The 65,920-nt window shown below is 46.6% G+C and overlaps 1 protein-coding gene across 1 annotated transcript; it reads right to left on the bottom strand.

Annotated features, from left to right (window-relative positions):
* Positions 1–13,904: 13,904 nt before the first annotated feature.
* On the bottom strand, positions 13,905–49,235 carry ETV5 (ETS variant transcription factor 5). Its single transcript, XM_044676488.1, has 6 exons — positions 49,164–49,235; positions 36,392–36,636; positions 25,768–25,836; positions 25,496–25,665; positions 17,883–17,984; positions 13,905–14,838 (listed from the first exon to the last, which is right to left on the bottom strand). Exons 1-6 carry the CDS (start codon positions 49,211–49,213, stop codon positions 14,617–14,619), a joined length of 858 nt encoding a protein of 285 aa, XP_044532423.1. The 5' UTR covers positions 49,214–49,235; the 3' UTR covers positions 13,905–14,616.
* Between the last annotated feature and the right edge of the window lie 16,685 nt (positions 49,236–65,920).

The following is a 65,920-nucleotide window of genomic DNA, read 5'->3' as shown; positions in this document are numbered from 1 at the left end:
ATATCATATATACTATATGATTATATTACTATATCATATATTATGTATACTATATAATTATAATATATTCCTATATCATATATTATGTATACTATGTAATTATAATATATTGCTATATTATTTGTTATGTTCCTATATTATATATTATTCCTGTATTTTTAAGCATAATGGACTGCTTTCATCAAAAGCCTCTTCTGAATGTATTGATACAATAATGATTCTTATGAAGATGATTTTTTATATTGATTACTTTGCTAACATTAAACTAAATCACCCTTGCCTTCCTCATGTAAATCTGAATTCATCATCAGGGATTTGGGGGCTCTATTGGAATTCCATTTGACAATATTTTAATCACTTTTTTGCTATCAATTAATTACTCAAGTAATTAAGGATTTTGACCTTTACTTACTTATTTTTTTCTGTTTTCATTCTTAGGCTTGGCAACCAGAAACATATTTACCTCACAGAAAGGATTAGGTAACCTTCTGCCTTTCACTATTGTTGAAAACAATTATTGTAATAGATTACTTGTGCCTTGAATGTTTGATAGAATTTATTTGTGAATCCATCTGGTTCTGGTTTCTTTTTGCATGTCAGTTCATTATTGGTAAATTTCTTCTTTTGAAACTCTCTTAGGTTACTTAGTTCTTGTTTTGCCAGTAAGGGTATTGTATGTACTTATAAATATTTACCCATTCTTTAAAATGATCCATTTTATTGGCAGAAGGGAGTTTCTGAAGGTTTAAAATTTTTCTTTTGCATTTATAGTGATTTCTCTTTTTCTCATTTCTGATGGTAACAATTTGATTTTCCTTGTTCCTTTTTCTTTAAACTTTTACCTTCTGCTTTAATATCAATTTTTTAAAAAGAAAAACTCCCTTACCTTCTGTCCTAGAATCAATACTAAGTATCATTCTAGGACAGAAGAGTGGTAAGGATTAGGCAATTGGGGGTTAAATGAATTGCCTAGTCACACAACTAGAAAATGTCTGAGACCAGATTTGAAACCAGGACCTCCTGTCTCCGGCCTGGGTTCTTAATCCACTGAACCACGCAGCTGCCCCCTCTCTCGTTGTCAATTCTAAGGGAAAAGTGGGAAGGGCTAGTCATAGGCAGTTAGGGTTAAGTGACTTGCCCCAGGTCACACAGCTAGGACGTTTCTGAGGCCACATTTGAACATAGGTCCTTCCAACTCCTGTCCTGGTGCTCTGTTCATTGTACTACCTAGTGGCCTCTCTTGTCTTCTTAAAAATAAATTTACTAATATCTACTGATTTTATTGGCCTATTCAAAGAAAAAAAAATCCCTCATGGAAAGGACAAACACAAGAGTCGACCAGAATAGGCAGGAATATATATACATTGCTAAGATCAGAAATCCATGGGAATATTTTAAAAGCTACCTCTTGGTTTTATCAATTCATTTAGAAAATTCTCTTATTTCTCAATATCTTGTCAAATTCCTCTTTTGTATGATTGCTTTTGGCATATCGAATTATACATTTTCTAATTTCTTTGAAAATATAAATCATTATTTCCCCTTTTCTCTCATTAATATTTTCAGAGACACATTTGCTTCTTAGTACTGCTTTAGCTTCATCCCATAAAGTTTGATATATTTTATGTATGTTACTCTCTTTGAGATAATCCTCTTTTATTTCCATAATTTTTCTTAAAAAGTGGCATTTAATAATTTCTATCCATAACCACTTTGAATGATCAGGACATTTTGATTATTTCTCATTTTATTGCACTATAACTCACAAATGTAATGCTGAATATTTCGGCCTTTTAGAATATATGTTTTTTGATGGCCTAGCATTGTATTGTTTTTTTGGGAATATTCCATGCTAATTTAAAAAACTACAAACCAAATTCTACATTTTTTCCAAATTCCAATTTTTTTTCACTTACTTTTTCCATGTCTGTTAAGTTCATTTTCTTCAGCACTGGATTCAAGTCATGTTTCCTGCTTACTTTTCTGTTAGACTTGCATTCTGTGAATGGGTGTTGAAATTGCAGAAAATCTTCCAATAATGATTTTTCTATCAAATTCTTGCAAATCAGCTAACTTTTCTTTTATTAATTTCAATATTATGTTATCTATTTTGTATGTCCATATTAAATATTAATGTGCTATCATTCTTAATAGTACCTTTATATATCACATGACTTCCTTGCTGAACAAGGCAACATGGTGGGGTAGCCAGAGAGCTGGAATCAGACTCTGGAAGATCTAGGTTCAAATTCTCACTTGGTGATTCTATATGTTACTTAACCTCTCAATTCTTTCAGGCAGTTCTCTAAACCTAAAGAGTTGCTGACTTCTGTGGTGGGTGTTTCTTCAATAGCCATATCCTTCATGAATGAAATCATAGTTTTCTCTTGCCCAAAATCTCTCTCAGTCCTTCTTGTTTGAAATCACCATTTTTAGATACCACTACAACTCCAGATTTTCTTGAGCATATAATGCAGAGTGATAAATTTTACCTACTTTATATTAATGCTAAGCCTACGTATGCCCTCTGACATTAGATATATATTTCTATTGGCAACATACTTATTATAATCCACTTTGTTCTTTTTCTTTTTTATATAAAATTTAATCCATTTACATTCAAATGTATAATTACTTAAATTGACATCCTCAAATATTATTAGTTTACTTTGACCAAAATGAGTAAAGCCTTCCTTGTTACAATAATTGTAAACCATCATCAAATTTAACAAAAACACTAAACAAAATTCTTATATTTTATTCTATTAACTCCAAACTTTACTCAAAACCCAGCCTCTTTGGTTAAAATTAGGAGTTTCACTATAGATTTTTCCTTCCCTTTTTCTTCCTGCCTTAAAAATGAATGTCTTTTAATTATTCCTTTTAATTATTTTTAATTTTATATTCATCTTTTTTTATGCCCAAATTTGAAACTATACCCAAAAGGATATATAAAACTGTGCATACCCTTTGATCCAAGAATGCCACTCCTAGGTCTGAATCCCAAAGAGATAATAAAATGAAATAATAAAAAAGGGTAAAGGACCCACTTGTACAAAAATATTTATTGCTGCTCTTTTTGTGGTGGTGAAGAATTAGAAATTGAGGGGATGTCCATCAATTGGGGAATGACTGAACAAATTATGGTATATGATGGTTATGGAATACTATTGTGCTATAAGGAATGATGAACAAAATAATTTCAGGAAGAGCTGGAAAGATCTGTGGGAACCAATGCAGAGCAAAATAATCAGGACTGTAATAACGTTGTACACAATAACGGTAATATTGAATGACGATAATCTGTGAAAACTTGGCTACTCTTAGGAACACAATGATCTGGGACAATCCTGAAAAACTTATGCTGGGGAATGCTATCCACCTCTGGAGAGAAAAATGTAGGAGCCGTCTTTCCCATCACTGTATCTTTGGTTTTATATTGGGGTTTTGGTAATGTATGACTTTGCTCTTACAACAATGACCATTATGGAAGTGATAATAAAAAGGGGGGGAAAGGAAAAAATAAAACAAAACAAAACAAAAACAAGCCCAACAGTTTCATTTATTTGTTAACCTAAACAACACCACTATTCCTTTTTCTTTCCGTAAGACTCTGCTGAGAAAGCATCTAGTTAATCATAATTATTAAATAGCCAATGTTCAAAGTACTTAGCTCAGGGTGTGTCTCAGGTCTTTTCCAAGAATTCTTCTATTTGTTCTCCTAAACTTATAAACTATTCAAATATTTATTTTTTACTTCTGTCGTTTCTCTAAGTCATAAAAATTATTCTGAGGCTGGGCTTTTTCTTTCAGGATTTGCTCAAAGTCATCTCAGTTTTAAAATATTCATTAAAAAAAAACAAACCAAGCCATGCTTAACTTTGCTCAAAAACCAAGTCTGAGATTCAGTCCTAAACCTTGTGCTCTACATCAGATTTTAGTTTCTTCTGTTATTTCTCACTCTTAAAGAAAAATTGAAGCCACCTTTCTTCATATCTTCCCTGTTCCTCTACCAGGTGTCACCATTCTTTAACTTGATCAGGTCCGTGACCCTATAATTATCCTTGACTCTTCATTCTATTCTCCTTTACCTTTGGTATTGAGCTGTGAATTTTTGTGAATTTTTCCACTGTAACATTCCTCAACTCTTTCTCCTATTCTTTATTTATATAGTAATCAGCCTAGTTCAGCCCTTCATCTCCTGGACTATTTATTAGGAGAGCCTTCTATTGAGTACTTCCTAGGATGGAAGCTCCTTAAGGACAGGGACTATTCTTATTTTTACCTTTATATCCCCAGAGCTGAAACACATTAATGACTCTTGGAAATGAATTGAATCTGTTCCTGAAACATATTAATGACTCTTGGAAGTGAATTGAATCTGTGTAGTAAGTTACAGTCTTCTCCTAGGGGCTTGCAGGATTTTTTCTTTTTGATCATTTTGAAGTGCTGGACCTGGAGTCAGGAAGACCTAAGTTCAAATCCAACCTTAGACATTTATTATATGTGTGATCTTGAAAAACTCACTAAGCCTGCCTGCCTTAATTTTCTCAACTGTAAAATGGAAATCATCATAATCATCTTTCTCTCAGGGTTGCTGAGAGGATTGACTGAGGTGTTTGTAAAGCACTTAGCATGGTACCTGGCACATAGTCGGTGCTTAATAAATGTTTGCTCCTTTCTCTGTAAATTTTGACCTTTTAACTAACTAAATAAATGCTTATTCTCTTCACCCTAAATTTTGACCTTTTCTGTGTTCAAGGCCTGTGAGTTTTTTCCTTTTGTCATCTTGCTCTCTTTTTAAATTTTCTTGGAAATTTTCTTTTAGTGGTGGGCAGATTTATTATTCCTCCTTTACTTTTCAGGCAACTAGATAATTCTCAGGCTTCCCTTTTTTGATCTTTTCTTCAGATAAAGCTCTGGACCTTTCATCTTGGGGTTCAGTTGTCCAGATTTTACAGTTTGTCAAGATTGGACCTTATGTGGCCACTTTATCTAGGCAGGCTCCATTTATACTTCAGTTTACCTCTTTGCTATCTTCTTGATTTGGAGTAATGCATGTATCTTTTCTTCTTCAAAATTCTAGGACTATAATCAAATGGCCTGCCATTGCTACTAGAAATGGTTTGTTAATCTATTCCTCTCACCATCCCTGTCTACCACTCCCCTGTATATATTATCTCCTCCAAAGAGAATGTAAGAGTAAAAGTCTCAGGCAGTTAGAAAGTTGACCTTGAAAACAGCAAGACCTGGGTTCAAATCTTGCATCTGAAACACCCGAGGTGAGTGGATCCCTGGCACTCACCACTTAACCTCTTAGTGTTCTAGTCAATTCTCTAAAAGTACAAGAAAGCAAGAAGTTGCCCACTAGCAATGTTAAAGGGATTAAGCAGAATGACATATGATTGTGTGATGTATTTACCACTGTTATGAAGGACTCCTACCCAGAGCCTAAATGGAGGATGAACTCCCCATAGCTGACGAGTGATGAAGGGCTCTGGGTGCTCCTTCATTTGGGAGATGGTATCAGTGGCAGCTGGATTGTACAGTGGAGAGTGCGGTCAGTGAAAGATGAAATGACTGAGGAAACAAAGGTTTGAGCATATTGTTTTATTAAGCAATGCATGCCAATTGCTTAACAAATCGGGACCAGACCTCCTCAGTTTGGCAATGGATCCCAAATACAAAGGGAAGACAGATCTTTATGCCATAAAAACAATTGATCAAATAAGACTAATTAATTTTAAGAAACAGGATACAAAATTAGATAATCTGATTCCTAATTGGAGGAAAGATTAGAGACTTTCTACGTTGGGAGGAGGAGAGCGAATAGGTGTCATTCCCTGACATCAGAATAAGAACCATCCCATTTCCCCAAGTGTCTATGAATAATCAAAGGAAACAATAACTTATTGACCAGTATAGGGACACTTTTTAGGTAAGACATATATGTTGTTTGAGATGTGTAACTGTGAGAAAATGCATCTGTCTTTGGATCTGCCTGGGTTTCTGGTCAGCATGACCCACGTCCTCAGTTAAGAATCTCTAAGCAGCAGGTAGAAGTGGTCTGGCTTCCCAGCCATGCAGGGCGTGGCTCAAAAAATTTGTTTCTCACAAGATAGATATTGGACCAGGCCCATAATAGAATAGAAAGGGAACTGAACTCGTTCCAGAACTGAGTCACAACATGGAGCCAGTGAGGTTCAATTCCCATAATTCCTCCTTTTGATTCATGAGGGACAGGCCAGCTCACTTCCCTGAGGATCATTTATCTATAAGCCAAATCATAAGGTTTTTTTCTTATATTCTTAATCAGAATTATTTAAGTCAAGCTACAGATCAAACTACTTAGAGGGCTTGCAGTGGGCTCCATTTGAGAGGGGAGGTTTACATGTCACCAAGAAAACCCAGCAAACATAGAAACAAAAGGCCAAAGTAATACAGTGATGATCATCAATATTAAATAACATCAAGTCTCTTTGTATCCTAGTAACCCACTCCCAATTAACATTTAATCATCATTTTGTCTGGAGTCCCAGATGGCCCATGTAGTCGTCTGATCCCTTGGAGATACCTTCTCTTAGACGTTGTGGAATAGGCTTCCTTTTCAGAGCAGTTCTGAAGGGAGGGGGCTTCTCTGGTTTCAAATCACTTGTAGAGATTCCTGGATCATTCTGCTAAAATCTATCAGTAACAAAACTTAATGCGATTTAGTATAATCTCAGTAAAACGTCTCACCCACCACAGCAGAATGCCAAGCTGAGTTTCAAGACCAGACTTCAAATCTAGCTTCAGGCCCTTATTATGGGAAGCTGGGAAGCTGGGCAGGCCACTTAAGCTCTTTCTGTTCCAATTTCCTTATCTAGAAAATGGACAGGCTGCCTTCTCAATATTTCTTCATTGGGTATTTCTTTCCTTTCTTCCTTCCCAAGGTTACCTTGTTTTAAGGATCAGATGAAATAGCATTCGTCAAGAACCTTGCAAAACTGTTACGGAAATACTAACAATTATTACTATTATTAGTAAGCCCAAGAAAGCTACGGGGCCTTCTCAAGGAGAGCCATTCAAAAGAAAATGATTCAATATTCCACGTAGGAAAAAACAAGCATACAAGAATGCCCACTATCCAGATTATGACATGCCTTTTAATGAAAGAAGCATTTCTTTATTAAGTGCCTATTCTGTTCTAGGCACTGTCCTCACAACAACCCTCTGGCACAATTATTACTTTCATTTTACAATTAGGGAAAGTGAGGCACATAAAGGTTAATCGATTTGCCCACTTTCGGATAGTGTCTAAGGCCAGAATTGAAGTCAAATCTTTCTGCCCCTGTACCCACTGTACTATCTCCTTTCCTCCAAGGTGGGGAAGTTCATCTACATGGCACTGCAAAACCCCCCTGTCACTTGGGGGAAGATATACCTGAGAAAGTGGAAGGTTTACCCATTCTAAGCAGAAAGAGGATATTTGATGGAGTTGAATGATAACAGAGTCCAAGAGAGTATTGTCGCCTGGTTTGTAATTAGGTGATTCCTCTTCTGATTTCTTTATTTCATACCCCAGTCCAGTGTAGAAAAACAAGATTACAAGACTGGGAGATCAAGAGAATGCTATATAGATACTGCATGCGGATTTTGGCAAAGCAATTGACTGACTTTCTCAAGGAGATCTCTGTGGGATCAAGATGGAGACATGAGGGAGATGAGAGTACTGTTAGGCGGATTCCCAACTGTTTTATTACTAGACTTGAGCTGAGAGTGGTGATGGACTGGAGGGAGTTCTCAGGACGAGAGTCAGAGGACTCTCCTTGGTCCCATATCGTTCAACGATTTTATCCATGGGCAGGATGAAGGTGAAGATAACATGCTTTATCAAGTTGAAAGGAAGCTAGGAAAGGAAAAAAAATATGGCTCTTATGGCAGAATTGAGATGCAAAAAGACTCCAGGAGGTCTGAGCCATGGGACAATGCAACATTTCATAGGGAAGAAATGCAAAAATTCTATGTATAGATGAAAAAACAATTGTATTTGTACAGGCAAAAGAGATTGAGCTCATGTGGAAAAGACTAGCATATGTCAGTGGCATGTTAATTCCACATAAATCAATGGCGTGACTTGGAAGTCAAAAATGTTCTCATGATTTAGGGAAATCACGTAAGCAAAAAGTAAGGTGGTTTTTGTTTTTCAGCATCGGGCAGTCCTATGAGAAAGGCATTATATACCCAGGTGAAAGTAGGAATATCTCCAGAAGACTCGACTGTGGAAGGACATGTAGAAAGAAAAACAGCTGAGAAATTTCATCAGAGCGATTAGAGGCAATTCCCAAAGAGAAATTAGGTTTTATTCCATGCCAAGCACAGATTATTCTCAACGGTAACAGTGTATTTTCCAGGGCTCTTTTTTTTTCCAGTTCTGTTCTAAATGATTCACCATTTCCCTTGAAAGGTTTCGGTCGACAGTTTTCACTTACTGCAGTTGATCAAAGTAAACTGTACGTCTACCCCCTCTATCTTCATTGCTGCCCAGGATCCTAGACCTCCGCCCTTTAGTTTGTGCACATTTTTCAAGGAGATGGTCTGGGGTTCTCTGAACCTTGATGTGATAGTTGGGAAGCATCCGGTTCCCCTCCTTCCCCCACCTCCAGCTAGTCTTTCCATTGACAAGAAGAGTGATTTGAATTAAGCACAGGCCTCTAGCCAGCAAAGACCTCCCCTCCGCCCTCGTTGGATATAAGCTTTGAGGGCAGAGACTATTAGTGTTGATCCTGATTTCTTCAGCACTTAGCCCAGTGACTTGCAGAGGGTAGGTGTGTAATGTTTACTGAATTAATTGAACAGCTGTTAGAACTCAGCCATATAAGCAGAGGACTTGATTTTCCCTTATTCTCTAGCTACAGTAATAAGGCTTTCCTTCTGGCAGTTCATCTTGGGAGCTTAATTCCAAATGTTTGTGCATGCCAGCAATACACTAGACAATCCAATCAAACAAGCATTTATTATGTGCAAAGTACTGTGCATACAAAGACAAAACAACAACAAAAATGTTCCTATCCTGTGCTTGCAGTCTCCTGGTAGGAGAAGATACTACACAGAGAAATATGATCACTTAGGGAGGGGATAAGCTTTTTTTTTTTTTTTAAACCCTTGTACTTCGGTGTATTGTCTCATAGGTGGAAGAGTGGTAAGGGTGGGCAATGGGGGTCAAGTGACTTGCCCAGGGTCACACAGCTAGGAAGTGGCTGAGGCTGGGTATGAACCTAGGACTTTCTGTCTCTAGGCCTGACTCTCACTCCACTGAGCTACCCAGCTGCCCCCGGATAAGCTTTTTTTAAAAATTAATTTAAAGGGGCAGCTGGGTAGCTCAGTGGATTGAGAGCCAGGCCTAGAGACAGGAGGTCCTAGGTTCAAACCCAGCCTCAGCCACTTCCCAGCTGTGTGACCCTGGGCAAGTCACTTGACCCCCATTGCCCACCCTTACCACTCTTCCACCTATGAGACAATACACCGAAGTTAAGGGTCTTAAAAAAAAAAAAGATATTAAAAATTAATTTAAAAAAATGCAAACCCTCACCTTCCGTCTTAGAATCAATACTGTGTATTGGTCCTAAGACAGAAGAGTGGTGGCACCTGGATTGAGCCTCAAAGGAAAGAGAGGGATGGAGGACAAAGGAGACAAACTGTGAAAAACAGAGGCAAGAGGTTGAGTGTCAGGTTTGGGGAAACACAAGGAAGCTGGTTTGATTAGTACACAGAGTGCCTGAAGGGGAGAGGGGTGCAATAAGTCTGCAAAGATAGGCTGGAGCCTGATAATGAAGCGCTTTAGACAATGCACCGAGAATTAAGTTTACCCTTTTTAGTGCCTGCTGGCTCTGCTAAGCTCCTTCATTGTGACTAACCTAAGGAAAGGTCAAAATTCAGTGGCGTTTACAAAGGATACATTATATTGTCCTCTCCCAGATCTTAAAGATCTAATTTCTCTGGGCCAAAAGAACAAATATTGATCCGATCCATCCTGGATTTGCTGGATTTGGAGGCGATTCTTTTTCTTCACTTTTGCTTTAAGAGTTACATGCAAAGTTCTAAAAAGGCCTAATGTAGCCTGAGAGCCTTTTGCTGGCCACTGCCTGTGATTAGTTAGAACCATCTTGATTTTCATGCTGTGGCTAGTCTTAAATCTGACAATTAAGAAGGCACAGCCTTTGATCTATACTACTTCCTGATTTAGATATCAAAAACCTGAACATTGTTTTACCTCATTTGGCTCATGAAGAGGCAACCAGGTGTAGTCCTGGGGTCTACAAGGTTGGGGCTCTACCTGGGGCAAGACTCCAAATGAAGAACAGGAAGATGGGTTGCATACCACCCTCCCCCTTAATTGCTTTACTGTCCCCAGTTCCTCCCCTTCTGCCTAACCCCCTCTCTTATGAGTCAGGTGTTTGCCTCTCAGGTCCATTAGAGCCTAACCCTAACCCAGACACTCACAGTAGCAATGGTGCTGGCACCACTGGGAAAATCAACTTCACTCCCTGCCCCCCAAACACACTACCAGGAAAAAAAAATAGTTTTATACAGATAAGGCTACCTGGTCAAAAAAAGTCTGGAGATGAATGGTGTAGTGGATAGAACTAGCTGTCAAGTTTCTAAGAGTAGAGTTTGAGTTTCATTTCTGACACACTGGCTTGGCTAGGTGACCCTAGACAAGTCATTCAACCTATAGTGCTGTAAGCAATTCTCTAAGACTAAATTATAAAAAAAAAAAAAAATGGTGACCTGCACGGGTGGGAGTTTCCTTAACCAGAAATTTCCCATGTCAATGAAAATCACAGGGCGGCCCATGCCATATCCCTAGGCTTGTGAAAGGAGAAACTAATTATGATTAAACCACATGTTTTCTGTGTCCTTGTCCTAGTTCAAAACACTCCAAGGCAGGCAGTATATCTGGGGCCATCATTAGATTAAACCTTGATATAGGACATGAGCTCAATAATCAGCCCTTGAATAATGAAAGGAGTTGGCTAATCCTTATTATGGCCCAAGCCAAGAAAGCCAAGGGCTGGCATCGTCCTTGGTCTCCCCAGCTCCCTCTCCCCTTCCTTTCAATGCACCTTTTCTTCATCAAATGAAGCCATTAGATTTATCTGACAGGAACACCCATTCATTCTTTGGGAGCCTTTATTCTAGTGGCCGATCAGCCATCTACAGGTTCATGTGGTCACACACTTGCTTTCACTGCTTTTATGAGCCGTTAAGATAGCTGGAGGTTCGCGAAAGCCTCTCTTCTGTCCTGAAGGGGAGGTCCTTGGTTTTGTTTCCATTGCATGGTAACAGGAGCTCTGAAAGCCAGAATTCATTTATACCCAGAAGGCCAAGGGGAAGGAGGAGGCACTAAAATGCAAAACATCCCAGGCAGGTCTCCCAGTCTTCTTCATTTCCTTCAATGGTGGCAGCCTTTTGGAATAAGTGGAAAAGGATCAGACAGTGACTGGGCAAAGGATTGCGTGTGTGTGTGTGTGTGTGTGTGTGTGTGTGTGTGTGTGTGTAGACATTTCTTAAACTCTTTTAGGACACATTTTAAGGAACCAATTGCTAAGGGAAAAAAAGCTTAGAGACTTTTAAAAGGACAATTCATAAATTCCAGCCTTGGTTCCTCCTGTTGGACCTCAGGTAGGTCTTTTGCTGACTAATTTGTGTTGTATTAGATCCCCTTATCAGCCTCAGAGTTACCAAACCAGGCTTCAGGTTTTGCCATTTGGGTTACTACAAGCAAGCCACAAGACGTTTCCAAGCCTTGGTTTCCCCTTCTATCAAATAAATGCTATCATGCTTAAAGAACACAGTGAGTTGTCCCCCATTTTGCAGGTCCTCAGCCCCTACTGCTAGAACATGAAGAGTCCACCCTGAGCCTCAAGAGAGGGTGAGGGATTCAGATTCTCATTCTAGAGCTAGAAGGACCCTGAGGTCATCCAGTCCAGTTTCCCACTTGATAGATGAGCAAACAGGCCAAGAAGAGTCTAAATGACTTGCTCAGGGTCCCAGAGGCCATAAGGAGCAGTGGTGGGATTCAAACCCAGGTCCTCTGGTTCTAAGAACACCGTCATGCTGCTTCCCCGGGTGAGGACCCTCTAGTGAGTCTGGGCTTGGGTTCTGCCTGCAGAACCAATGAACGGCGATACCACATGGCTGCCCTGAGTGTTCTTGAAATGAATCACTCGGCTGTAGGGTCGTTTCTCTGGCTGGTGGGAGGGGGTGGGGGAAGTCTTGGCCAGACCCAGGGCTTTTCTCCAGGACTTCAGAGACAAGGAGTCAGAGATCAAGTCTCTGCGTCGTCCTCCTGGCCCCACCAAGAACCGACCCTGCTCCTAAGGCAGCCGTGAAGGGGAAGGGGCTCACCAGCGTCTGGTGGTCAAGGGGCCCTTGGACTCCTCCCAAGATGCACCCCCACCCCGCCATTCCAGGCCCCCAGGGCACAACCCTGACTAGGTCTAAGGGTCCCAGGTGGGAAAAGTGGCTGATGCTGGGGAAAGAAAGAGGCAGCGCGAGCGAGGGGGAACTGAAAGCAAACGTCTTTATTGTACACAGTACAGAATGTAATGCAGCTTGGCAGGATGCGAAGAGCCCTGCTCAGGGGAAAGGCTTCAAACAGCTCCCAGATTCAACCCTTTCTGCCCAGGAGACTTTCTACACACTGGCAAAGGAATAAAGCCATCCGGGAGGGCCACGAGGCCGGCGGCAACGCCACACCGAGGCCACCATCCAGGCCTCGTGGCGGGCCGGCGGAGGGGAGCTCGGGCTACAGAGAATTCTCGCCACCTCGACTAAAACAGAATCAATCCGTCCAAAGAAATCCCAAACCAGTAAAAGTAAAAAGAAAGAAGGAAAAATCCTATACAGCATTTACAAGAAATAAAGTTTTTAGCCAGCTTTTTTTTTTGTGAGGGGGAATAAAATATGCGTATATGTATAGAATATGTGAAGGTTAGAGAGCTATAATTACACTGTCTGAACAGTTATCTTGATTACAGTATGGCGCTAATTAGGCCAAGGTCACAGGTTCAATTTATAGGGGCTAATTAGCTTTACACAGAGAGGACGCCGTTCCGCAGCCGCAGCCCACGACGCTCGGCCCAGCGGGGTGCTCCGGGGGACGCGGGACCGTCTGGCTGGGGGTGGCGGATCGGCGGCGTCATCTTGGCCGAGCCCAGTCCGGTCCCTCTCCTGATCCGGCCGCCCGGGGAGCACCGTCGGCCCAGGCCCTGCCCCTCGCAGCCCCGACCGGCCCATGACACGATGACAAAGAAAAGAAAACGAAGAGAGCAGAACCAGCCGAGCAGCCGACGATGCCATCGTCCCCGCGGGCATCCCGCGCGTCTCGGACCCGTGAGCCGTCTCTGCAGGGTGGACAGGCCGGGCGAAGGAGAAAGGAGGCGCGGCAGTCCTCGAGGGCTCCCCCGGGTGACCAGCTCCCGAATGGACGTGACGCGGGTTATGTACAAAGACTTCGCCGAGTGTCCGTGAATGCGGGCAACCACGCCCGAGAGCATCCGTGCCGGCCCGCAAGCTTCCGGGAGCGACAACCCGGGGTGAGTGTCCATCGGTCATCGGGGGCAGAAAGCAGAAAGCAGACGGCCGGCGGGCTTCGGGCCTGGCTCCGGGGAAGGCCTGAGCAAAGCCCCTCTCAAGCTGCAGCATCTCGGGGAGGTCAGCACGGCCCGGCGGAGGAGGGCAGCGCCGAGCTTCCAGACGCGGGATTTTTGCTTTAGATACCAAAACTACAAAAACCAGTTTTTAGAAACTGCTTTGCCAAAACAACCCCCCACCCCACCCCACGCCCCCATTTCAAATCAAAAGCCAAACCAAATACTGTCAAGAGTGTTCATCACCCTTCTAAAAGAAAAGCCATCCAAGCAGAGCCTGGGGACGGGAGGAGGACCAGAGGCGGCGGAGCCGAAAGGCAGGAGCTCCGGGGGAAGAGTCGAGGGCCGGAGTGGAGAAGCGGCCGATGTTGCCCCGATCGTGGCTCCTTTTTCTCAACCAAGAGAAATTGGGGAGTCTTCGTGGTGGGGGGAGTCTTGCGTCTCAGGCCTCCGGGGCTGTGGGGTTCCGCTTCTCTGACTCCGAACTCCTCGGGGGAGCCCGGATGGTTTTCGGTCAGTAGAATTTCTTTTCAATTCACTATTTGTGCAAATTAGAGCGATCTGAATGGAACATGAAGATGACGAAGAGTCTCTACGGAGGCAAAGCGATTGTCTCGGCGGCGTTCTCCGACCCAGGCTCTCCCCGAGGTCCTGCTGGGTGCACACCCGCCCGGAGGTGCCCGGCAGGAGCGGGAACTCCCCCGGCGTCCTCTTCCCCGGCCTCTCTAGGGGGGCGGCGGAGGTTCCGGCCGCCCTGGGAGTCCTCCTCCTGCTTCCATTTCCCTGGCCAGGATCCTTCGAGAGGGCCCATCCAGGCCAAGGCCCCCAGAACACTCGGGGGCAAGCTTTGGGAATGGCGAAAAACAAAAAACAACCCCCCCACCCCAACAACCAATAACAATAATCATCAAAGAAAATCACTGCCTTCATTTGCCTGAATGGGAACCGCTAAAGCTAGCACGAGAGCGGCCGACTGGGCCCCTCAGTAAGCGAAGCCTTCGGCGTAGGGGAGGCCGGTGCAGCGATCCATGTCGAGGAGGTAGGCGGGGTTGTCCTCGAAGTGGCTCAGGGGTAAAGTCTCCTCCTCGTTCAGGGGGCAGTCGGACTCGGCCTTCAAGAAGGGGCGCTGATTGTCTGGAAAGGCCATGGAGAAGAGAGCGTCCGGATCGCAGACGAATTTGTAGACGTACCGCTCCCCGGCCACCTGAGGGAAGAAACACACGGTCTGTGCAGGAAGGGGAGCTGGCCAGGGGCCGGGCCGGGGGGCATCTCTCTGGGGGCCACCAGGGAGAGGGCGGCAACCCCACTACTGTGGCAAGCCAAGTCTGAGAATACTTTTCTCAGGAGCAAATGCCCCCCTCCCCAACTAAGGTGTCGGCCTTGGCTGCACTTCGGACCAAAGGGGAAGAATGTGAACCTCTTAACTGCTGGTCTGCTTTTCAATAAGGCTGCAATACTTTTCAACAAGAAATCACAAGGATCACAAAAGGGGTCAAAAGAGGAGTCTCGGATTTTTATCTATTCTCTTATTGGCTTCCCACCTATTTCCCCCTTTTCTTTAAATTAAAATGATTTATTACATAGGAAAACTTTTAATAATGAAAGGAGTCACCAATTAGTCATAATCATCAGCGATAGCTAGATCTGATAGGATTTACAGATCAAACTTTATTTATGGCTCTCTACATACTACTTCTCGCTTTCCGCTCCTTTCTGCACCTCTTTTTCCTTCCATTGTCTGCCCTTTGAGGACTGGTTCACCCATACCTGCTGGCAGGGGCTGTGAAACTTATTTTGTTCTACCGGCCACCGAAGAACGTGCCAGCGTCCAACCTTACAGAGTCCAACTGATGCCGTCCCCCTTTCCAGAAGGGAGGGGACCCGGGCTTCAGAGTATGGATTTAAGATTCTGAAATGCTATGAATCTCCACATCAGAATATCTACGCTCAGTATCAATAGAGGCATCTTCCAAGGCAAGAGAGAAATGAGGGCATGATCCCGGTTTGTGGTTTACCATGCCATAACTTCCCTACACTCACGTTAGACAATGGAGACATGACCATAAAGACTTCTAAAGGGGGCAGCTGGGTAGCTCAGAGGGTTGAGAGTCAGGCCTAGAGATGGGAGGTCCTGGGTTCAAACCTGCCCTCGGACACTTCCCAGCTGTGTGACCCTGGGCAAGTCACTTGACCCTGACCACTCTTCTGCCTTGGAGCCAATATACAGTATTGACTCCAAGATGGAAAGTGAGGGTTTAAAAAAAAAAAAAAGACTTCTGAGTAGGAGGTAAGAGGAGCAGCACCCCAAACTGCTTGTTATTCTGGATCAAGTCCTTGGGTTCTCTCCCCTCCACTCTCTTCTGCTCCCTACTGCTCAGCATTTCCAGGAGGTACGGATTGATTTCTGACTTGGTGGGAAGCTCAGACAAGACTCGGTATGACGAGGGAGGCTAAAACCACAAAAGGAGCATTTTCTGTCATCTACTCTTACGGCATGCATCCTGGAGGAAGGACGCTGGCTGGACGTTGCGACTCCCCATCGAGCGGAGTCCCAGCCAAAGCTGCTCGCCTCGCTGGCTCTAAGGAAGTCTACGACTGGGGAAACAGCTTTGCGGCACGACCCTCGGCCCAGGAGGTCTGCTTGTTACGGTCACTGGCCCGAAGCGAAGCTCCGATCTCACTCGGATCCCTTCAGTGGCTCCTAATGCTCACAGTAAAGCGCCACGACCCCGCTCTAAAAGATGGCGGCTCCCATCTGTGGCGTGGCCAGCTTGCCCAGGGCTCTGGGGCATGAGCCGGGCCACAGAACTGCAGCGTAGGGGCACGGCATCTGTGATGGGTTCTCTCTCTCCTAAGATCTTTATCAACTCTTTTAGCTAAGAAAATCTTAAGGAAGGAGAGCCACGTACTAATGTGCTTTGATTAGTACTCATCGTCCTGTTCTGACGCAGACCCTCTGGATAAAAAGGCTCGCATTGGGGGGTACGCCGACTTTTAGGGTTTATCTTCCCTTGGGGAGTTCCTATTTACTCTGGGCCACATGACACAGGGCATCCACTCATCACAAATTGATTTCATTAACAGAGATGGAGAGTTTTCTTAGACAAGGCAGGGATCTATACACGGGCACGGCTCCTCTCTCTTTACCCCACCTGTCTCCTGATGGCCAGGGCTTGGCTGCTCCTCCATCATTACTGCAGGGGAGGCAGAAGGGCAATGAGTGGCCTCTGTGAGTGTCTCAACCATCAGACCTGATGGGAGGACTAACGAGTTTGGGCAGAGAAGCAGAGACCCCCGAGAAGGGATCGTTCTTCTTCCTACAGGCTCCATGACTTGTTCTCAAGACGAAATCTCTACGGGGGTAGGAATTGGACCTGTGATTCCACACTGGTCTGGCAAACTTCCTGCTGAGGAGGCTCCTCTTACCAGTGCAGGTTGGCACCTTTGTTACACAACTTATAGGGCCCTCACCATACATGTGAAAGGTGGCAGTGGGGTAGAGGAGGAAGAACCAGGGACCTGCCTTCAAATGCCGTCCATGGCATGATGCTCAGACTGGGGCACTCGGGGCACGTCAGCTAAGCTCTCAGCAGCATGGTGTGGATACTAAGCTATCCATCCACCTTCTCTGCCTGAAGAGTAACACTGAACATCAGGATTTTGGAATTGCCTGGCCTCAAGGAGCAACCCGATAATAGAACAGCTGCTCACTTCTTGTCACTCTCTTCTGCTTCTGACCTGATTTGGGGTTTTTAAATAAATAAATTCTCACTCGTTGTCAGACCATTCAGGGAATCTCGCTGGTTCCTTCAACACTTGTTCCATGCTAAGTTAGCTTTAAATAGCCTTTCGGTTGCTGTGTATTTTCCTTTAAGAAATCTGGCCACAGCCAAGGGAACTATGGCCAAGCAGGTATTGCCACATCACAGAAATCATCTCAATTCTAATCTCTAACATGTCAGGAAGGTATTGGATTTCCCAGTTTATCTGAGTCTTCCTGGTTCATTCCTGCCTGGCCCTTGGTTTACCAATGGCTATTTTCTCACAGATTTGAGTACAAAATCTTCCTAAACTCTTCTGTGTGATTTCTTCCTTCTTTTCTGAATCACTGAGGCAATGCTCCCTCTCTCGTGAGCTCTCGTTCTGGCTGTTCCAAGCAGCCCATCTTGGAGGTCAGTTTTCACTGAGCCCCTTCTTCCCCCCATAAGCCTCTGGACTTTCACAGTCCGAGCACCAGCAGGTCCCTACCTTCTGCATGATGCCCTTTTCATAGTAATAGCGCAGAGAGCGGCTAAGCTTGTCATAGTTCATGGCTGGTCGGTTCTTTTGGATGCCCCATCGTCGAGCAACCTGAAAAGAGAAGAAAGCAGAGTGTGATGGATGCCGAACCATCCACTGCAGAGCTGGCCCTGGGCATTTGGTGCTTGCTCGGTGACACGCTTCCCTGACGAGGAAACCAAAGGGCTGAGTGTGCAATCCACAGGTTGAGCACGAGGAAAAATGGGTCCAGGCCCTTTAAGACTGCAGCGGGCTCAGCTGACATCTCAGCGGAAGCCGACACACTCCTGTTCTTCCATGTATGAATTATTGACCAATGCCCAGAGCCCATTAGCATGTTGCTGTTAAGTGCTGTGGTTTCTGTAGCAGTCAATAAGGAATAATTAGAATGGTCATCCCTGAAACATTAGAAACACACTAGTGAGTTGCTAATGGGCTAAGAGAACAAAAGTTCAATTCTAATAAGATTGGAGAGGGGTTGGAAGACATTTACTTATTGCAGCTCCCACAGAGAAGAGGAATCAGATGGTTTGAGCCTGCTGCCGTCCAATCCCACGCTCCCAGGGGACTTTCAGAATGGCCCCGAAAGCTTGGAGCACCATTATCCAGCTAATGAAAAATTAACAGGGCTTCCCAAACAGTGCTGAAGTGCATTAAATCCCACCCAGTCCACCTGAGGCACAATGATGGAAAGAGGCCTGAGCATGCCAACTGAATCAAACGGCCAGGAAGTATGTTCAACAGCCTTGATGCATTAGCAGGCCGAGCCATTTCTTATCTCCGGCATCCTGGGACACACGGATAGGCACTGAAACCCCCTCGCCATTCAGCATTCTGGCTTTTTCTTAAAAGGATCCCCCCTTAGAGTTCTGGAGAATAAACCAGACCCCAAACATCCCTGGGCAGAGCTCTTCAAGTTAGTCCAGGCAGGAGTTATCACTTTCTTCGGTACATTTTGGAAACATTTTCCACACAAAGTAATTGTGGACTGACGGGTGGAAACCTTTGTTGCTTTTGAAAACTCCGTGTTTGATAAGCAGTAGCAGCCAGGAAGATCACCAGACGCAATCAAGCCCTTATGCTCTATTCTGAGCCTTTAAATTCTCAGGGAAAGAAGCTTGCTGACTGGATTGAGAATGACCTGTTTGCAGAAAGATGCCTGAAGAATCTACACTGCATCAAGAGATCCAGAATGAACTTTGGGGTACACTTGATTGAACTGATGGGGTTTGAACAGTTACTCTGAATGGGCCTGCCCCCAACTGGTTTTTGTCAATGTACCTAGCAAAACATTGGTTTTGTGTTCTCTCTCTTCCATTCCCCTCTTATCTCTATTAGTTAGAAGACCTTTGTGGGTACAAGAGGATTATGTTAAGTGATCACTTGGGGTGACTAGGCACCCAAGAATCATCAGGGGGGATTGTGTAAATGGAATCAGCTCCCCCTCATTCATCGTTTAGACTCTAGCCATCAGAAACAATGTCACCCCACCCAACTTAGAATTAAGTGGGGAGGGGGAGGTCGGTTACCCACACGTGACAATAAGTAACAAATCAAAAACAAGGGACGGCCCTTTGGGCCGTCCAAAACAGTTTTGAGGCTGCCATTTGTCCACGTGAAATTGGAGGTGGATGCAGGAAGTGACGAAAGATGCTACCTTTTAAAGATGAAGGTAACTTCCTGTAGAGGCAGTGGGCGCTTTGAGGTTGGTGTAGAAGGATCTCTGGTGAGACCTCAGACAGCTTCTCTCTGAATTGTCCTGTGGGTAAGTCAGGCTGACTCTCTCTCTCCTCCCTTGGCGTTTCTGGAGGCTCTAGCCTCAGGGAGGCCTCTCTTGCCTCTAATTGTAAAAGGCCTTGTGGCTAGAAGCCTTGTTTAATTCACCTCTGTGCCCCTCTGCTGGGCCTCTAAATTCTTACCTGGTCTGGACCTCTGGTCCGGGCCAGAGTTTCTCTCTCTCAATTTCCCTACCTTCAACCTTCCTAATTGTAAATAAACTTCCATAAAAGTCATCATGACTTGGGTCTATTTTTCATTTGAAATCATGTAAATCCGATTTCTGGCGACCACACCTTCAATATCTATTTTCCCCTCTTACAGCTGTGAATAGCTCTAAGGCTCAGTGCTGGGGGGGGGGGGGAGGGGTTTCGGGTGGGACAAAGACAAAACCAAAACAATCCTTGGCCTCCAGACACCTGCATTCTCCTGGGGAGGAGAGAAGAAATCAGGTTTGTTAGCGGCAATTTCTCCATTTCTCGTCAGAAATGAAAACGAACTGTTAATAGCTCATTGGAAATAACTCAATGGCTAAGAAAAATGTCCATCAAGACACTCATTTGGTGCCCACATCTCCATCATGTTGGGATCAAAGTTCAAATGGAACATGTCTTCCATCTTGAATTTGCATTGTGATTAATTTATTTTTCAGATATGGAAGAGGGGAGGGCACCAAACAGATACGGCCATGAAGGCCCTGTCCAAGGTGCTGGGGCCAGAGATTCGCCCCCCCACACACACCTTCCACCTTAGAATCAATATTAAGTATCACTTCAAAGACAGAAGAGCGGGAAGGGCTAAGCAATGGGGATTCATGGGGACTTGTCCAGGGTCACACAGCTAGGAAGTCTAAAGCCAGATTTGAATCCAGGATCTTCCGCGCCCTGACCTGGCTCTCTATCCACTAAGCCACCTATAGCGTCTCTCACAGAGATCTGAATGACATTTTCAGAGTTCACAGAAGCAATTTAATTTTTACTGAAGAAAAAGCCCCCCCTCTAATTTTGGCTCTAATCACCCACCACGCCCTGTGTTGTCCATCTCTGGTATGAATTTAGCACAAAGGTCAAATGGTCAAATGGTTTTAAAAAATAGAAAAAACTCAAATACTCTAGAAAAAGTACCTTCCTTTCATGAATGGCTCCACAAGCCAATTAGCATGGGGCCTGCACCAGTGTTGCACTATCCTCCTTCCCGCCATCTCACCCAGGGGATCCTGCTCACTCTCCATCAGACTTCTGTGAGGCCTCATCCCTCACCAGCTTGTTGACCATCGGATCTGCTCTCTACAAGCCTCGTCACACATCCTTCAGATGATCATGCCTACACAAGCGTCTTATGCTCGTCTGCTTGTGCCCACCACGTGTCTCCGCCCAGGCCACACCAGCGTCCTTGGGGGGCTGGCCACTAGGAGATGGCTTCTTTGGTCAAGGCAACCCAGGGAGAAGAGAAGATACAAATAAAAAAATCCCAAACCACAGGGCAGAGGAACAGTAAGTCCGGCAGGCAGCTCTCCCTTTCCCCTCCTGCTGTACGTTTTGGTGGACGCGCCGGACCACACTGGAGGGTGATAGCCAGGCCCGGCTCCAGCCCCCAGGATGCTGGGAAGGGGAAAGGCAATCCCAGGCTCTCAGCACAACCTGCAGCCCAGGCCGAGCTCTCCCTGGCACTCCTCACGTGTGGATGCCCTCATCTCCGGCAGCCAGTCACTACAGTGACGAGTCCTTGCTCGGCACCCACTCCAGAGCTCCTTGTTCCTCGGTGCTGCCTGGCATCACAGCACATCAGACACAACAAGCAGGCAGCAATGCCGGGGGAGCCGGTGCCTGTGACCAGCCCCCTGGCAGAAGCTAGAGGCCTGGACTTGGGTCTCGGCAGACTCTGGGCCTCGAGACCCTCCTCTGTCAAACAAAAGCTCAGCCTCTCCAGGTCGCCCATGGGTCTGTCCTCTTTAAGAAGATGGCAGTGGGAGGAAGACCGCTTTTAAACATCCCGGTGGCGCCCAGCCCAGGGGAGCGGGAAGGCCACGAGCAGACAGGGCAGCACCACTGGGTGACCTTGGCCAAGTCACTGAACCTGGGTTTCCTCCCCTTGAAAATGGGGGGTTGGATGAGGGGGTCTCTGAGGTCCTTCCGGCTCTGCGAATGGCGCCAGAGATCTGCCTCGTGTCCACCCCCACACCCCGAGGCATTATGCAGACTCACAGCTAGAATGGCTCCAGATTAAGGCAGAGTCTGTCCTGATTGAGGGGGGCCAGGCTGGAGGTATCAAAAGACATCTGATTAGGGGAACTGCCAGGACGCAGTTTTCAAACGGCCATTTCTCTGCAGTGTCATGGAGATGGTGGCTCATCACTCAGCTCCGCAGCTGCCTCCAATTACGTCCCGACGGCTTTTTCTTTGGCTTCATCCTTCAGACTCCTCCTGGGATGCCTCCATGCAGTCACCCCAAGGTGTTCTTTCCAGCACCCAGCAGGTTCTGGGACTTTGCAGCATTTGGGGTTCCTACCCCAAAGGACATGGAGATTTTATCAAGAAATCTTTCAGAGGGAGAGAGAGCCAGGTCTTGGGTTCAAATCTGACCTCAGACATGGTCTAGCTGTGTGACCCTGGGCAAGTCACTATGCCTAGCCCTCGCTGCTCTTCTGCTTTTCATACAGTCTCAGGAGGTCAAAGAAGTCAATAATGGAAGCGAATCTGGACATGGATGAATGGGAAAAGGACGCTGGGAGGCCTCGCTGAGTTGGGGGTCGGTGGAAGCAGCCTCTAAGCTCTGGAGCTCCGGGGGGCCTGCCCTGTGCACACCGCACGGACTCGGACCTCTGTACTGGCTCAGGTTGCCCCGAGAGGCCATCCCTCCCCCCGTCCTGGCATGTGATCCTGTGTAGATGACGATCCGTTTCTCTATTAAATTAGAATCTGGGCCCACCTTTTGGCACCTGTCCGCTCTCCATTCTCCTTCCTGACCGGTGGTGGGACGGCCCAGCAGGCTCCTTCATCAGGAGACGGAGGGTCAGAGCCCAGTTCTTCTGCGGAGGTGCAGTCTGTGCGTAAGGGCCGTCCGTAGGACAAAGAGAGGCCGAACAGGAGGCCCCAGGCTCTCCCCACGCCATCCACGAAGCCCACTCAGCTGGGTCTACAAGTGAGGGCCCTGCCTGGAATCTGGATCTCTCTTCACCAGAACCGTAGTCCATTCTGGGTAATGACCCCGGAACTCGCATCCTCATCCCTCCGGCTCCCGGGCTGGCCTGGATCTTGATGCAGACAGAAGGACGCTCTCTGCCATGATAACGAGACTAGGAGAACCAAGGCGTCCCTCTGCTTTCTGAGGTCTCTAACCAGGACTCATTTCAGGTCCCAAGAACCCACTTTCCCATGTGAAAAGGAAATCTTTATTCTCTTTGTCTGTTTTGAGTTAATCAACCCAAAACCTAAACACCCCTACTTCACACCTAGTAAGGGGGTTCACAAACCACTTACTTGGAGAGCGCCACCTTTTTAACTTAATCAGTCAGAAACTTGTGAATCCTTTGACAAGAGTTTATCCCCCAGAGGATGAGAGGTGGCAAACCCAGAGGTGACTGCCCTGCCCCTGGCCAGCGCCACACAAATTGAGAGACTGCAATTGGTTCTCGTAAAGTGGAGGAAGGGACAGGAAGGGATGTGGGAAAAGGCCTACAAAAAGTCCTGAACTTCCTGACCGAGGCTCTTCGGCTTGGAGCTTCGGCTGGTCACTTCCCTCTTGGAGGTGGCCTGGGCTTTCGGGACTGCTCCTTTGATCTTTGGCTTGGATCCTCTCCTGGTGAGTCGGCTCAGCCTGGGCCTTTGGCTCTTGGACTGCTCCTGGATCTTCTCCTTTGGAGTCCATCTTCGGTGAGTCAGTAGCTGGCCTTCCTTTCCTGGCTTCTGGAGAGATTAGTTCCAGAGAAGCCTCCCCTCTTGGAGGAGGCGCATGAGTGGAACACCAGATCCTCTGGTCGAGAGTTAACAAGCCCTGCTGGGCTGAGCCGGGCACCGAAGCAACATTTAGTGTGATGGGCTAGACATCATCTTACATTTCTCTACTTTGACTCTTTCTACCTCTTTTGTAAATAAAGCTAAAAAAGTCATTTTAGCTTGAGCTATAATATTTTTAAATCAGCAATTGCAATATTAGTTTAGAATTCTCTTATATTTAGTCAAACCCTTAATTAAATTCCTTTCGCCCATCTCTTACAATTATGGACCAAACAGGATTCAAACTCCCTGGTCCATCCAATGGACATGACTGGGAGTCGTCCCTCTATTGTCTTGGGCTCATTTCCTATTGCTCTCCAGTGTGTGCTCTATACAACGCAGAGACAGTCCCCCACCATGTCTAAGGCCTTTGGCCAGGCCATCCCTTCACCAGAATGTCCTTCTTTGACATTCCTTCTTAGACAGCTGAGTCCAATCCTAAAAGCCAAACTCATACACCACCTCTTATATGAAGCCTTCCCTGAACCCCAACAGTAACGGCATCCCCCTTGTACCTCATTAATGAAGCTGTGTCATACTATCTGAGTCTTCTTTACTCTTTTGTTTTTTAAACTCTTACCTTCCATCTTAGAATCAATACTCTATATTGGTTCCAAGGCAGAAGAACGGTAAGGGCTAGGCAATGGGGGTTAAGTGACTTGCCCAGGGTCACACAGCTGGGAAGTGTCTGAGGCCACATTTTAACCCAGGATCTCCCGTCTCTAGGCCTGGCTCTCAATCCACTGAGCCACCTAACTACCTCCCCCCCCCCCCCGAGACTTCTTTACTCTTAAGGCTCACCAGCTTGCTCTAAGCTTCATGAAGTCAGGGATTATATTTTATCACCATTTTGTAACTCTCTGAGTGCCTAACATAGCATCCTACAGGCAGCAGGTGCTCAGTATTTGCTGAGTTGAATTCATTTGCATGCCAGATTTTCCTATTAATGTGCTAAAATTGTGTTATCTTTCTACTGTTCTAGCATATTCTAGGGAATGATAATTTTTTTTTTACACTTCAGGCCACACAGCCCAAAAATATAACAGAGAACACATCAACTTCTTGTGCCCAATAGTTCGGTTTCTTTCTTACTTCTCTTCTACCTAAACTTTTCTATATTTCAAAACAACTGGAAGAAAAACGTCAGCCTTTTCTAGATAATGCTGGGTCCAGCTTCTTGATTCATGTCATACTCAGGAAAGGGGGGCACTGATGCAAGCCCTTTCCTTCCTCATTAAGAGCTCTGTGTCTATTTTGGGGGGCAAGAGGAAATGGGAGTGGTTCCATGTGGAGGCCTTTATGGCTGGCGTTTTAGTAAACAAAAGAAAATAAAGTGTTATTTACAATGGAGCTTTGGGATATCTGTGAACCATACCAAAGAGGGGCAGAACCAGAGTTTTGTCTTGCCCCTGATAAGCAGTGGGAGAGTTCGTAGTGGGCTTAGAACTGTCCCACGGCTCACTGTCATGGCCTCAGAAGTGGGGCCATTGTGGAAGAGGAATGAAGCAAAGACGGGATTCTACCACTGAAATGGCGGATGTGGAAATGTCAATAGGAAGAGGATATCCAGAGTAAAAATTATCATTTGCTTGAAGCCTTTTTGGTAGCGATACAAAGAACTTCTAATAAAGGACTTTATTTATGGCCATCCCAAGGTAGCATGTGAGAAGAGACCTCTGTGGTCAAGAACTGAGTTCAACTGGGAAGGGCAAGAAGGGTTGGAACATGGCTGCTGGCATGGTAGAAATGTAGAAAGACCAGGAAGCTAGAATGGACTCAACAATCAGCCTGTTGGGCTGGTTAAGTTCCTACCTCTTCTGGTTCAATCAGCTTGAACTCCATCCCTCTGCCTGTCCAGGCAATGAAGTGGGCATTGGCTGGGTCATCGAGGAGAGTAACCAGAAACTGCCACAGCTGGAGGGAGCCTCGTCTCTGGTAAGGGGGCCCTTCTCGGTACATGGTGGGCTCCTGTTTGACTTTGCCTGCGTGGACAAAGACATTAATGTAACTGCAATTCCAAGGTTTTAAGGCAACGTGTTTGGCCCCTCCCTTTATCAATAAGCTTTCAGATGGGGCTAACTTACCCTCTAGTCTTTCTGGTACAACACATGTATCATCAAAGTATAATCGAGGATCTTTTTCACATGAAAAACCTGGTTGAGAGATTTAGAGAAAAAAGAAACAAATGTTTTGTTTTTACCAATCTCTACTTATTTCTGATTTAACCCTTAGTTGTGAAGGCTAAAATAAGATGGTACAATCTCCTGATATGATACTACTGCATCTAGGCCCAGATACAGTTGTTTGTTTTTAACCTTTACCTTCTGGTCTTAGAATTGATATTAGGTGTCAGTTCCAAGGCAGAAGAACGGTAAGGGCTAGGCAAGAGTGGTGAAGTGACTTGCCCAGGGTCACACAGCTAGGAAGTATCTGAGGCCACATTTGAACACAGGACCTCCTATCTCTAGGCCTGGCTCTCAATCATCGAGTCATCCAGCTGCCCCCTCCTTTTGAGGGTTTTCCAATGACTTTTGCCTTCATGTTCTGAAAGAGTTGATTTAGCAACAGTCACCAAATGGAATCCATCTCCACTATCTGTGTGGTAGAGCTTGTGGGGAGATAGGAGCTAACCACACATTTCCTCACACCTTGCTCAGAAATTCAGCAGGGATCAGGCATCACCACCACTCAAACACTTAAAACTCAGCTGTCTCGGAAAAGCCTGATTCCTGTCCATCGGCCTGCCTGGAGTTAGCTAGCAAACACCCAGTGCCCTGCTTGCCTCTTCCTTGGCAAACGTTCATTTCAATCTTCCTTAGAACTTTCCAGAAAGGAACCAGTGTTTAGGGAACATTCTAAAATACAAATCTCACACATGGGGTTTGTCAAACAAAATGTTTTCCCAAAAATGAGGTTGTAGAAAGGGTCCACCCAGGAAATAACCATCAAAATAGCTGAAGGCCTGGAGAAAAACACTTGTGGGTGAATACGAATGAGTTCAAGAGGTCCCAGGCAGGCTAAATGACCTGCCCAGAGTCACGGCTCTCTCTAAAGAAACAGAGAAGGAATAAAAAACTTTCCAAGACAGGTGGAAAATTATGGAGAGCAAAGAGGCTAAAAAGAAAGACCTGACATTCCGGGGCTTTGGCATTCTCATTAGGATCCTGAAGGGGCATTCTGTCCTACCCACACGATTCCCAGGTAAGATCAGAGGCACAAACATGCAAAGGATGTTCCATTTCCATTTCCTGGGTAGGAGAAACGGCCACCATGGGAACTCTCTCCCTGATGAAGACTGGCTGTTCCTACATGCTCCAACACCAAGCCCTGGTGACTTTCTCACACTGCTAAGTGTCAGATGTAGTGTGGGAATGCGGTAAACCTTTCTGACTCCTGGGGTGTTTACAGAACTCAGATCTTGAGGGATGGGGAAAGGCCACCAAACAATTGTTTGATGGGACAGAACTGGAGGAAGTTAGGTCTCTGGAAACAGAACGTAAGTCTAGCTTCCCTTTCTCCACCCTTCCCATAATAAAAAATGCCAGTGAATCTATAAAATCTGCCCTCCTCAGTATGAGTACCTAGAAATCTTTGGGGTTTGAAGCTGCCATATTGTTCATTTTTATAAGAGAATAATCATATAAAAAGCCAAAACCCCAAATAAATTAAAGTAAAAAATTGTATGTTTTGATCTGCCTCCTGACTCCAGCAGTTCTTTCTCTGGAGATGGATAGTATTCATTGTCCTAAGTGCCTCAGAATTGTCCTGGATCATCATCATATTGCTGAGAGCAGCTAAATTTATGATATTTGATCGTTTTACAATATTGTTGTTACTGTGTACAATGTTCTCCTGGTTCTGCTTATTTCATCGCATCAGTTTCATGTAGGTCTTTTCAGCTCTTTCTGAAATCATCCTCTTCATCATTTCTTATACAGCATAATAGTATTCCATCACCATCATTTTATTCAGCCATTCCCCAACTGATGGATGTCCCTTCAATTTCCAATTCTTTGCCACCACAAAAAGAGCAGCTCTAAATATTTTTGTACAAGTAGGTCCTTTCCTCCTTTTTTCCTCTCTTTGGGATAAGGATCTAGTAGTGGTATTACTGGATCAAAGGGTGTGCCTTATTTTAAAACCCTTTGGCCACAATTCCAAATTGCCCTCCAGAATAGTTGGATCAGTTCATAACTCTGCCAACAATGCATTAGTGTCCCCCTTTTGCCACACCTCCTCCAACATTTATCACTCTTTTTTACTGTCATACTGGCCAATCTGATAGACGTGAGGTAGTACCTCACAGTTGTTTTAATTGCATTTCTCTAATCAAGAGTGATTTAGAAGATTTTTTCAGAAGCTGTCATTTTTGATCTCTAAATAAAGCCACTCTTGTTGGGGTATGGATTATCTTTAAAGACACGGATAGGGATTTATTCAAGTATATGGAGGTATAGAAGCTAGGTGACAAGAGAATAACTAATTCTCTAAGTATACAAGCTGAAAGAAAATGACCTTAGAAACCCCCAACACACACACACACACACACACACACACACACACACACACACACACACAAAAGCCTGGTCTCAAAGCCTTTCATCATCCTGAACATCTTCCTCCAGACACTGCAGCTTTCTTAATGTCCCTCCAACATGATGATGCCCAGAAACAAACTAAACAACCCTGGTGTGGTCTTTCTAGGGCTCAATATGACAGAACCTCTCTCCCACTTCCTTGTTCTTGGAAACCCAGACACAAGGTGCTACACTTGAATTTTTGTTTTCAGTATCAGGTTCTGGATTCATACTGAGCTTGAAGGCCACTAAAGCCTCCAGACCTTTTTCAAACAAATTACTTGTTAACCATAACTCCACCATTTTGTACTTATGATGAAATAGCTTCTTTCAAAGTTAATCCCAGGGGCAGCTAGGTGGCTCAGTAGATAGCCAGGCCTGGAAATGGAAGGTCCAGGGTTCAAATTTGGCCTCAAACACATCCTAATTGTGTGATCTTGGACAAGTCACTTAACTCCAATTGCCTAGCCCTTACCGCTCTTCTGCCTTGGAACCAATACAAAGTATTGACTCTAAGATGGAAGGTAAGAGAACTTAGTATCAATTCTAGGATAGGAGGTAAGAATTAAAAAAAAAATTTTAGAATTAAACCCTCTTGAATTTCATTTTCTTAGATGCTGCCCAATGCCTGAGCCTGCAAACCATCTGGATCTTGTCACTGACATCGCTATTATCTCTCCTAGCTCTGGTCATCTTCAAACGTGCCAAACGTGCCAAAGGATTCTTTCTCCAGAGCATCAATACAAAGGTTGAACAGCCTGGGGCCAGCCAGCCTGGATGCTTGGACCACTGCTTTCCATGCTGCCATCAATGACTGTTCTTTCAGTCTGGGCACTCAATCACCTCTAGATTAAGCTCATTAGGCTGCTACTGGTTAGCCTGAGATTCTCCATTTTTTCTTTGAGAATCTCATGGGGTTCTTTATCAAAGACTTTGCTAAAACTTACATCTGTAGCATTGCCTAGGAAGGACCCACCAACTTGGGAACCTTTCAGAAAAGGAAATAAGGCTGATGGTGACCTGGCTCTTGATGAGTCCAGGCTGGAGCTTTTCTGGATATTCACTAACCATCTCTTTAATAACCTGTTCCAGAATATTGTCCCACGAACCAATGTCAACCTCACTGTAAGACTCTCGTCTTCCTCTTCTTTTTTTGAAAATTGGGCTATTTGTGGCACTTCTACCTTCCATAATCTTTCATCTTTCCATGACAATGGCTTGAGTCATCCCACCTGCTGATCCTATCAGCTTTCAAGGATGCAGTTCATCTGGGTCTGGTGACCCAGATTGGTCAGTGACAGTAATAGAGAAGTTGCCAGCCAATCTGCCTAGGTAGGGGGCATTTCCTCACTGTAGAGCCCCCTATGCCAATGAAACACCAGCACCCATATCTAGATCGCCATTATCTCCATGTTTCCTTTTTGTTTTGTCCTTTAATCCAACAATTCTTCTGGGGCGAGGAAACAGAAACAACATATGAGTCGAGCAGCTTGGGCCCTTCTCCACCGTTGGTGAATGACCCATTCTCCCTGAGCAACAGACTGAGCCCTCCTTTGATTCTCTTCTTTCCCTTCCTGCTGTCCTTCCAGTTCTTTGCCACACTATTCTTGTAGGACCATGACACACTTCTGGATTCATTATGTTCTCTTTGCTTCCATTTTCTACAGAAAGAGTCAGGGCCAATAGTTGAGAAAACACTGGCCATGGGAACTCCCTGGAGAGGAAATTCCATCTACCAAAGTGGGTCAGCATCTTCTCTGCAGCATTTAAGGTGCTAGTCTTAAGAGAGTTGCCTGAGCCTGGAGTGGTTATGGGACTGTTCCTAGGTCACATGTATCCAGTGTGGGTGATGGGGAGGGACTCGCTGCCTGTCTGCACTCTGAACTGTCCTTCTTTTTGGCATGGTTGGCCATTGAGTTCTCTTTGGACATTCGCATCAGGCTCTTCAGACAATTTTTCTGTTTATTCCTCAATGGAACTGCTTCCTTTGTGCCAATCCTCATGATCCGGCATTTCCTCTGAAATCTGTCCTCCCCAAACTGGGATATATGTCGGACCATGCGAGGTTTTTCTTTCCTACCATGATCACAAACTGTGATGGCACCTCAGCTCTTTCTCCACAAAGTTCTCTTCATTTCACTTCCTCTTATCTGAGATTAGATATTCCAAAGAGCACCCTGATGGGCACAGAGGTGGGTTCCCAAAGTTGAGGCCATTATCAACTTCTCTCTAGGCAACGGGAACAGTTTCTTACCTGGCCCCTCCGTGCCCAGCTCCAATGCCGTACCCCAATGCCAGATACCTCTTCCCCAAGCGTAGCCTTCACGGCATCCCCTCAATGCTCAGTAACACGCCATGGGTCTCCTAAATGAAGCTTCACTTCTTAGCCTAGCCTTCAAGGCCCTCCATAACTGGGGCTTAACCTACCCTTTCTGGCTTGTGGGATGACTGTAGTCTTATCACTGCCGTCTAAATTTCAGGCCATCCGACGACCTGCCAATCCTCAAGGATCCTTCCTTTGTCTATGCCTTTCTGCTTCTTCCCCCAATATGCTTCTCTATCAAAATCCTACGTGCCCCTTTTAAGGGCTGGATGCAAAGCCAGCTCATCCCTGATGCCCTCCTTGGCATCTGCTAGGAGGGAGGAGCTGCTTCTCCAAGTCCTTGAGCACGTCCTGGGGCCTTTCCCACAGCCCTTCCTGGTGGGCGCTCCATTAGACTGCAAGGATGGTGCATCCAGGTATTCTCAGTGCCTGGCACACGCTGGGTGCTACATACTTGTTGAACTGATGGTGAGGGAACCAGAGACCACACAATTGCCTCGCCTTAGGGGGAAGAGAGGCATCTATCAGGGAGTGAGCCGCTGGGTGCCTCAGTGGATGGAGCTCCAGGCCTCGGGTCAGGGAACGCCTCTTCCCAAATTCAAATCTAGCCTCAGGCGCTTACTAGCTGTGTGAACCTGGGCAAGTCACTTAACCCTGTTGGCCTGTTTAATTTTATTTATGAAAATGAGAGGAGAAGGAAATGGCCAATCGCTCTGGGATCTTTGCCAAGAAACCCCCCAGGGGGGTCAGTCCCAAAGAATGGGGCACGACTGGAAATGCCTGAGCAACAACAAGTCAGTATTAGGAGGTAGAACAAGGACTGGACTTGAGTCGGGGAGGACCTGGATTGGGCAAGCAGGAGCAAATCACCGAAGTGCCATGAGCTTCGGTTTCCTTATCTGTGAAGTGGGGACAAACATAGCCGCAGAAGTTATGGATGGATGTGAGGATTGAACACACACACGCACACACACATGCATGTACGCACACACGTGCACACACACATGTACACACAACGGGCACCAAGGCACTGAAGCTTAAGGCTGCACTAAGACTTTGGGGACACCCTGTCTACCTATCAAATGCTCAGAAAGTCTTAAAGTGTTCTGGAAATGTCAGTTATCTGCTCTTATTTTTGCAGTCCAAGGCCACAGGTAGAAAGCCAAATGACACATTCTCTCAAAAATCTGTTCCTATCCACTAATTTTGTGTTTCGGCTCTGAAAGCACATCCTGGGAATCTAACTTGGAGTCCAATCGCCATACTTCGAAGTGTACAGGCCTGCTTAAATTAGCAGCTTATTTTTAGGGTCTTTTTTCTTCCTCAAAGACTAAAATAGGCCCAGGATAGAAAGGAAAAAAGAGAGTCTAAATTAAGCGGTAGGTATGGCTTCCTGAACTCCTCGGAGGTAGCTCGCCCGCCCCAGCGGTTTCGTGCCTCTGAAACATCTGGCAGGAACCTGAGTTTGGGCGAGACGTCCGTTAAATCTGCATTAGCTGCCACACGGGCCGTGGACAGGAAGGAGGTTCTTGTTTGGGGGGAAGGAAGGGAAGCATTCACGAGAAGCATGAAAGGCTTTGGGGCGACTACAGGAGGGAGGCTATCGCCGAGATCGCCTGCTTTGTCGAACGGCTTCTCTGCGCCTCGTCCGAGGATGGGGAAACCACGTCGGGCTAACTTAAGGCAGGCGCTTCGGTCGGCTTCTCAGAGCACACCTGATGTCTGAAGTCTGTCTGGGGGACGCACCTCTCCCAAAACGCCGCCTCCAGGCGCACGTTCTCCCCCCAAACGGGCCCCTAGAAGAAGCCTTTCCCGCCCTCTTTTTCTGCCCTTCAGCGGTAGACGCAGCTCTCCCTGCCAGGGCCTGGACATAACTGACGGTGGTTTGGCAGCATAATTGGGTTTTTTAAACCCTGAACTTTCTGTATTAGAATTGATACTATCAATGGATACTCCCGATTCTAAGACAAAAAAGCAACAAAGGCTAGGCAACCAGGGTTAAGTGACTCGCTCAGGGTAACAAAGCTAGGAAATAGGTCTGAAGCCAGATTTGAACCCAGGTCCTTCTGAATCCTGGAGGAAGCAAAGGTCAAGTCAAGGATCCCAAAGCTCTATCCACTGAGCCTCTGACCCACCCCCACAGTATAATCTTCTTATATGAATGCTGAGACATCACGTTCTGGGTTTGTAGCTTCATCTACTGGGCTACATGTAGGCGCTGAAATACTAACAAGCCCCGACCTCCTTTCACTGAGACAAGTTCTAAATGGTTTCCTCTGGGCTGTGCAGCCTTTTCACAGTGACGGCTGCTTATCAAGGTAATGATAAATGCAATTAATTTTTTGTTATCTTTACCTGGCTTGGCCTCGGATAAACCTAAGCCAGGATCATAATTCAAGAACTTTATTTCCAGGCCTTCCTTTGTCTGCATAAAACTATTCACAGCAATATACTCCCGACTGAAAAGAGTTATACTGAAAAAGGTGAAATAATCTTCCCCTCCTACTAAGGTCTCAAGGCCTCCCCGGTGCTTAATGAGGGCCTCTGGAGGCTGTCACAGTGGAACTCGAGTTGGACAGAGGTCCAACGCCAAGCCAGAAGGTCTCCGAGTACAACGATTCAATTTCATTCAACTGAACACAAATGCATCAAGAATAGGACGTGCCCACCCCAGGGAGAGGCGACAGCGCCCCAAAGACAGACGTGAAATCGTCTCTGCCCTCGGGGAGCTGCGCTCCAAAGGCCAAGGACCAGCCTAGCTACGTCCAGAGAAGTTTGCCCTGTGAGAACTGGCGACCACGACGAGTTTTCAAGCTCAGGAAGACCGTGGGCTAAAGAGAGGAGGCTGTGCTGAGGCAACGAGATGAGGCCCTTGAAGGATGGTAGCTTCTTCTTCATTCAAGAGAAGCCAAACAAATATGGCTCCGATCTGACCTCCCCATGTCTAAGCCAAGCTTTAGAAACCCCCCGTGTGCTTCTTACGGCTAAAACCAACTTTCAGACCCAGGAAGTAAACGCAGTTTAGCTTGCGGCAGGAAATGGTAGCCGTTAAGATGGACAATTCCAGGCTTATTTGGGGCCTTGAGCACAAAAGGCGAACTCCTTACCCTCGTGGCTGCTGGAGAAGTAAGCTCCTCTCATGTAGGATGACTGGCAGTTAGGCACTTCTGAAAGCAAAGCACAAAACAGGGTCAGTCGTGCAGTGCCATCCTCAAATTCCCTGGCAAAGAAGAGGGGGGCCCGTCCTGGGGAGCTTTTCGGACACACGATGGGAACCAAGCGAGCACCATGAGAAGGCAACAACATAGGAGATGAACAAGCATGAAGATTCACTCAGTTGCCCTGGAAGATGGAGTCCAGATGGACTCAAGATGGGCTCAAGATGGGCAGGGTGAGAATCTCAGAGCGGATGCCTCTGCTGGGGCCAAAGAATAAAATCTGGGCATCAGGGGAAGTCCTGGGGGAGCCAAAGGCTAAGCCGAGGATCCCCAGAATGCTGGCCGGGGGCCATCTTAGAGTAGAGGCAAAGGCACATGTTTGTTCTACACTTTGTGGAAAGGGTGACCTCATATTCCTGCCTTACATTTTAAAAAGTGTCTAAGATTAAGAAAAAGAAGCGCGCCTCCCAATCCCAAGCTACTCCTTAGAGGCTGCTGGGGAGGGGTGGGGAAGGACTGAAGCTTGAGGAGTTTCCCATCTGCTCCGTTTTACTGTGGATGTTCACATTCAGAGGTCAGAGTATTTTTAGACCTAAAGAGATTAGGGGATTTAAAGACAGGCCTCAAGCTAGCGGTGCTGGGAGATCTGTAGGGGCTGGCAAGGCTGTTTCAGCCATCTTCTAAGAGTATTCATGTGAACTAAAGCACTCAAGTGCCTTCTTCGGTGGCTCTGTCCTAACCGCATCATCCATCAGTAACAAAGGGGGAGAAGAAAGGGGGAGAACCTTCCTGCTCTCTAATCCACAAAAATATGGCTCAGATTGGGGCACCGTGGACATCTTACTTTAAACTGTCTAAAAGTCCATTTAAGAAACAAGACTCGCTAAAACTATGCCTCAGAGGTGCCAAGAGGAGCGTGACAACTTGGTCACAAGCTCCAAGAAAAAGCATCAGAAAGGCCTGGAGGAGAATTGCCATGGAGCCCTGAGAGGGAGAGATGCCCCGACCTGGGTTTGGTGGTTTTCTGGCCCGAAGCGGCCAATGGCCTCATCGGCTGACCTTCGCTCCTTCTTTAGCCCCCTCCTATGTGCCCGAATTTAGAAGGCTAAACTTGCTCTTTGGAATGATGGTGGAAAGTGCTAGATTTCCTTTCCTAAAAATGACGAGGCCCCTCGAGCAGAAACTGCTCCGCTCTCCTCTGGGCAGCCGGGGTCCATTTAGGGGTTCGGTGAGCGCAGGGCTACGGCCTGAAACGCGCTCCTCCCCCCGGCCCCGGCCCGTGGCCTGGCTGGCAAAGCAGAAGAAGGGAGAAGAGCACAGTTAGTGTGTCGTGACTAAAAGGCCCAATTCTGCTCCCTCTTTCTTAAGAGCTCCCGTAATGCCACTGGCCCAAAGGGGGTCACTGGCTCATTTTCAAACACGGCCTGGTTTAAGCTGAAGGTTTAACAATACTGTCTGCCCCCCACCGGCGATCTTCCCATGGCCTCCCCAGGCCACATTTCTGAGGCTTGGGATGGAAGGACTTGGAGAGATCACGGCAGCCCGATCAGGGAACGCTGAAAAACAATGAGCCGGGCCTACTTTCCCTCTTAGAAAACTTCTCATTCTAAAAAGGAGCCAAGCGTTGGCTACCAAATCTCTCTTTTGTCAAGTTCTTTCGAGACTCTCCAGGGTTTGGGGATCCCTACAGGCGCCACAAAGCAGGACGAAGGCTGCGGGCCACCATGGCACAGGCCTTAGTTCACCAGTGCCAGGTCGAACTGATTCTGGAAACAGCCTCCCAGAAATGAGATTCTAGGGGAGCTTTGATGTGGGAACGGTCTGTCTCCACGGCAGCGTGCGGGAAAGGACGGCCCGAGCTCTGCCTCGCCTCTCCCTTCGCCTCCCTGAATGGGACCCAAAGCGCCAGGGGATACGAGGGGGGACGGAGGCCGGGCGGCATCTTGGGGTCTGCGTGGGAAGAGGCCTGGCTTAGCCTCGCCAACGGAAGGGAGACTCGGGGGTTCTGCCACTTTCTGAAGGCCTTGGCAAGGTTCAAGGGCACACCCCTCGTTTTGTGGGGGACGCTTCCTTCACGAGCAGGGAGGCTGGCGGGGCCTCGACTTGTGGGAGCACCTCTTAGACGGTCTCCCAAGTTAAGCCTCACCAAAGTCCGACTGAGCATCTCCTTCAGCAACGGCACGAGCCCTTCCCCAGGCCCTGCTCCTGGGAGTCTTGTCTTGGGGCAGCTGGGAAGCCCGGCGGTCAGTCTGGGGTCAGATCTGGCCTCGGACACTTCTTAGTTGTGTGACCCCGAGCAGGTCCCTTAACCCCACTGCCTCGCCCTTGTCCTTCTGTCTTAGCTAAGACAAAAGGGAAGAGTTTAAAAAAGCGTTTTGTGTCACCCACTAGAGCACAAAGCCTCGAGGAAAACAGATCTCGGCTTCCTCGTCTCCTCCACAGAGGCGCAGCCCGGCCTGGAGCCAGGAGGTCTGGGACCCTTCCTAGCCGGGCGCCCCGGGCAGGTCGCTGAACCCCCACTGGCTAGGCCCGGCCCCTCCTCGACCCTGGCACGCCTGCCGGCGGGGGCTCAAAGAGAGAAGGCCGTGCCCTGTGCCGTGCCCCGCGGGGGCTCAAGCACCAACCTAGGCCTGAACAGACTGGCACCCACCTGAATCGATGCAGTAATCCCTGGGCTCCTGCTTGATGCCCATCGGCGACTGGTAGCCGTGCGCCGGCACTCCGGGGATGCCCGGCACGCCGTGCTCGTAGAGAGGGTCCGGATACTCCTGTTTGAATCCCTGAGGAGGGGGGGGAGCCGCAGGGACCAGGGGCTCCGACATCTGGCGGTGGTAGCCTGGACGACTGTCGCCAGGAGGGAAGGGGTGGCAGGGCTCGGACAGCTGTCTCTGAAACCTGAGGAAGAAGGAGACGTCCGGCTCGATGGTGCTCCAACAAGAAAAGGCCCCCTGCCTTCTAGAGGCCTAATAAAGGGCTGGCCCGTGGGGGAGAGGCAGGGTGGCCCCCCGGCCCATGGAGGAGAGGCAGGGCAGCCCTCCAGCCCATGGGGGAGAGGCAGGGTGGCACCCCAGCCCATGGAGGAGAGGCAGGGAGACACCCCAGCCCGCGGGGGAGAGGCAGGGCGGCCCCCCGGCCCATGGAGGAGAGGCAGGGCAGCCCTCCAGCCCATGGGGGAGAGGCAGGGTGGTACCCCAGCCCATGGAGGAGAGGCAGGGAGACCCCCCAGCCCGCGGGGGAGAGGCAGGGTGGCACCCCAGCCCGCGGGGGAGAGGCAGGGTGGCCCCCCGGCCCATGGAGGAGAGGCAGGGTGGCCCCCCCCCGGCCCAGACCCTCCTTTCTACAATAAAACACGAATTTAGAATGGAAAAGCCTGCCGTGGTTGGTCCTGCCTCAGACACCTTCTCACACCAAAAAGGCCTGGAGGACTCGGTAAGGGCTAAGGAGACGACCAAGCAGCCGAGAGGGTCTTGCTGTGGAGGAGCTCCTGTTTGGGGGGCTTCATGACGAGCCTGATGGCAAGGCCTCCTGCCCTGGGGGGCGGCAGGAAGGCACAAGCAAGCGCCTCCCGAGAGCTCCTCAGAGAAGGCCATGCTGGTCTCTAAGGCGAGCCCGAGGGCTGCTCCCCGGCAGGATGGCCAAGGCCGTCCTGAGACTCTCAGGCTCGGGGTGCTGGGCGTCTCCCCGGGTTCTGAGGGGACGTGGCTGGTACGTGAGTGCCTCAGCTAGGCGGGTGCGTTGGCCTTGTGCGCAGCAGGTGGGCCCAGAGAAGCACGAATCCTAGAATGGGGGGACAGGGCCCCCCACCGTGCCCTGACCGGACTACGGGGCTCGGGGCTCGGCTGGGGAGCAGGTCTGTCTGCCTTATGCTGGGCTCTAGGGATGTTTTTAAGGTACTTTGAGAACTGCCTTTCAGTAGAAACGGGTCCCTTTGTCATGCCCCGGCTGTTATTTCATGGGCAAAGGGGCGCACGAGCGAGACACGCAGTCTTTGCCCAGAGGTGACGGCCAGGAGAGGGAGGGGGCCGGCCGAGGAACTGGGGGTCTTTGGCTGAGAGCGGGAAGATGGCGGGGGACAAGGAAGATTCGGTCTGCTTGGTTCCAGGCAGCAGAACTAGACTCCCAGCAACACAGGGAATAGTCTAGAAGCAGAGAACCAATAATAATACGGTGTGCCAGGCCCGGGGCTAAGGGTTTCAGTAGAACCCGGTGAGGTAAGGGCTGGGAGTACCCCAATTTTACAGATGAAAATACAGAGGCAGCCAGAAGTTAAGGGCCCAGGGCGAATAGGCGTCTAAGCCTCCATTTACACTTGGGTCCTCCTGGCTCCAGGCCTGGCACTCTGTCTCCTGAGCCACCTCAAGAGCCGAACCCCGAAGGGACCTCAGAGAACATCTAGCCCAACTCCTCATTTTTACAGATGAGGAAACTGAGGCCCAGGCACGAGGAGTGACTGGCCTGAGGTCCCACAGGTGGCAGGTATCGGAGGTCCCTCTGACACCCTCCTACCCCACTGATTCTCCATGAGAGCTGCCCAAGGATAGAACGGGCTCCCCCATGCCGGGAGCCAGGCCCCTCCCGAACCTTATCTTGGCATCAGTTTCTTCATCTGTAAAATGGACATAAAAATTGTCCCACCTACAGCTCTTGGGGAGAGTCTAAAGCTCTGCAGACCCTAAAGCACAAGAGAAATGCGGCTGCTTCTCCTTCAGGCTGGAGGGCCGGCGAGGCCTCGAGATGCCACCCTTTAAAGGGGCGCTTTGTGGCTGAGCGTGCAGGACAGAAGGGGCCGGCGAGGCGCCCGAACGTGCCCCCAGGCCGCGCCGGACAAGAAGCTGTCGGCCCCTCTCCTTGTACAGAGGAGGGAACCCGTTCAGTTCTCGTCCTCCAGTTGGGCAGACCGGCGGCCCCCGACCTCTGGCTGAACTCTCCCCGCTCCCGGCCGTCCCGCGAAGGGTCCCCGAGGCTGTCCTGGGCACAACACGACGAGGAGGCCCCCTCGGCCACCCCTGTCCAAACCCCCGGCTCTCCCCCCACGCCCCGGCCGAGCCCAGCGCCACGAGGAGCCGGACCTCGGACGACGAAGCAGGCCCAGCTTCAGCAAGCTGGAGATGAGGGCTCTCTCGGTGCCCGTTTATTTAAGGAACCGGTTATTTATTTGTCAGATTTATAGGGTGCCTCTCCTCCAAAGAGCTGCCCACGCTACCGACATTTGGTTTACATTATAAAGCCGCCAGATGCTTTTCCTGCATTTCCTTTACTCTCATGGCTGCCAACACACACAGTAAACACAATGCTTACAGCAAAAATGAAGGCGGCCTGCAGGAGACGGAGCTGGAGCGGGACACACCACTGCCCGGGGGGCCACACGGAGCCGGAGAGGGCCCGAGGCCAGGCCCAAGGGAAGCTGTCAGCTGGCCAAGAAGCCCATACCAGTGAATGCTTTCATTGGGGTCACAAGGAAGGGGCGAAGAGAAAAGGGCCCAATTCGGAAGCGTGGCAAAAACAGCCACTTTTAGGGAAATGGAAGGAAAAGGAGGCGGATCATCAAGGTACAAATGGCCATAAGACAAAAGAGGGATCACAATTATAAGCACGGAAGCGGTCGAAGACATTCATCCTAAAAAAGGCCCCAGAAGAGAAGACAGCATCTAAGACTTCCTATTCATGTTTATTCTTCTCCAGCATTAGGACGAAGAGAAAAGCCATTGCAAAAAAAAAGCTCGGCCTGCACCGCCTGCCAACCCCGCCCAGCTTGCCTCTGCCTTTCCATAAAATATTAAAGGGTCGCAAAGAGAGCATCCTCCGAAGGCTAAAGAAACGTCTAAGCGATTTCTGCAGCTCAAACACTGCGGAGAGGAGCAAAGCGATCCAGGGTGCAGATATGCTGGCACCGTCCGTCTTTGAAGGCCTGGGCAGACGACGTACCCACTGACAAGATAGAACAGCAAAAGACCAGGGTTTAAGTTACACACACACGCACACACACACACACACACACACACACATGCACACACACACACGCACACACACACACATGCACACACACACACGCACACACACACACACGCACATAGGCACACGCACACGCACGCCCTGAACCTTGGAGAAAATAGAAATGTGAAACCTAGAGGAGCTGTGAGGCAAATTTAAACCTCTGAAAAGGAAGCTACTCATCATTTCAAGGCCTGAGCACAAAATGCCAGCAGTCTTCTGCAGGGGAAATGAAATCACTTTTTGAAAATTTAAATCAGATTTGAAAAAAAGTTTAAAGATATGTTGAATCCCAGATGTTTGCACAGAATGAGTGTCTGAGATGGTCTATTCGCGAGGGCTTCGGAACATTATCTAGATGGTCACCGAAGGTCCTGAATCATATGAAGGGTCCAGTTTTGTGGGGCTCCCTGTAGACCAGGGGTGGGCAACGTATGGCTCTTTTGAGGGCCAAATGTGGCTCTTTCTGCAGGAGCCAAAAGTCCATTTTTTTCAGGCACTGTTACAGGAGCGGCACTGCGAGCACTGCACGGCTCTCATGAAATGACATTTTAAACAATGTGGCGTTCATGGCTCTCACGGCCAAAAAGGTTGCCGACCCCTGCTCTATACAGTTTCTCTAAAGATTACTTTTTGCTAAGTCTTTATTCATTATTTTTATAGCCTCATGAACCAAATCACCAGATTATATTTAAAAAGGAGACCTGTCCAACGGGCTTCTAAGGAAAGATAATGGAGAGCTTCAAGTGGGAGAACCTGGGTTCAAATCTTGCCTCAGACACTTCCTAGCTATGTGACCCATGACAAATCGATTAAGCCGGACTGCCATTAACTAATTAATGCTCTTCTGTCTTAAAACTGATAACTAAGAATTGATTCTAAGACAGAAGGTAAGAGCTTTTTTTTTTTTTTAAATCTAAGTACTACTGCAAGTTTGTAACAGCAGGGGCCACTGAGCATTCCACTTTTCCACAAGAAGGTTGAAATTAAATTTGAAGGCATCAGTTCTGGGTAAAGGCACAGTACCGGGCATAAGTGTAGTATCTTAGAAACTGAAGTCTGCCCCTATGAAAATGGGACAGTTCCACGGGCAAGCGACAAGGGTGCTAAAGGCTTTGGTTGATGGAATGAGGAACTGAGTATTGGACATGAAAAGAAGAATCATTTTTTGACCAGAAAAGAAATTCTGCCACCAATTTCTAGTTTACACTCTGAATATTTTCATTAAAAACTTCATAAATGCCTTCAAGATAACAGATCATAAATGTAATGAACCATGGGGCATGGGATTGGGCCAAACACACACAAAGCCACCACGTAGTTGGAGAGACGGCCGTAGAATTTGATCTGCTAGAGGTACAGTGTAGGTATTTAGGAAATGTTTAGTGAATGAATGAGTGAATGTGGTTTTAAAACTTTAAATATCTCACGTTCCTTTTTTTTAGGCAAACAGGATTAAGTGACTTGCTCAGGGTCACAAAGCTAGAAAGTGTCTGAGGCCAGATATGAACCCAGGTCCTTCTGACTCCAGGCCTGGTGCTCTATCTATTGTGCTGAATAAATATGCAAACAAATAGAAAGTCATTAAATGCAAAGGAGCTGGGAAGGTGGGGGTGAGGAAAGGCTTCTGGAACAACGTGGCATGACCTGTGTCTGGAAGAAAGAGGAGATTCGTGAGGTCGGGGTGAGCAAAGGCATGTTCCAGGCATGCGTGAAGAGCCAGTGCCTACGGGAGATGGAGCATGGCGGGTGGAGAAGAGAGGAGGTCAGTCTGACAGAATCAGTCTGAAGGGGGAAGTCGACTATCGTGAAAATGGGAAGATTCCTGGTTAAACAGAAGGAGGGGAGTGGTACAGACGTGACCGAGCTTCTAATCTGCTGGAGATAGCTGGGTGGCTCAAAGGACAGAGCCAGCCCAGAAGATGGGAGTCCTGGGTTCAAAGAAGGCTTGAGACACCGTTTGACCCTGGGCCGATCACTTAACCTCCTTGCCTAGCCCTTACTGCTTTTCTGCCTTGGAACCAATACACAGTGTAGCTTCCAAGATGGAAGTGAAGGTTTAAAAGAATGCATTCAACACAACAGTTCTCATAATCGGGGCACGTGTCCCACGATTCCACTCTTTCTCAACAACAAATGACGACGACTGCGTTTTACTGTAATATGGCAATGCCATTAGGGGAGTCGTGTTGCCTCTAAATTCAAAAGCCCCAAGATTCTGGGCTCCTGTAAAAAGTGTAGGACCAACACTGTAAAATGGTCTATGACTTGGGCTGGGGCTGAACAGAAGGAAGGGAGCAGGCGGGCCTGCGTTTGGGCAGCTGCCACGTTATCTTGACCCGCCAACTCCCCCCGGACCACGGGAGCAGCTCTGCAAGGCCAACGGTCTTTCAGTGGCCTCGTGGCTCCAGAGATGGCTCCAAGCACGGAGCAGCAGCGCCTGAAGAGGCAAGATGGAGAACTGGCCAAAGGACAATGAGTCACTGGTGGCATCGCTGGGAGGAATATTCGTATGGATGGCGTTGCAAAGCCAACAGGACATTCCCATTTTTTGGTCACTTCTCTTGGTAGCAGATTGTCGAACTGCCACATTTAAGGGCTTCCCAGACTCCTTCTGATTTACTGCTTTGAATCTTCTATAAACTGGGAAACCCTGTGTCTAAGGAAGATGGCTAGTGTTATGTCTAAGGCAAAAAGCAAATGGGCTCTTAGTGAGAGTGGAATGTTTCCTTCAGGATCACAAGGTCATGGAGCCAGAGGTAGAAACTTCGGAGGCCATCGAGGCCATTCCTCTGACTCTACAGAGGAAGAAACCAAGGCCCCCAGAGATTGAATGACTTGTTTAAGGTCACACAGGTGTTAGGTGGCAGTGCCATAATTTGAACTCAGGTCCTCTGACTCTGCATCCATCATTCTTTCCACTGTATTATTATTATTATTATTCCATAAACCCCCTGAGAGCAGGGGCTACGAGTTTTTGTTATAGTTTCCTTACTGCCTACCCACAATGCCTTGCCTGCTGTAAGCAGTTAACAAATATCTGATGAACTTAACTGTTTATGAATAAAACATTTGGGTTTTATTATAAGAATTATATTTTTTTCGACAGCTAAGGGGATTTACTCTCTTTGTAGATGTCACCGTATCCCAGAAGTCTTGAGATGAAAGCTTTGGAGCAAGGTTTCACCAATTTGGAATCTAATGTGAGAAGAAAACCAAATCTGTCACGAGAGCAGGTCACAAAGTGGGTCGGAACGAAGCCGAACTGTGAAACAAGAAAGGCCTTGCGGCAGGGCACGTACAGCATGGCTGAGGTGGGGGGCCAACGTACAGATCCATTTACAAATGAGAGAAGAGGGTCTGCATAAGAAAATGGAGAAAGCTCAGAACGCAGTGCTCTCTAGCCCAAGTGCCCAATAAATGCTTGGTGCTCGGCTCCCCGTCCAGTTGAAGTAATGAGGACCAGACTGTGGAGGACCTGAACCCTGAACTCAAGAATCTGTCCTTGCTTTGGTAGGCAATGGGACCAATGGAATGGTTTTGAGCAGGAAAGACAGTGTTTTAGGAAGATTAGCCGGCAGTGGTGTGCAGACCAATTGACTCATTGAGAGAAAAACAGAAGGCTGAGAACTGAGCCTTGGGGGGGCGCCCACAACGAGAGATGGGGGAGGAAGGAGGAGAGCCAAAGGACACAGAGCAGTAACCAGAGAAGGTAAGAGGAGAACCGGGGCAGTGTGAAGTTCCGGATGCCAAGAGAGAAGGGAATTTCAGATTGGATGGCAGAGTCAGCAATGTCAGAGCAAAGAGAATGAGGACTAAGAAAAGGCCATTGAAAGCAGCTTCTGAGTGGCCTTATCTAGAGCAATTTCAATAGAATGGTGAAGGTCAGGAGCCAGACTGCAAGGTTTAGAGAATGAATGGGAGAAGAAATAAAGGTCTGTTCAATCAACAAGAAATAAAAACTGTGAAAGGATCCCTTGGAGGTTACCTTGTCTAAACTTTCCATTTTTACAAGTGAGGAATAGGAGACCCCGGACGATAAAGTGGGTCAGATGTAGAAGCATCAGGGTTTGAATCCAGGACCTTCTAAGTTACCACTAACCTCAGGAGTCATCTGTAAGCAGCTTCCAGGCAGGATTGTATATCAGGAAGCATTTTTCCAGCTCCCAGAATCCACTGGGAAAATTTGGCTAATCAGTAGCACATTAAGAGCAAGTGAACTTAAAATGGGAAGGAGCCAACCAGACTGGCTTAGGACACCCCTCCATGACTTTGAGAACCAGGAGAGTCTGTTGAGCCTCAGTCTGGACCACCAAAAGTGATCTCTCAGCACCAGGTTTATCATTTCCAAAGGAAAAAAAAAATCAGAGAACCTGAAATGATAAGTATTTGGAAAAAAGTGACCACATCACCAGATACAAATACCCTGAATTTTCTCAGTTCTTCATAGGCAGGGTTGGAGCTGGTCTAGCCCCAAGATGTGATGCCATCCTAGAGGTTCCTTTAGCACCCACTTCTGAAGCGGCTGAAAAAGGCTAAAATAGATCATCTCTGGTCAACCAGTCCCCTCCCCGCTTGGACATCCCATTTCTTCTCCTCTTGGTCCCTCGGATCCACTTGTCCTACCCCACTCAGAGGCAAGATTTTCCTTGTTTCCTCCTGGTATTTCTTGTTCTATCTACGTATATCCCTTTCCATTAGTAATGTCAATTAAATGATTTAATGGAAAAGAAGTGAAAAGAAATGTTGACTCCATGAACCCAGGTGCATTTGAAGAAAGATTACTCAAGCATACCTAATTATTTTTATGGCAGGTGGCCTTGGTAACCTCAGGTGAGTGATCTAACTCCGTGGCTATCACGGCAGCTGTCTTCTGTTCATTTTACAAGAAAGGTGTCTTGTGCTTTTACAAGGTCCGATATTATCATATGACTAAGGGAATAAAAAAGCTTTGATTGCTATGTGCTAAACCCTGCACTAAGGGCCGGAGAGACAAATACAAGTGACTGAGACAGTCCCTGCTCTCCGAGTGGTTTCCATTCTCCTGCAGGAAGACAACACGGAGAGGGAGATGTCTGGGTAGTGTGAGTGGGAGAGCCCAGGGCCCAGGATCTCTAAGCTTTCAGAACAAGGAGCGGGCAGCTAAACACAGCTATTTCTTTGCCACTTTTCAAAGCCAGGCAAGAAGCCTGCTCCTGACCCCTGTAACCTCTGGAAGGTCCTGCTTCACCAGGGTGTGGAGTTGGAGGTGGTACTTTCTCTTCCCTATTCTTCCAAGTGTAGGTGGAACCAATAAAACCTGAGTGCCAAGCTCCTACAGCAACGGTCGGCAACCTTTTTGGCTGTGAGAGCCATAAACGCCTGCAGAAGGAGAAGGATGGAGGCAGAAGGCACTGGAATATGGGGCACATCCTGGGGCTCTGCCCGGACTGGCAGGTCAGGAGGTGGAGCCAGATATGGCTCGAGAGCCATACCTTGCCGACCCCTGTCCTACAGCGTACTCCAAGGAATATAGTCTCTTAGTAAAATAAACTTGACAGAGATGCATTAACTATTTCCTTTTTCTTTGATGCTTAAGGGTTCAAATCTCATCCCATCATCTCCACCTCAGGGCCCCAATATTTCTAGTTTATGAAGCTCCATTTCCTAGTTTCATTATCCCTTTCTGAGATTCCTTTTCGATTTCCCTTTCACTTCTTAGAAGTTCTACACACACAAATACCCTACCATTGGCTTGTTTTGGGGTGGGAGGAATACCATTAAGGAGCTAGAAGGTTCCAGAAGGAAGGAAGGAGAAAAAAAATACGAATCCTAACATTTCAGAAAACATTTGCCAAAAATCATTTCTGTGTGCAACTGAAAAAATAAATTAATAAAACCAGACCAAAAAAAGAAGGTTCCAGTAAGAAAAAAGGAACCAGCACATCAAAAACAAATTTCCTAATTTTGTCCAGGATTTCCATCTTTTTTCTTCCAATTACAGAGCACAAACAAACATCCTCTGTAAGAATATAGTCTTTCTAATGATGGGAGCTTAGTTTACACTGCTAAGAAGGCTTCCATCTGTTTACATAAATCTCCTCCATAAGCAACAGTGATTGGAGAAGCAATGTTAGCGAAACCAGGAGTATAATAGCTCAGCTTTATCTCCAGTCTCTCTAAATCCAACCTGCCAGATTAATTCTTCTGAAGTATGCTCCGCTAATCTCATTCTCCCCATTGCCTGGTGAGGGGTAACTTCTTTGCTGCATGGCCCCCCATTCCTCTTGCCATAATCTAAACACCTGCTGCTGGACTTGGAAAAAGCATACCGATTCACTGCTGTACGGCTCCACTCATCTTCCCTGTGACAATCAAACCCCAGGATCCTTCTCTGGCTGGTGGTGAACCAACATCTTTTTAAATTTTCTTCTTCCTAAACCTTTACCTTCTGTCTTAGAATCAATACCATGTATGGGTTCCAGAGCTGAAGCGTGGTAAAGGCTAGGCAATGGGGGTTAAGTGACTTGTCCAGGGTCCCACAGTTAAGGAGTGTCTGAGGCCACAATTGAACCCTGGACTTCCTGTCTTTAGCCCTGGCTCTCAATCTACTGAGCCACCCTCCTTCCTTCATATTTATTTTTTTCTATTCTTTTCTTTAAAAAGCCCTTACTATCTTAGTAACAACTCTACCACGAAAAGGCAAAGGCTAGGCAAACAGGTTCAATTTAAATCTCACAATCTACTGCGCTACCTAGCTGCCCCAGGAGCAGGAGATTCCAGGTCTGGGACAGAGCCAGGGCAAGAGGCGGCCCAGGGGTGTTCAGAGATGAAGTGTTTCCAAGATGACCAGCAAGGAAGCCAGTGGGTAGACAGGAGCAAAGTGTTCAGGAAATCAGTAAGGCAGGGAAGGGTCAGATTGGGAAGGCTGTGAAATGCCCAGCAGAAGATCCTAGAGGTAACCGTCAGGGCAGGACCTTCACTTTCCTGCTATAGCTCCAGCCCTTAGAGCAGTACTTGGCACACAGCAAGCATTCAATGGATGCTTTTCTTTCTTTCTTTCTTTCTCTCATGCATCACTTCCCAGCTCCCTCGGGCGCCTCTTCTCTCTCTGACGGGAAGACTGGAGGGTGGTGCAAAGTCTTCCTTTGCAGAGGGCTCAGCACTTGGCATCAACGGCTCTGCTTGGCTTTGACTCCACGGAGCACGGTGCCCTCAGGGACTGCCCCCTCCTTTTCTGGCTTCCTTTGGGGTGAGCTCTTCCTCAATGGATCATAAGCTCCTTGAGGGCAGAGACAGCCTTTCTTTTTCTAATGTGTCTCCCCAGCCCTTGGCACAGTGGCTGGCACACAGCTGGTGCTTACTGAATGGAATGCATTCATTCACTGACATTCAAGGGCCCTTCATTCTTGAGATGCAGCCCTGCTTTTCAGCTATTACTCCCGACACTTTCTTCTGCCTCCAGGGCAACCAAAGCGGAACATCCCAGTGCTCTAAGCATCGCCTATGCTTTCTGGCCTTTCTTCTCCAGTTTCTCTTCTCTGCCTGAAATGTCTTCCCACTCACCGCTCCGAGCACTGCTCAAACCCCCCACTTCTCGACTGAAAGCTTCCCCAACTCCCCAAGCCTGGAATTCTCCCTCTTCTGGAATTTCCCAGCACTGGCTACCTCCTCTTGGTGGTACTTCCCTCCCGCCAGCCGTTCATATCCGTCTCTCCCCGACTACACTGTAAGCTGCATAAGGGCAGGATAGCGACAGAGCTGGGTTTGGGGAAGATAAATCTCGGCGGCGGCTGGATTAGAGACTGGCGATGTGATGAGAGAGGAAGCTGGGCTCCTGCACTCTGGATTTCAGCATTTCTTCTGGACTATTCCCAAGGGGCCTCGACCGTAGGAGGCACTTACTGAATGTTTGCCGAATTTAATTGAAATCACTTCCCCTTGACAATGGTTATCCAAATACAGTGAGAGCACCCCCCTGCTTCTCGGTTTGTCTTTGTATCCCCAGCACCCAGCTTGGTGAGTGGATGAAAGCAAAGCCATCTCCCAGCCAAAGAAAAGGGGGGGGTGGGCTCTGGCGTTTGGTGATTCATCACCCTCCTCCCCCAGCCCTATCCCCACCCAGAAACAGAAGGTTGAGGTGTCGAGGTACCCTTTGTGTTTTGTTCCTTTCTAGGAAGAGGAAAAGAAACGGTGGCTTCAGAGAATCATTCTGATTTCAACAGGGTGAACAAAGAAAAGAAAAAAGGTGATGCTTCACGTTTCACCTTAAAAAAAAATGGTACAGCAGCCCCTCCCCAGGTCGCTGTGGGTCCAGGCCTGGCCAGGCTCCTCCCCTCTCAGAACCAGGGAAAGCAGGCTGGTAAGACATGATCTGACTACTCAGGGCTGCCAGGAGAGCCTCTTACCCTTACCCCCACCCCTACCCTGTTCCTGTTACAGGCCCCCCCCCCCCGGCTTTGCCAAACCCATTATTCTCACCTCATCTATGTAACAGTCAGGAAAGGGAAGTGGGGAGAAAGGAGGCTATTAGAGGGATCGGTCTGTCCATGAGGAAACTGGGGTCAGGGACCATTAGGCAACTTGCCCACATCGCATGGATGGGGCAGGGGAGGTGAGCTGGGAAGACCCCAGGTGGGCGGTGGGCTCCCAGCCCCCTTCCCCTTCATCTCCCTACTGCTTCCAGGGGGAGGAGATGGCACACTTCTCAACCGTCTCCCAGATCCAAGCACCAGACAAAATGGGGGCCGAGACCAGTGACAATTCAGAACGATCTCAAGTCCTGGCTGGACCTGGCTGGGACGGAAGAGGCCCGAGTTGGCTTTTCCACGATCCTGCACAGATCTTTGGGCCCCTCCATTTTTATTGGTAGGCAAGTAGAAATGACACTGCCATGGAGCCAGGAGATCTCTGTTGTGAAATGGCTAGTACAGGATCCCAGATCTTTACCACCAAGACCAGCCCTTTTGTTTTACAGATGAGGAAACCGAGGCACAAAGGGGTTCCATGACATGCCCAGAGCCACACAGCTTGTTTCTGAGACAGGATTGGAACCAAGGTCTGCCCAATGCCAAGGCCAATGCACTATTCACTGTGCCACACCACCTTTCATCAGGGACGTGGCCGTCTGCTAAGCCTGCCTCTCAGAGATCTGCCCTGACTTGGAAGCAAAGGGCAATAAGGGAACGCTAGGGTGAGGGAGGAACCAGGAGGAGGAAACCTGAGGGGAGGCCCAGGCTGGGGGCGAAGGTATGGGCCCACCCCTCTCTCTCCCCGTCCCTGGCCAGCATCGGGAGGACAGGGAAATGTCTGCCAGAAGATGTCCACACCGTGAGCAGGTCGGGCCCAGGCTCGGACGGGCGAAGCCAAACGCTCAAGCCAAATCGCCTCTGCTGGGCTTCCTGGAGGCAGAGAAGGGCCCAAGACGGGCACAGAGCCACGCTGGCACCTACCTTGGTTCAGATGGATACTGGTTGTCAGGCATCATCTTTGGCATCGGCATGGGTTGATGTGGCGGCCGAGGGATGGCAAATGTTTGCTGCTGCTGCTGCTGCTGCTGCCTGGGTTCATGAAGGGAGTGAGGTGCAGGGCCAGGGGCTGGGGTGGGCACAGGGCCAGGGGCAGGGGCTGGGCCTACACCCTGCACGGGGCCTGCTGGGGGAGCGTGGCCTGAAGCCTGCCCAGAAGCAGGAGGGGGCAGTAAGGAATTCTGATGGGTGGGTGACAAGGGGGTGGTGGGAGGGGTTAATGGCTTGAACCCAGAGGGGGGCTTCCTATCGTAGGCACTGTGAACAGAAAAAAAGGAAAAGAACTCCAATGTAGCAGGCAGGCCACTGGCCCGGCCACTCTGCCCCTCACAATGCTGGTTTGCATCTCATTGTTGTCAGGAAGTGAGAGCATTAACACAGAGAAATTGCTGGCAGCCCCAAGGGAATGTTTGTACCTCAGAAAAGTGGCTGCGTCACAGACTTAACACTTGGAGTGATTTTCTCAAAGATAATTTTAGCCCTTGCTTCCGGTTTTTTTCATTTAAATAATCATTACAGCATTTTTTTTTGGTGGGGGGATGAGGAAACACAGATATACCACCCAGAGTTTCCCTTTATTATATAGCGCATATGTATTATGTTATAATTACCTGGAATTAGCCAGGCTCTCTCCTGAATAGCCGACTTCTGCTAGAACATTACTAGAAATAACACAACTTCCCCTCTCCTCCCACTCCCACACCCCTTTCCCAGGAAGATTTACATTTACTGTATTTAGAGGAAAGAATGATTTAAAGTAACCCGTATTCCCAAAGGCCTGGATATTCCTTAAGTAAAGGGCACGGAGGCAAGGCCTTCTTCATCTCTTCTGATTTCCAGATTACTTCTTTGATGTTTAAAGTTCACATTAACATAGGCCAGACCTAAAGAACTCAACGGTGGAAAAGGGAGAGGGGACGAGAGGAGAAGAAACCAAAGCCCGGGGGGGGGGGTGGGGGGGTCCTTGGATCTGTGGGAGATTTGAGGGAGATCATTTCAAGCCTCTTGTGCCAACAGTAGTGATTTCTGCACCGAGTTTCAGAATAACAATGGCCCCAAGTAAGAGTCCAGGCTTTGTACACCAGCCATGAGCTCAACGTGTCAGCTGCTTCCCTGGGCCCGGCCCCCTTCTACCTACCAATAATTGTAGAGGCACTTTTCTCCATAGTTAGCACCAAGGCCTTGCTCATGGCTACAGGAGGACAGCTCAGCAGAAGGGCTGTGCAGCTCACGCTTGATCTTGGCTGGAGGTGGGGCATGAAAAACCACTGAATGCAGAAAAAACGAGGGAGAAACAGAGGGAAGGTAATTCATTAACAGGAAAAAAACACATTTCTTCCTTCTTCAAGTCTTCCCCGAGCAAGCACTTTCAGAACTAGAATCAAGCTGTGAGAGAAAGCCGAACACCACATATGAGAACTTACTATTTCAAACTGATTCAAAGTAGCTTCATCTCCCCATCCCTTTCATTAAACAAATCTACATTCTACATTTCCTTGTCTATAGCTAATTTCTGAAGAGGCTCAGTTCCAATCCTATCTCCTTTTCCAGGTCTGGTCCATACATTCCTTCCCTCCGAGATAGCCTCCAATCAATATATTATCTTTATGTCTTGTTTGCACAGTCTATCTATCCTACATTAGACTAGGTGCTTCCCAAGGACAGAGATCCCATTTGGCTTTTTTCCTATTCCCCACCCTTAGCCCAGTGCCTGGCACATGGTAAGCCCTTAAAAAATGCTGTTGATTGAAACTTTCTGAATTATCTTGAATTTGCCAGGGTTTCCCATTTTCTTTCACAAATTGGTGGTAGATTTGCAGAAGCCAAAGACTTTAAAAAACAGGTCACAAAAGATGGGAAAACCCACTGAAGATCACACATCCCAGCCTCTGCTCTGGTTTTAAAGCCATAATTTCTACATTATCTTCCAATGTTAACTATATAATTCCTGAAGTTACTAAATGAACTTATATACCACTGGAAGACCTTGTAAAGTAAAAGACAATAAAAAGTTGTGTTATTTCTAGTGTACAAAATACAAGTGTACAAAAGTCATTAGATTTTGATTTTTCTATTGTCATTTGGGTCACCTACAATTGTGATTCTTCTGAGATCTCAATGTTCTAAGACCAGGAATCCATATGGCTTCACAAGAGAATGAGACTCCTGGCAGCAAGAAGTGGTCCAGAACTGCTGAAAGCATTTTTAAACACTTGCCTCTTCACCAGCACAAGGCAGTCTGCTCTTCCATTAAGTTTTGGGCCCAGAAGCAGGGCCTGCCTAACGTATGGGTACTGATGGAGGAACTCTAGCATCTACCACTCCAGTGTACATCACAAGCCTTGGGCAAGATGCAACTTTCACTCATCATCTACTCGGCTACTTTAACGTGTGGATTGCTAGGCCAAACTTCTGAGTGGATGAAGATTTCATTAAGGAATGACCACTTCAGACCAGCTCTTTATCACTTATGTAATACAAACAAATACAAGGTAAATGATGGGTGGGTGGGTGGGGCCTCGAACAGCTGAGACTTGAAGGAAACAAGGATTTGGCAAAGGTAGAGACAAGCTGAGACTACCAGGGGAAAAGACATAAGGCAGGAGATCGAATGTAGTGGGTGAATAAAGCATGGCTCAATCATAAAGCACAGGAAAGGAAGAAGTTATGTAGTCACATAGAAAACCCTTACCTTCTATCTTAGAATCAATTCTGCATATTAGTTTCAAAGCAGGAATAGTGAGGGCTAGACAATTGGGGTCAAATAACTTGCCACGGGGTCACTCAGCTAAGAAATGTCCTAGGCAAGATTTGAACACAGCATCTCCCATCTCCAGGCCTGGCGCTACTTCGCACCTCCATTCGCTTCTGCATTCTGGAGCCAGACAGAACAAGTCCCTTTTCCATCAGAGAGCCTTTCAAATACTTGAAAGACAGTCTACTTATTATATTTTTCCTAACTCTTCTCTAGGATAACCATTCTCAGGTACTTCAATTGACCATTATACTCTGGAGGCTCTCGACTTATTCACATCCTTCCCAAAATGTGGCATCAAGAACCAACCGTGACACTCCAGATGTAGTCTGGAGGAAGATGCAGAACTGCTATCCATACCCTACTCCTGGACCATGGGCATGTTCTAATGTTCTCTAAAATTGCAACTGCTTTCTTGGCTGCCAGTATGATTCAAACTTTATTTGGCTTTTTTTCTTTGCCAAGGAGAATGACCTCTGCACTGGAAATGGGGAGAAAATACTTGGGCATTGATAGCCAAGATAAGCAGAATATTAATAAAACATTTCACTGCCTTTGATAGATTCACATCCCCTGGCCCAAATGAACTACTTCTTCCAGCACTGAACTAGCAGATGGGATTGCTGAGTCATTGTGAATCATATGTGAAAAATCAAAGAAAAGAAGAGAGGTATCATAAGACCAGAGAAGAATAAATGTGGTCTCAATTTTCTTTCTTTTTTTTAAATTTTTACTTAAAAAAAATACCAAGTATTGGTTCCAAGGCAGGAGCAATAAGAGCAAGGCAACTGGGGTTAAGTGATTTGTCCAAGGTCATATAGCTAGGACATGTTTAAGGCCAGATCTGAACCCAGGACTCCTTTCTTCAGGCCTGGTTTCCTATCCAAAGAGCCACCTAGCTGCCCCTGCTCTCAATTTTCTAAAAAGATAAGAGAATGTAGTTGTCAAACCATAAGCTGACGCACTTGGATTTCTGGGAAAATCTAGTTTAGATATTAAAGAGATGAATTTCTAAAAGGAGTTGATGACAAAGAGTTGGCAAACCTGACTTAAACAAGAACAGGTCATGCCAGACTAACCTTCTTTTTTATTTTTGACAGGGTCACTAAACTTGTAAATGAGAAAAATGCTGTAAATATAGTTTTCCTAGACTTTTTAAAAAGAGAATTTAATGCAAATCAAAACAACTCTGAGGTACCACCTCATACCTAGCAGACTGGCTACTATGACAGCCAATGAAAGTAATAAATGTTTAAGAGAATGTGGCAAAATTGGGACACTAATGCATTGCTGGTGGGGTTGTGAATTGATTCAACCATTCTGGATGGCAATTTGGAATTATGCCCAAAGGGCTTTAAAAGACTGACCTTTGATCCAGCCATACCACTACTAGATTTGTATCCCAAAGAGATAATAAGGAAAAAAGACTTGTACAAAGATATTCAGTCATGCTCTTTGTGGTGGCAAAACATTGGAAGAGGAGGGGGTGTCCATTGATTGGGGAATGACTGAACAAGTTGTGGTATCTGATGGGGATGGAATACTATTGTGTTCAAAGGAATAATGAACTGGAGGGATTCCATGTGAACTGGAAAGACCTCCAGGAATTGATGCAGAGTGAAAGGAGCAGAACCAGGAGAACATTGTACACAGAGACGGATACACTGTAGCACAATTGAAAGTAACTGACTTTTCTACTAGCAGCAAAGCAATGATCGAGGACAATCCAGAGGAATTTAGGAGAAAGAACGCTATCCACATCCAGAGAAAGAACTGTGGGAGCAGAAATGCAGAAGAAGAACATTTCCTTGATCACAAAGTTTGAGGGGGATATGATTGGGGATGTAGGCTCTAAATGATCATTCTGCTGCAAATATTAATAATATGGAAATAGGTCTTGATCACCAATACGTGTAAAATCCAGTTGAATTGTTCATTGGCTATGGGAGGGGGAAGGGAGGGAAAGAATATGAATCATGTAACCATGGGAAAATATTCTAAACTAATTAATTTAATTAACTTAAAAATAAATAAAAAGAATTTAATAAAGTATCCCATACTATTTATTGATAAAGATGGAGAGACATGGACTTGTCAATAACATTACATAGGGAAACTAGTAATCTTAATGGGTGAAATAACCAAATTCAGTATGTAGTGGTTAATTTTCATTCATTGTCATTATACTGCATTGGAGAGATCCAGAGATCTGTGCTTGGTCCTATGTTACTAACCATTTTTATCAGTGACTGGGAAAAAGGTGTAGATGGAATGTTCCTTTTTCTATGATGCAAAGCTGGGAAGGCTAGCTAGTGTACTGTGTGATGGAGTTAGGATCCAAAAAAAAGTCAGGAGAGGAGAGAGCACTGGGCTGAATCTAATAAGGTGAAATCCAATAGAAATAACCATATGGCCTTATATTAGGGTTAAACAAAAATCCAAATCACACACACAGGATGGTGGAAGCACATTTATGCAGTTCACCTGAAAGATTCTGTAAGCTCAATCTGAGTCAAGAGTTCAATGTGGTAGCCATAAAATTGGATCTGAGGCTGTGTTGTAAAGAACAGCTTTCTCTATTCACATCTGGAGCACTCTGCTCAATTCACAACTGAGGGGAGGCAATGATAAAACTGGAAAACAGCAGAGACGGCAACTGGGATAGTAGAGATCAAAGTCATCTGAAGAAGAGTTGAAGGAGTTGGGATATTTAGCTAGGGGAAGAGAAGACTCAGAGCAGATTTCAAAACTGCTTATTAACAATCTAAAGGACTGTGAAAGAGAGTCTAGGCTTGTTCTGCCTGTGTTCCACCCCCACCCCAGGACAGAACCAGGACCAATGGGTACAAATGGCAAAGACAAATTTGGGCCTGGATTCAGGAAAACCTTCCAAACAATCAGAGCTTTCCCCAAAAGGTGGTTGGTACCTCCTCACTGGAGGTTTTCAGGCAGAGGCTGGATGATCTGACCACCATTATTTTTTTTTTTTACCCTTAACTTCTATTGGTTCATAGGTGGAAGATTGGTAAGGGTGGGCAATGGGGGTCAAGTGACTTGCCCAGGGTCACACAGCTGGGAAGTGTCTGAGGCCGGATTTGAACCCGGGACCTCCCGTCTCTAGGCCTGGCTCTCAATCCACTGAGCTACCCAGCTGCCCCCCACCATTATTTTTTGACTATCAGTGACCAAGGATTATTATATTACAAGGAATCAGGACATTACAATGGAAATTCCTTTTGTGTGGGGGTCATTCAGTGACCCCCCCAAGGTCCCTTCCAATTCTCAAATACTGCAATTTCACTATGGACAGCCCTTATAGTGGACAAGAAAGCTGGCTGCAGAACATAATAGGATGATAAAATTGAAGAGCATTGCATTTGGAAAACTGGGCCTCACTTATGATGCTCAGAAGCTAATTGCTGCCTGAATAATCCATCTGTTAATACCCAAATGCTCCTAATCATTCTCTCTATCAATCATAAAAGGTCATCCTTCAGAAGATTTTTTTTTGAATCAACTTAATTCTTACTAAGCTTACTGAACACACCTGATCTTCTCAAATGCTCCATCTAACCATATGGAAGGATCTTAACATATATATGGGTGGCCCTTTGTGAGAAGAGGGCCTTTCAAGCTGATTTTGGCCCTACAAAGTCAAATGCTTTTTTGTAAAATCAACATATTTAGCTAATCCCTACATTCTTTATACCATTCATCTGGATGACTGTGAAGATGGAATCTGTTACAGAAAATCGTCTGCAAAGGTTGCCAGGTTCCCTTTTCATATTTTTATCCGAGATATTATTGGAACATACATATACCACTCTCAAAAGACTTGAAATAGAAGAAAAAGTTGGCATTGAGATCAATAGTTGTTGATGTCCTCTCTCTTGCCACCTTTCCCTCTCTCAGAATCTTTGTCTCTTTGAGAGACCTTTGTTTGATAGACGTATCATATGCCTTTAAAAGGATTCTCATATATATTTCTTCTTTATGTTCTTATAGGCTCATAGGATTGGACTTCAGGGCCCTTCATATCCAATTCTCTTATTTTTACAGATGAGGAAACTGAGATCAAGGAAGGTGAAGTCGGTTGCCCCAAGGCCACATAGATTGAAGTGTGTCCAAGGCAGGATTTGAACCCAGGTCCTCTTGCTTTGGAGCCAAGATTTCTCTCACTGTGCCACACTGGTTCCTTAATTCTAGCAACTGTCCCAAATTCTTCTTACATGTTATTTCCATCCCAACTGAATTCTACCAATGATTATTAGATACTGCCAAAGTATACAACGCTATGCTGAGAGGAGGGCTACAAATGCAAAAATAATAGCCCCCGCCCTCAGAAATCTTATATTCTATTAGGAGGATGCAACATATATGGAGTTTAGGATATAGAAAATCATTTGAGTGGAGAAATAGCATTTGTAACTGGGGAATCAGGAAAGGCTCCTCAAAGGTGACTGCATTTGAGCTAAGCCTTGAAGGAAGCTAAGGATCCTTAGAGGGGATGCATTCTGGGCCTCAGGGGGGGCCCAGGTGAAGGGCAGCACAGCAGTTACTTAAGTGTTAAGAGCTCAGCCATGGTAAGGGGGTGGTCTACCATCTATGTTGATGACAACATATCATGACACCAATACTGGCATATCTGTTCCTTTCTACATCTTTCTGTTACCTTCCATCTACATTCATCTATCATTTTGGGGGCTCTGTTGGCATCATAGCAAACTTTCTGGAGACTTATTTTCCCCTGTATTGTTTTTCAATGTTTAATGAGACAATATTTCTTGTAATTTTCCAGGATCCTTCTCTGTAGGTTTTTAACAAGTGGGCTTGCGTATAAACCAATTCTCTGGCAATATTCTTGATTACCAAAATTTCCTTCCCCAACTCATTGCTTACTTCCAAAAGAGTTTCAGGGATTTATTTCATTCTCTATCACAGTGATTAGTAGAACTAGCCAGAGGAAAATTCTAATACACAATCTGCCTCCCAACTAGACGTCAGAGATGTTATGTAAAACTCCCGAGTCAGAAGAATTCCGGGGCAAAATCTTGAAAGCTTTCCTCGGCTTTTAAATGGCAACATCTGTTTGGCATCCCCATGCTCAGATGATTACAGGATCACAGATTTAGAGCTGGAGCAGGCCTCCAAAGCCCTTTAGCCTAACCCCTCATTTTATAGATGAGAATCCCCAAGGCTCAGATATGAAGTGTTTTTCATAATTGTAAACTAAGTTAGAGTTTATAAAAGTTATTCTAGGTGACCACTCCACTATCGTACAAAGCAAAAAAGTTAAGCCTACTTCCAGAAGTTCAGTCTTCCACCAGCGATGCTACCAAAGCGTCTTCATCATAAACATTTAGTAAACAAATCTTTGGTCTAGTGTCCCCCAGGGACAAGGTACTCTCCTAGGGGTATAGTGAGATAAAAACAAACAGGACCTAGTTCATGTTCTCTAGGAATTTATAATCTAGCAAGGAGAGAAGGCAAATTTACAAATAACTGTAATATACAATACATTGTAGAATGTAGTATACAATCAAAGGAGAAGTCAGAGGATTAGGTGTATCTAAAAGATCTGCAGGAATTCAAGGAAACAGGACACCAGACAATGCTCCCCTACACATAGAGCTACACTAAAAAACAATTTAAGGAAAAAGGAAAATGGTGGCTGTGGTTCTAATGTGATTTTTTTCCTATGAGAAATTAAACATTCAATGCAAACCAGCACTTTCATCCAACAAATGGCCTGAAGGTTTAAAATATCATTTCTTCCCCAAGTTCACGGGTAAGCTTTGGCAGGAGTTGGAAGGAGTAGAGAAATTTTATGATATAAGGCAAAAATGTCCTTGAATTATTATATTATATTATATTATCTTCCTCTTTCTTTTCTTCCTCCCTCCCTTCTCTTTCCTGTTTTTCATTCTGTTCATCTTTTTAAAACTAAAAAGCATGGGTTGTGGCTGCAGGCTAGCCTTGGAGTCAGACAGGAAGCCCTGGGTTTGAATGCTTCCTCTAATACGTCCTAGTTGTATGACCTTGGATAAGTCACTTAAGTTGCTCAGTGTCCCAGATCACTCTCTAGGGTTTAAGTTATAGCAGCTGCAGATCTGCATCAGCAGAGACCTTTCCACACCAGGAATTCTTCATATGTAAAATACCAGGTTCAGACAAAAAAAAAATTCTGATAAATAAATGTGAGGAGGGTCATCTCTATATAGTCATAATTCCTAACCCTATGTTTGATATTTAAGATTTTTTGCACAGAGATATGACCTAGCAGTGATCAGGAACTTTAGTTACCCAGATATTGGCTGGATTGCTCTTTCACTTCTAAAAACCCGAGTGGCTGGGACACAGCTGGGTGGCTCAGTGGATTGAAAGCCAGGCCTAGAGACGGGAGGTTCTGGGTTCTAATCTGGCCTCAGATACTTCCCAGCTGTGTGACCCTGGGCAAGTCACTTAACCCCATTGCCTAGCCCTTACTGCTCTTCTGCTTTGGGTAAAGGTTTAAAAACTGGGTGGTCGGTTACTAATTGAACTTGCTTTAATGATAAATTCATCTTTCAAGGAGCAGAAAAAGCAGCAAAGGGAGAGTCTATTCTGGATCTATGGGGCTGATCAAGTTAGGGATCTTTGGGAAGAGATAACCATTCCATCTTAGAATCGACTACAGGGAAGAAAAGGAAAGCCCAGCAGGGTATTATTATAATTGTCTAAAGAAACGGAGATGGAAACACAGAGAACTCACTGACCCACTTAGATTTTACACAAACAAACACGGAGGGTGGAAGCAATAGGAGGTAACGGAGGAGAAATAGAAAAGCAAAGAACAGACCTACCAGAATGATGTCAGGAATGGCAATCTGAAGAGGGCGCTGAGTTCCAGGAGTGAAGCTAAGGATCCTGGAATCAGAGCTCGACAGCCAGAAGGGGCCTCAAAGGGCACTCGGTCTAGCCTCTTCATTTTATAAAAGAGAAGGCTGAGGCCCAGACAAGTGACTCGCCCAAAGTCACAGAGGCAGTGTCAGAGTCAACATTTGAACCTAGGTCCTCTGACTCCAGTCAGCCCTTCTTCCCATACACCATGCTGCAGCAACACTTGTTTTTAGCTGTCTTATTTCTGAAGAGCCAACATGACTCACAGCCACATAGTGTGGAAAAATATTGTTAAAAAGATGGGCCTTCATTTCAGGGAAAGCTTGGAGTCATTACAAGCCCTGCAGTCTTCCCCATTTAGTCAAGCCCACTCTCCTTCTGCCCAGTTCTGGGCTCAGGCACATTACACGTGTAGTTTGTTCAGCTTGTAGGCTGCTGCCCAATCAATTAATCAGCCAATAAGCACTTATGTCAATGTACCAGATACTTCGCCGGGGTGAGGGATATGAAGACAAAAAAAAAAAAAATCAAACCTCTCTTTCCCTCAAGGAGCTTACATTCGACAGGGGAGACAACACACACACACACACACACACACACACACACACACACACACACACACACACACACACACCGATAACACTGACAAATTAGAAACCCTATCAAAAGATAAGTTTTGTAGGGTGAATCCCTGGCAGCTGGAGACATCAGCAAAGGTTTCATGGAGAAAGTGTGATGAATTCTAAAAATAATCTAAGTATTCGGAGAGGCAGAGGCAAGAAGAGTGGGCATTCCAGGCATGGAAGCAAGACACCAAGCAGGGGAAGAAGTGCCATGTGTGAAGTAGAGCATGGAAGCTGGTATGACTGAGCTCAAGCTGGAAAGGTAGATTGGAATCAGGTTGTAAAATGAGTTAAGACTAATACGGGCATCTGTATTTGATTTTAGAGGTCACCGGAAGCTACCAGAGATTACTGAGCAAGGGGAGTGACATGGTCAGGTCACCTGGACTTTAGGATGCTTCTTTTGGCAACCGAGTGAAGGAAGGATGAGAGAGACTAGAAGCAGGGCCACCAATCAGGAGACAACTCTAAAAGCCCAGGCAAGAAGTGATGAAAGACTGATCTAGGCTAGAGCAGAGAGAAAGGAGAAGTATGGGCTGTTTGGGGAGGTAAAATTTATAAGATCTGGCACTCGATTATGTCAGACAAGTGTGAGCATGGAGTCAGGGATTGATTCTGAGGTTGCCAGCCTAAGTCACTAGAAGGATGATGGTAGACTTGATAGAAATAGGCAAGTAAAGAGGGTGTAGGTTTGGGGGCAAAGATAATAAATTTTGTTTTGGACCACGGAGTTTGTGATGCCTATGAAACAAACAAATGGAAGTGCCTGACAGGAAGTTGTTGATCAAGATCTAGAGCTTCTAAGAGAGACTAGGATTAGACAAACAGTTCTGGAAGTGGAATATACAGAGATGACCATTGAATTCATGGAAGCTGATATGGGAGGGAGAGGGAGAAGGAAAAGAAAAGGGGATTGAAAATAGAGCATTGGGATACACTTCCAGTTAGGGAAAGAAGGGATATAGATGAAGATTTAGCAAAGGAGATGGAAAAAGAGCAGTGTAAAAGGCAGGAGAACCAACCGAGAGTAGTGGCACGAAAGTGCAGAACACATACAATAGGAAAGCACTACACATTACAGAGTCCAACAAGAGCAGAAAATGGGGAAAAGGCCATTTGATTTGTCAAGAGATTTCAGGTAACTTAAGAAAAGAGATACTATTGAGTTAGGAATTTGGAAATCATCATGGGGGCTGAGAAGTGGGAGGAAAGACCTGAAAGTGAGAGGTGTAGAGAGCTTATTTCCCTAGGATTTTGGCTCTAAAGGGAGAAGAGCGAAGAGGACGAGAAAAGAAAATTGCATTTCCTTTTGTGAACAAATAGGCATTTTCTATCCACCTTATTTTTCTTTGTGGGCAAGTCCCAGTTTTGATCATTTTATTATTCTATCTACAAAGATCCTATTGATCCAGGGCTAGAAGGCAAGGAGGAGATGGGTTCCAAAATGCTATTATTAAAAAATAGAGAAGAGGGGGCAGCTAGGTGGCTCAGTGGATTGAAAGCCAGGTCCTGAAACAGGAGGTCCTGGGTTCAAATCTGACCTCAGACACTTCCCAGCTGTGTGACTATTAAAAAAAAAAAGGTAGGGTGCTCCACCATTGCTATTAAATCAGAATCTTCCTTTTTTTTTTTTTTTTTAAATCCTTCCCTCTTGGAATCAATAATGTGTATTAGTTCCAAGGCAGATGAGTAGTTAGGGTGAGGCAAAGGGGGTTTAGTGACTTGCCCAGGGTCACACAGCTGGGAAATGTCTAAGACCTCCTGTCTTTAGGCCTGGCTCTCTATCCACTAAGGCAACTGGCTGTCCTATGCCCTTCACCTCTTGCCAGGCTTACTGAAATCCTCCTACTTCCTTTATATAAATAGAAACGGGGTCCTGAGTGGGTCTTCTGAGACTGGTAGGAAGACAGAGGGATGAAAGCAGCAAACCCCAAAGCACTGTCTCTTTTTCAGCCTGCTCACCTGCTTCAAACTCCTTTAGAGGAAGGGCTGGATGGCGTTTCCAGTTGGAAAGGGATAGTTGCCCATTCCTCCATGAACACAGAGGTGGGGCAGAGGAAGAGTGAAACAATTAAGCAGACAAATTTCCCACTGGACCAAGGTTCGGAGGAAGCAGATGTAGATGTGTGGAAATGAGAGGGGAAAAACACTGGTGAACGTAGCCTTGGGGAAGTCAGAGCCACTGTGTGTAAGTGCCCGAGGCTGGTTCGTTCTTGGGTGCAAACTCAAGGAGAAACGGGCCATGAAACCGTGCATGAGGATCCCTGCAGGTCCCAGTCAGACGTAGAACACATGAGCAGAATCTATGTCCTACTGTGCTTTAATATATTTTGCTAAACATTTCCCATTTGAATGTGGCAGTTAGAGGGCCGCATACTCGATGCCTCTGATGACACCATCCGTGCCCGATGACTTTCATCATGAGATGTGAGTTCCAATTCCCTGTACTATCTGTGCGACCTTGAGCAAGGCAATGGCATTCTGGAGACTTTCCTCATGCTAGTAGATACAACACTAGACTTGGAGTTAGGAAGACCTGGGTTCGAATCCCACCTCAGACCCCTACTAGCTGTAGGGAAGTCATTTAACTAGTCTATCCCTCAGTTTCCTCCTCTCTAAAATGACCAGATGGCCTTTTGTGTCCCTTCTGATGTTCTGATGAAAATTCCATTCTAACGCTGAGGTAGTACGAGAGTACAAAGGGTTAAATGGACTTGAAGTCATCCCTCCGTTAATGTTCACGCTCCACGCTCATACTCACTAGGTATGAGAACTTGGGCAGCCACTTTGCTTCCCTGGGACTCGGTTTTCCTTCTATTAAAACAGGAATAACCTTTGACCACCCTATTTCATTGGGTTTGTTGGAGATCACATGAGAAGTCTCAACACACAATATAAATGTTGGCAAAAGCCACGTGTCGGTGGTAAACAGCTCATCAAGCCTTTGAAATGTGGTCGCCAAACACTGGCTGCCTTGGGAGGCAAAGAAGGCTACGGGGTCTTCTTGGGGGACTTGGGGGGGGGCCAGGGCAGTCCCTTCTCCCCTTCTCCTTCTGCACCAAGGAGCCTAGAAGGCATTCCCTGGACGGGTTCCATCTTCAAGGTAAAAGGACAACTGAACATGAGCAGTAACTGGCATTCTAGAGGCCGTAAGTTTTACAAAGAACTTTTACCTAAAAGCATTATCTGATTTGAGCCTCACTGTGACCGAGGCACAAGGTTTACACCAAATGAGTATGACTTTAAAAAATCCTTACTTTCTATCTTAGAATCAATATTATGGATTGGTTCCAAGGCAGAAGAGCTGTAAGGGCTGGGCCGTGTGGTTAAGTGACTTGCCCAGGGTCACATAGTCAGGAAGTGTCTGAGGCCAGACTGGAATGCAGGACCTTCCCTCCGAGGCCCGGCTCTCACCTTGTTCCCCTGACCTTCAGTCAGGAATATGATTCACCCACTGAAATCGTTGCTCTCCCAAATCTAAGGCTTCCTAAGCCCATCGCTAGGGGCCTGTCAGGATCCACCCCTCCTCGCCGAGCACGTATGCCCACAGTGCTTGTGAAGGACCGACTCTGGGTGTCAAGGTCCTCGGAGGGAGAGCTGGCTCTCCGCTGTGGCATTCCGCAGCCAGGAGGAGTGCTGGGGTGCTTTTCGAATTTCCAAACAAAACGTCACGGGGCAGGCACAAACTTGTTTGGATGGTTAACACTGACTCTGCCTGGCAACAGTTTCCAAAAATAAAGCTTTGAAATTTTACCAAATTTAGTTAGGAAGCACAAGTTCCAAAAACAGAACTGGTGCAGGTTTGGGGAATATGTTGCTTCCCTGAATTCCTGCTCTAACTAGACTTTTCCAAATGTGAATTTTTGAGCAATGTTGGGAATATCACTAGAAACTGTCAAATCATTAGAACACATTCTATTGTTGTTTTCAGCTTTCAAAAACTTTTCACTACATTTCAAAAGCTTCCCGCAGACGGTCCACTTTTCAAACATCTAACATCTCTTTCCAGCAGTCGGTCCATGCTGCAAGGCCTTTTATAAAAGATGAAGGAAAGAACAGGAGGACCGCAAGACAATGTGCTCACAGTTAACTAAGTTCCAGGGACATTATTTTAAATGTCTCTATTCAAATTTTAATATACATCATAAAGCAGTCAGTAAGAAAGAATTGTCTTAGCTCTCAGCTACTTTTTTTTTTACAGCCCTTACCTTCATTCTTAGAATCAGTACTATGTATTGGTTCTCGGGCAGAAGAGTGGGAAGGGCAGACAGTAGAAGTTAAGGGACTTGCCCAAAGTCACATAGTTAGGAAGTTATCTGAGGCCACATTTGAACCCAGAACCTCCCCTCTCTATCCACTGAGCCACCTAGCTGCCCCCATCCCAGCTACTCTTGGTGATTTTTCTACAGATCAGTGTCTTGTGGGCGACTGTCCCAGGCCACCACAGGCACTGAAATGCTCCCAAAACGAGGCTCGATTTCAGGGCGAGGGGAGTCAGGAGGTGACCCGGCCCACTGCGGCCGGTAGGACAACTTCCACACCACTGTACTCCATCACTTGCACATTTTGGAGACGTTGCCAAACACAAAACCTGACAGATTCTAAGTTAGGAAAATAAATTCATGGCAACAGGAGTAAAGAAGCTTTCTTTTAACCCCAAAAAACTAATTTCACTCGGCTTACTTCATTTAATCCTGCAGTCTCCACCACTGCGGAATTATTCTCTTTAAAACTCTGACCCGCCATCTTAGATTGAATACTGGGTACGGGTTCCAAGGCAGAAGAGCGCTAAGGACTTGGCACTGGCGGTGAAGTGACTTACCCAGGGTCACCCAGCTAGGATGTGTCTGAGGACAAATTTGAACCCGGGACCTCCTGTCTCCAGGCCCCTCTCCTGTACCACCAAGCTACCCCATAACAGGTATGTGATCAAATTTGAGTGTTTAACATCAATACGAATTTCTAGAGAAGGCCTACATACACGGCTACAAAAGCTTAAGCCTTTTGGGCCACTCTGTGTCCATCTGTCTATCTACATACACAAACACGTACACATCAACACCCTTAAACACTCACACACTTTTACCTAGACAGAATAATGCCTGAGAGGAGAAACAAAGGCAGCCTGGATCTGAGTTGTCTGGGGTGAGAATAAAGCTGCATTTTAAGTTTTCTTTTGAAAAAGGAAAACCGCCGAAGTCCTCCGGATCATTTTCTCTCCCAACATACTGATTTTGTGAGTGGGGGAAAAGGCTCGCCTGCCTGCGGGTCCAGGGGCCGGAGAGAGGCTGACCAAACGCCCTTTTGGACACACGTTTGTCGAGCTTTCCCGAGCACAGAGCCGCCAAGGGTTGATGCCTGCTCAAGTCTCTGCCTGCCCCTCGGAAGATGAAGGAAGAGCAGCCTCTTCTGGCCATCGGAAGGCCAGGGTGACCTGCTGAGGTTTCGCACCCAAGGAGGGAAGATATTCTTGCTGAAGCCCCATTTAGGATGGAAGAAATGTTTTAGAAAACAAAAAGTCCAATTTGGTCACGTATGATGAGGCAAAAAAGGAGAAGCAAAAAAGGAGAACAGGGCCTTTTTAATCAGGAGGTTTGGATTTAAGAACTAAGAACATAGGGGCAGCTGAGTGGCTCAGTGGCTGGAAAGCCAGGCCCAAAGATGGAGGTCCTGGGTTCAAATCTGGCCTCAGACACATCCTAGCTGTGTGACCCTGGGAAAGTCACTTGACCCCATCACCTACCTCTGACCAGATTCTTCTGCCTTAGAACCAAAACACAGTATTGGTTCTAAGATGCAAAGTAAGGGTTAAAAAAAAAAAGAAAGAACTAAGAGCCTAGCGTGTTGATGCTGGTACAAAATTTCCTGCAGCAGATTTTCTCCCTTCCCAAAGGGCACCATTAAAAATCACAGGCTGAATGTCCAGGGCAGTATTTCCTAGCAGGGAGGCCTCTAGAGGTTCTAGAACACGGAGGCAACCCCCTGCCCGGAGGGCAAAGGCCAGCCTGCCCCCACCAGGCAGAAAAGAAGCCAGGCCCACCCTGAACCCTCAGTGCCCTGTCTGGGAGCCTGGACTGGGGACGGATTTGCCCAGACGAGTCTCTCCCTCCATAAAACCAGAACGATGCCCGCAGCAGTTTGGGGGGCTCTACAGGGAGGAAACCCTAAACACCCGACGACAACAAAACGTTGGTCCTGGGCACGTCTGCGCTCTGTGGTGGGGGCTGAAGGGGGGCTTTCCCGTCGGGGGGGGGGGCTCACGACACAGGCGTCGGGGGAGGATCCTGCGCCCTCTGACCAAGGCGGCACCCCTCGGACCCCTGGGCCTGCCGGGTTGGGGCTGTTCTGAGGGGTAATTCTGGCGCTCTTCAGGATTTATTCTGGGCAGCGCAGCGTTTCCGAGGCCCGGATGATGATTTTAGGGG

This window comes from Gracilinanus agilis, chromosome 4 (assembly GCF_016433145.1).
Source record: "Gracilinanus agilis isolate LMUSP501 chromosome 4, AgileGrace, whole genome shotgun sequence".
NCBI classification, from domain to species: domain Eukaryota; kingdom Metazoa; phylum Chordata; class Mammalia; order Didelphimorphia; family Didelphidae; genus Gracilinanus; species Gracilinanus agilis.
This window is presented reverse-complemented; position numbering and strand designations above follow the sequence as displayed.

Excerpts from the sequence above, each read along its gene's own strand:
- ETV5 (XM_044676488.1), bottom strand. The coding sequence starts at position 49,213 with ATGCCGATGCCAAAGATGATGCCTGACAACCAGTATCCATCTGAACCA. Across the intron at positions 25,666-25,767 it reads TGTACCAGAAAGACTAGAGG|GCAAAGTCAAACAGGAGCCC; the intron begins GTAAGTTAGCCC and ends TTGTCCACGCAG. Across the intron at positions 17,985-25,495 it reads AGCTGATTGAACCAGAAGAG|GTTGCTCGACGATGGGGCAT; the intron begins GTAGGAACTTAA and ends TTCTCTTTTCAG.